The following is a 72,089-nucleotide window of genomic DNA, read 5'->3' as shown; positions in this document are numbered from 1 at the left end:
ATGCGAAAATGTAATGCAATACAAAGTATAAAATGTTTTAGAAGAAAAAGAACCTATGTTCATTACCTATGGATGTAACGTTTCCCCTGTGAGTTATTAATGACAAGTGTGTGTGTGTGTGTGTGTGTGTGTGTGTGTGTGTGTGTGTGTGTGTATGGTTTCTTCAGATGGGTAAGGGCTCCTTTAAGTATGCATGGGTGCTTGACAAGCTGAAGGCGGAGAGAGAGCGCGGTATCACCATCGACATCTCCCTGTGGAAGTTTGAGACCAGCAGGTACTATGTCACCATCATCGACGCTCCTGGACACAGAGACTTCATCAAGAACATGATCACAGGAACCTCCCAGGTCTGAACCACTATGACATGGTCCATATTTACTAAACACACACTAACACTCTCACACACAAACATGCACATTCACTCACACAAACGTACTCTCTCTCTCTCTCTCTCTCTCTCTCTCTCTCTCTCTCTCTCTCTCTCTCTCTCTCACACACATACACACACTCACACACAAACATGCACATTCACTCACACAAACGTACACTCTCTCTCTCTCTCTCTCACACACACACACACACACACACACACACACACACACACACACACTCTCACACACATTCCTGTTCTCTGGCTATCTCCAGGCGGACTGTGCGGTGTTGATCGTCGCGGCCGGCGTGGGCGAGTTCGAGGCCGGCATCTCAAAGAACGGACAGACCCGCGAGCACGCCCTCCTGGCGTACACCCTGGGGGTCAAGCAGCTCATCGTGGGCGTTAACAAGATGGACTCCACCGAGCCTACCTACAGCCAGAAGCGATACGAGGAGATCGTGAAGGAAGTCAGCACCTACATCAAGAAGATCGGCTACAACCCGGACACGGTCGCCTTCGTGCCCATCTCTGGCTGGAACGGAGACAACATGCTGGAGGCCAGCCCTAACGTGAGCTTGACCAGGAGCAGCTAGCTAGGAGGATGTGAGCTTGACCAGGAGCGCTGACCAGAAGCAGCTAGCTACAGGGCTCTCAAGTCTCACGCATTGGGCGTGAGACAAGGTGTGGCTTGTGAGCGTGTGAACGGGTTGAAATGCGTGTGTCTCACGCCCAATGCGTGAGACTTGAAAGCCCTGTAGCTATGAGTACTGACCAGAAGCAGCTAGCTATGAGTACTGACCAGAAGCAGCTAGCTTTGATGACCAGAAGCAGCTAGCTATGAATATGTGTTTGACAGGATTCAAATAGCTTGGAGTGTTCAGGTCTCAGGCATGGTAACAAGAGAGTTGTCCCCAACCACCTCTGATAGTACACCTAGTAATGGTGGTCCCCAACACCTAGTAATGGTGGTCCCGAACATCTTGTAATGGTGGTCCCCCACACCTTGTAATGGTGGTCCCCCACACCTTGTAATGGTGGTCCCCAACACCTTGTAATGGTGGTCCCCCACACCTTGTAATGGTGGTCCCCCACACCTTGTAATGGTGGTCCCCAACCACCACTGACACCTAGTAATGTATTTTTGCAACCTGCTTTTCAATCTCAGTTCAAGAAAACAGTCTTATTTGAAGAAATATGTATGCACTATGCTACCCTCATGGGAGAAAGTTGAAGCTGAAAATGAAATTATCAAAACATTAGTTTGATAATAATGCTTGATCATTTGGCTTTGTACTGATCATCCATATCTGTCTCCTGTATGCTTAGATGACCTGGTTTAAGGGATGGAAAATCACCAGAAAGGATGGGAATGCATCGGGGACCACCCTACTTGAGGCTCTGGACGCCATCCAACCCCCGTCCCGACCCACCGACAAGCCCCTCCGCCTCCCCCTGCAGGACGTCTACAAGATAGGTGGTGAGTGTTGATAATAACGTCTCTCCGGCTATTTTCCCCCTGTCTCTTTCTTTCTCTTTCTCACTCTCCCCCCCTCCACTTATCTCTCTCTCTTTCTACTGAATGTCCTCTCTTCCTCTCTCAGGTATTGGCACAGTGCCAGTGGGTCGGGTGGAGACGGGCCTGATGAAGCCTGGCATGGTGGTGACCTTTGCCCCGGTCAACGTGACCACAGAGGTGAAGTCTGTGGAGATGCATCACGAGGCCCTGACCGAGGCCGTGCCCGGGGACAACGTGGGCTTCAATGTGAAGAACGTGTCTGTCAAGGACATTCGCCGTGGAAACGTGGCTGGAGACAGCAAGAACGATCCACCCATGGAGGCTGCCATCTTCACTGCTCAGGTGGGTGTGGTGGAGGGTTGGACGGTGGAGGGTTGGACGCTTTCCAATTTCTGATGCCCGCAGGATTCAAAATCACATTGTTGTAGGGCTTTGACGGAGCCGGCAATTTCAAATGATCTTATCCTTTCTGCGAACCTGAATACATTTGTGTCGAGCACAGTCGCAGCACAATTAGGCTACTTCATAGTTTCATAAATATACGTGGAAGCTTGCTTCTACCCTGCTGCTACGCTGCTTCTATAATATCAGGATGAGACGCAGGGTGAGACTTTCAAAAGAAACCTTTTCTGTGTGCTTTAGACTTGCGTAGAATCGATTTTATATATCGACGCGTGCAGATGAGACACACAAAAAAAATAAAACTTGCACACTTATTAAAAAGATCAAATAAAATTGCCACGTGAAATGATAATCGTATCGCAAGAGGCCACGATACGATAATCGCTGTATCGATATTTTGTCCCACCACTAGTCACTAATGATTTACACTTACAGTTGCTATTATTAATAATCTAATATTCAGCTGTGCCCATTTTGAAATCCATCTATTTGTAAAGCTGCGTGATAAGCTGTAGAACTGTTTCTGTCAGCAAAGAAGCCACCTTTGAATCTCATAGCCTGGGTCGAAAAAGTTGTTATTTTCTTTCAAATACCTACGGTGAGCTTGATTTAGCTTGCCTATCGCACTGTTTCCGAGGCTTTTCACTTGTGGTAATATTCAATTGGTTCCATTACACCTGGCAAGCTGAATCAAGCACACTTCAAAGTATTTCAAAGCTAACAAATAATGTTGTACTTATTTCGACTCATGTGAATGTTATCAAATCTTCATAGTGAACAGGTTATGAAAGCCTGTTGACTGTATGTGGTGGTGTATCCCCTTCCACAGGTGATCATCCTAAACCACCCTGGTCAGATCAGTGCCGGCTATGCCCCCGTGCTGGACTGCCACACCGCCCACATCGCCTGCAAGTTCGCCGAGCTCAAGGAGAAGATTGACCGCCGCTCAGGCAAAAAGCTGGAGGATAACCCCAAGGCCCTGAAGTCGGGGGATGCTGCCATCGTGGACATGGTCCCAGGGAAGCCTATGTGCGTGGAGAGCTTCTCCGAGTACCCACCACTGGGTTAGTACTGCTCTCACCATTCTGAACTGGAACTATTTTAAAATGCACCCACCAGTCCTGTCAGATACATGGTTTACCAAGGGTGGAAGGAAGATGATATGCATATTCAATATCACCTCAAAGCATTTAGGAGGCTGAATGAAATCTGGTCAGTGTTGCTTAGGGGGTGTTCTCACTAGAACATTTGCTTCACTTGAAACGGAGTTTAGGATAAAGTTCGCTTTGCTCTGCGTCGTTTGGAGCTGTGAGAACGTGCATATCGAAGTCGCTCCCGCAGCAAACACCCCTCCTATGCTCCGCTTGAAAAGGGTGGTTTCGCTTCGGGTCGAAACGACGCACCCATCACTTTGCTTCGCTTTTGGTGAGAACGCTGCTCGAGGCAGTCCATAGGAAAACAACAGCGCAGGCGTGTTCATTTTTCTGACCAATCAACTACCGTCTGTTGCTTCGACTCATCCACTTGCTCCGGGTCTCGATTCGGACTTTCATGTGAGAACATGACCTTAATCTAATCAACTTTCACTGGTGTCACTAACCCGGCTCAGAGAAAGTGACAAAATAGGGAGACAAGTCGAGGTTAAAGGTAAATGATTATTTTATTAATAACTAAAGCAAAATAAGTAATTTAGAAATGGGATGTGATAGTCAGTTTTATCAGTTGTGTAGGGTGTGGATGAGTGATCTGTATGTGGAATGTTGCAAGGGTGAAACAAAGGAACAAAAGGTTGCCACTAACAGAAGAGTCAAAAAAGGATATCCTGTATGGAGAGAGAGAGAGGTACTGATCCCCGACGCACAACCTGAATAGGCACAGGTGTGCTACATCAGCCAATCAGGCCTCCTCTCCCCACTGCCATCCTGCAACACAATCAGAACAAGACAGCAGTGGAGGGAGGACAGGAGACCGTAACACTGGGCTGATGAGTCATGTCTGTGAATGAATCTCCATGATGCCAGGGCTCATGTGGTATGCCGTTATGATCACAAAGCTTAGTTTGTTTTTCTTTTTAATTGTGTTTCTTGAAGAGGTACGTACTACTTACCACTTGACAACTCCCTCTTTCACCCCCCAACCCCCTTCCTCTCTCTCTCTCTCTCACTCCCTTCCTGCCTCGACCGCAGGTCGTTTTGCAGTTCGTGACATGCGTCAGACCGTGGCGGTGGGGGTGATTAAGGCTGTGGAGAAGAAAGCCCCCACCACAGGCAAGGTCACCAAGTCCGCTCAGAAGGCCCAGAAGAGCAAATGAATGTCGTGCTGCACTGCCGACTCCAGAGTCACCCCCCGTGGCAGGACAGTGGTCACGCAACCCCGAAACCCTATTGGCCGCTTCAACTCCATAGTCAAAGACTGGTTAATAATCACAATGCATCGCAAGAGTATCAGGAGGAAAGAAAGAGAAAAAAAAGTAAGCGTACTAGTCCTTAAGACGGCAGTCAATTTTACCTTATCAGTTTCAAACTTAATAGATTCATATTTATTTATTTTCATTTGTTCATTGCTTGTTTTAATTCATTTAATTCATAGCACATTTCATTCGTAGCACATTGCCTGTTTTGTGTACTATTGAATAGGTTACTGACCATGGTCTCTACAGTATGTGTGAAGTACTACTTCCCGTTGAGAAGAGTGGCTCTTCCTGGAGTGCTGTTATTGGCCACTCTTCATGTTGTCTGTAAAGGCCAATGCACACGGCGTGCGATTTTGTCGCACCGCCGAATTCGATTCCATTGTTTTGAATGAGACAATGCGCACGCCGTGCGATGCGATATTGTCGCACGACAACATTCGATCCTCAATTCACACCGCCGAAGTCAACAACACGGCCCATCTCATATGGGATTACAAGACACCTATATTACATAATAATAACAATCGAGCATGTAGGTACAATATGCCCAGTTGTATCTCGTAGAAATTGTGGAAGCAAGGCCAGCAATATTGGTAGAGCCTATAGTAATCAACTTGCCTGGTCCGACTTCGGTGGTGTGAATTGAGAATCGAATGTTGTCGTGCGACAAAATCGCACGCTGTGTGCATTGGCCTTAAGACATCTTCTTTTAGTGTTTGTTTCAAAATACCAGGTGCTCTAAAGTAGCCTATGGTAATGATACTGTTGAAATAGGCATTTAAAGAAAAACTAACTTTATATACAATGTTATACTGTAGCTTTAAATGAAACATAAAAAGAGAAACATTGCAAATGTATCTAACTCAATCATTGGCCCAATTCCATTTCTTATTTTTACCCCCTACTCCTCTTTTTCGAGTGTCCCTCAGAACAGTTACAAGGGGTAGGACGGTAGTTGAAATCTTTCCCTATGAAATGGGACAACCCTTCAAGACTCGTACTGGTACGTCATCATAGAAAAGAATGGATGCTCAGGATTTGTTCACAAACATACGTTTCATGCTAACAATCGATCAAAAAGTCATCAAATAAAAAAGAACAATGCTTCATTACCAGGCCAGTTCATGACAGAATAGTGTTTCTCTGTAGGCTAGCAGCCCACGCTCCTACCCTGCCAGTCTGCACTGATATTAGAGGAGCGGTAACAAGTGCACCAACTTCGCTGCTGGACTTTAGTTACATTTTGGGTGTCGTCAATAAGGGGAAATGCGACATGGAAATATGTCAAAATCCGGGACTGTCATGCCCAAATCAGCCTTAAAACAATGTTGTGATGTTAGCTAGCTAGCTAGAGACATAAGCATACTCGCGATTTTTTTTTTATGCTTGTTAATAAATAAAAGGTCTATAATTTCTCTACACATTGAAATTACATTAAACTAAGATATTATTGGTTGATACGATGGTTATCATATTTTTTTTAAATAATAATTATATTTGTGGTTTTCTTTTGTTGCTTGTGCGTTCACCACTATCTTGCTGATGATTCACAAGGCGTTCTGGGAGATTTCGCGTAACACTCGGTTTGGAGTGTGCCTCTGAAAAAACTATGTTTGGAAGGCCATGTAGCCCTACCGCTTCGCCCCACCCCTTTATCCCAACAAGAACACGGGACACCCTACCCCTATGGGTGAACGCGCAAAATGGAGGGGTAGGGCTAAATTGTAGGGGCAAAGGGTGTAATGGGATTGGGTCATTGACTCTCCAAGAACTTTGATTGGCGTTTAGCTAACTTTGCATTTGCACTGGAAAACTTTTAATTGGCACTATCTGCTGCACTTTACAATGTTCAAGATGGCAAGAGCCTCTTCATGACATTAAACATGTTTCAATCAATCAGTCTTGTCTCTGCTTGTTACTAATTTGTTGAATGTTAAATGTGATTAGGAACCGCATCTTTGGTTGAATATGTTTTACATTCATGTTTGTCATTTATTCAGATGAATACCGGCAGACAGTAGCTGCTATCTCCTAGCCACACTTGTAAATCTGAAAGGATTCGTATAAGAAATTATCTACCAAAAGGGGCAATCGGTGGAGTAATTGCCTTATTGTTTGCATATCAAAATGTGACAGACGTTAGAATTATAAGGTTCTATCTCCATTTTTGTCAAAATTGAGTTTTTTACATAATCTGATCCATTAGGTGTTTATTAAAAGAAAACCATATTTCTCAATCACATCACTCTCATGAGGTGACATCACATCAGTGGAGGGGATTTCAAATGTGGTAAGCTGTGTGATTTTCTACCTCTTTTACCATCTGATTTTTATGTTTTTATCCAGTGAGTTTAATGTGGTTGACCATAACGTGTCCACCCTGTTATGCCTAAATATTGAGGAGATCAATCAAATTGAATAATTTCAAAAAAAGTATTTAGTGCAAATTAGATTCCTCATCAAGTATTCATGGTCATTCTAGGCATTATGCTAACACAGGCAGGCTAAAAGCTAACTTTAACTCAAAATGTCCACCCTGTTAGTGTCCACCCTGTTATGTGTCCACTCTGTTCTGGAGACACTCACCCTATTCAACTACAGAGGGTATTCTAAATAAAATAAAATGTAGGTGCCTGAGCTCGACCACTATGTTTTTCAGCAAGCTAGATATGTCCTTTATCAAATAGAACATTAAAATATAGATAAATCAACAATTTATTTTTCACAAGTTATGAAGTCCAAATGGCACCGTATAAAAAAATGACCCTGGTAGTGTTTTTGGATGAACCCCAAAGAACCGCTAAGCTATATTATAAGGTCCATTATACCGTTATTCAGTCAGTGCGTCTCTGTGAAACTCAACGAAGATATCAAGATCTGTTCAAATGTCATGTCATGTTTATTTTCAATTACACTGATGATGAGTGACATCAGAGTGAGTGCCGTTCTGATTGCACTCACGCGTACAAAGTTTTACCTTATACCTTCTAGCTTTATGGCATTCTTATGTATTTACACAAGAGAGGTCTAAAATGTTTATTTGACACGAACACTTCTTTAATGGAAGGCTTAATTAAAGCTGGTGCATAAATATTGTCCTCACATAAAACAACCATAGGCTTATTGTTGATTACCAAGTATACCATGATTAATTAACATAAAACATGTCCATTTGTTCCTTGGAATGTTAGTGTGCAAAACTGAAAATCAACAAACATCTGATGAAAACATTAAACATTAAAAAATATCAAGTAATTCCCTTTACATAATATAATGACAGTTTGTAATTACTCAAAGAAATTACTTAAAAAACGTAAAGTGATCAGTAACTAAAGGAATGGATTGATCAGTAACAAATGAATTGTATTAATCACAATGAAGAACAACAAATGGATGGAGCCTGCAGGAGCTATCTAGGTGAGAATTCAAGGTTTGATGGTCACAGTCCAGTAATTACTGTCTATAAGGCACAAGTGAGAGGCTTCAAAATGAACATCGGTGTGTCAATGTATTTGTAATGGACGACAATGTCCTCTCAGATACTTAGTTCATGGCTTAGTGTGTGTCCTCGACCAGCTAGCAGACGAGCAACACACATCCACTGTATTGTTTGATGTCAAACCTTTAAAATGTCATCAAAAAGAACGGATCCTCATGCAAGAACCCCTACCAACCTGTAAACAGAATACAAGATCCCATGAAAAAGGACCTCAATATTAAAAAGAGGATAAAATCTGATATTTGATCCAATGGGATCAAGCTACACATGGACATTTTCCATCAACAAAAGACAACATTAAAATATTAAAAGAGGTTTCCAGCTTTAGATAATGTTTCCAGTAGTTTTTGTGCGTAGAGGAGCACTGATAAGTACTGTCCCATTAATGTGTGTCCATTCGGTCGTCTACCCGTCTTCGACCTTTGACCCTTCGACCTTTCACCTCAGTCGCTGTGGGAAGGGGGTCTCTGGACGGCCCATGGTTGCACCACACCCTTGCCGAACAGAGCGTAGAACACCGCTCCAAACAGGTTGATGCCAGCAGAGATGTAGAACACCGTCTGCCACTCCACGATCGTGTTCTACAACAGGAATCAATCAATCAATCACATTTCATTTCTATAGTGCTATTAAAAGGATCAGTTCAGGAGTTTGGATGTTATACCTAATTTTCCACATTACGTGGGAGTGTTGTAGGCTTGAAACACAAGCATGTATGTGTTCTTCATCAGACCAATTCCAAACAAAGTCAGGTGTGCCCGGAAGTCTTCTCAGTTCTCGTAATATACTTTTATGCCATAGTGGAATGTAATAATGGCCACTACCCATCCGCCAAGGTTGCACCTACCAGGAGTTAAACTCTCCCGACGGAATAGCCTTCAGGGTCATTGTGGCATGCAAACCTTCCTACCACGATAAGGTATATACACACTGTGGGGAGCATGGCGGGTATAACACACTGTGGGGAGCATGGCGCGTATAACACACTGTGGGGAGCATGGCGCGTTCTGGCCTGCAGGTGGAGCCAGTCTGTGGTGGAGTGTGGATGACGGACAGGTGTCAGTAATCAGACTCGGCATCCAGCCGGTCTTTCTAACCTGTGTGTGTTTGTTCCCCAGGGGCAGTGAACGAGGCAGGGACATCCTGCCAGCCGGAAGAGAGAGCAAAGAGCGAGTTGTTGAGTGAGCTGATCCCGGAAGAGAGAGCAAAGAGAGAGTGAGCTGATCCCGGAAGAGAGAGCAAAGAGCGAGCCGTCAAGAGCGAGCGATTCCTGGAAAGGGGGAAAAGCCGCCGGGGTTGTCTAAGACGGCGACCGGTAATTATTGTTTGATGTCAATTATTATTATTTGAAAAGACTCTCTCTAGCACGCCGAGGGCGGTTGCTGAGGTGTATGTTACGAATAAAAACATATTACTCGAACCGTTCCTCTGTGTCGACCTCCCTCTGTGCCTAGAGACTCTTACACACACTAAGTACGTGGAAATGAGGTATAACATCCAAGAACTGAACTGAACATTTAACAAAACAGTTATCAAGACATGATTTTGATGTGAAAGATGTGTGTGAGAACAGTGCTTACATTTTTGGTCAGGGCTCTTGCTATGACTGGTCCCACCATACCAGGTATTGTAGCAAAAGAGTTGGTAATGCCCAGTAAAATTCCAGCATAACTAAAAAAAGAAAGGAAATAACATGTCAAGATTACATTTTTGAAACAATACCAGAACATAATCATCATAAGTTTGCTAAACCATTGTTCATGACAATCTTATATAACAACAGTAACAGATGGGATCACGTGAAGTGTTCCCAAAAAACTGTCTCCAGAGAGTACGGTATACCTATTTTAAAATAAAGGTGGAATCAAAAACGTACTCTTCTATGATGTCATCAGCAATACGTGACGTTAGAATTATACTTTTTGTAAAAATTTAGTTTTTTTTACATAATCTGATCCATTAGGTGTTTATTAATGCCTTTAAAATGTTGAATTTTTTTGGTTAGTAATTAATTTCCATCTCACAAAACATAATGGAATGTAAAAACTTTGACGCTCAATATCTGAACTGCCCTAAACGGAGATAGAACCTTATAATTCTAACGTCACGAATAGTCATGATAGTATCAATAATGTTGACGAGTGTGTCTTACGAGGGAGCGATGTCAAGGTGGTTGATGTTGAACCCAGAGGCAGATAATCCTCCCAGGGAGGAGGAGATGGAGAGGAAGGCTATAGCCAGGACGTAGTTACAGCCTGTGTACCCCGCAGCCACCAGGAACACTGCAGGCCCTATCATACCTACACACATACAGAGCAAACACACGAGTGAGGGAGTGAGGGAGTGAGTGAGTGAGTGAGGGAGGGAGGGAGGGAGGGAGTGAGTGGAGGGAGGGAGGGAGTGAGTGAGGGAGGGAGGGAGTGAGTGAGTGGAGGGAGGGAGGGAGTGAGTGGAGGGAGGGAGGGAGTGAGTGAGTGGAGGGAGGGAGGGAGGGAGTGAGTGGAGGGAGGGAGGGAGTGAGTGGAGGGAGTGAGTGGTGGAGGGAGTGAGGGAGGGAGGGAGTGAGTGAGGGAGGGAGGGAGTGAGGGAGTGAGTGAGTGGAGGGAGGGAGGGAGGGGAGTGAGTGAGGGAGGGAGGGAGGGAAGGAGTGAGGGAGGGAGGGAGGGAGGAAGTGAGTGAGTGGAGGGAGTGAGTGAGTGAGTGAGGGAGTGAGTGAGGGAGGGAGTGAGTGAGGGAGGGAGGGAGTGAGGGAGGGAGGGAGGAAGTGAGTGAGTGGAGGGAGTGAGTGAGTGAGGGAGGGAGGGAGGGAGTGAGTGGAGGGAGTGAGTGAGTGAGGGAGGAAGGGAGTGAGTGAGTGAGTGGAGGGAGGGAGGGAGTGAGTGAGGGAGGAAGGGAGTGAGTGAGTGAGTGGAGGGAGGGAGTGAGGGAGGGAGGGAGTGAGTGAGTGAGTGGAGGGAGGGAGGGAGGGAGTGAGTGAGTGAGTGGAGGGAGTGAGTGGTGGAGGGAGTGAGTGGTGGAGGGAGTGAGTGAGGGAGGGAGGGAGTGAGTGAGTGAGGGAGGGAGGGAGTGAGGGAGGGAGGGAGTGAGTGAGTGAGGGAGGGAGGGAGTGAGTGGAGGGAGGGAGTGAGGGAGGGAGGGAGGGAGGGAGTGAGGGAGGGAGGGAGTGAGTGAGTGGAGGGAGGGAGGGAGGGAGGGAGTGAGGGAGGGAGTGAGTGAGGGAGGGAGGGAGTGAGTGAGTGGAGGGAGTGAGGGAGGGAGGGAGTGAGTGGAGGGAGTGAGTGAGGAAGGGAGTGAGTGAGTGGAGGGAGGGAGGGAGTGAGTGAGGGAGGAAGGGAGTGAGTGAGTGAGTGAGTGAGTGGAGGGAGTGAGTGAGGGAGGGAGGGAGTGAGTGAGGGAGGGAGGGAGTGAGGGAGGGAGGGAGTGAGGGAGTGAGGGAGGGAGTGAGGGAGTGAGTGGAGGGAGGGAGGGAGGGAGTGAGTGAGGGAGGGAGGGAGTGAGTGAGGGAGGGAGTGAGGGAGGGAGTGAGGGAGGGAGGGAGTGAGTGAGTGAGGGAGGGAGTGAGGGAGGGAGGGAGGGAGGGAGGGAGTGAGTGAGTGGAGGGAGTGAGTGAGGGAGGGAGGGAGTGAGTGAGTGGAGGGAGTGAGTGAGTGAGGGAGGAAGGGAGTGAGTGAGTGAGTGGAGGGAGGGAGGGAGGGAGTGAGTGAGGGAGGGAGGGAGTGAGTGAGTGGAGGGAGGGAGGGAGGGAAGGAGGGAGGGAGGGAGTGTGTTGCTCCTCCTCACCGACGACAGAGAAGGCCTTCCTGACTACGACAGTGGGTAATATATTGCTCTCTCTGAGGTAGTCTGCTACCTGGCCCCCCAGCAGAGCCAGCAGCCCGCACCCGATGTAGGGCAGAGCTGACAGGGCGCCGTTCTGATAACACAGAGAACACACACACACACACACATACAGCATTAATAGCAGACAATCTGTGTGTCTAAAAGAAGTGTGTGTGTGTTCATGTAGAGTAGAGCTGACATGGGAGAGGTAGAGAGGTAGAGGAGGGAAAGAGGGAGAGAGGGAGGGGAGGGAGAGAGAGAGGGGAGGGAGAGAGGGGGGAGGGAGAGAGGGGGGAGGGAGGGAGAGAGGGAGGGGAGAGAGGGAGGGAAGGGAGAGAGAGAGGAGGGGGGGAGAGAGAGAGGAGGGAGAGAGGGAGGGGAGGGAGAGAGAGGGGAGGGAGAGAGGGAGGGGAGGGAGAGAGAGAGGGGAGGGAGAGAGAGAGGGGAGGGAGAGAGAGGGGGAAGGGGAAGAGAGAGAGGGAAGTGTGTGTGCGTGTGTGTGTGTGTGTGTGCGTGTGTGTGTGTACATACGCTCGTTCTCTTCAGGCCTCACCTCTTTGATGCTGAAGCCCAGTATGTCGTTCATGTAGGTGGGCAGCAGGGTGAGCAGCGTGTAGAAGGTCCAGTTGTAGGAGAAGTGCGCCACCACGATGGCCCACAGCGGCATGGACGTCAGGATAGACCTCCAGGGAATGTTATCCACCGACGAGGAGAGCTAGGACACAAACACAGGGTTCCCACACCTTCTGAAACATCAAATTCAAAGCACCTTTCAAGGACTTTCAAGACTCAATTCCTTCAAATTCAAGGGCCCAACACGGGAGAGAGAGACTTTGAGAGAGATCTAGATGAGAATGTATAGAATGACCATGAACGGCTTTCAAATCTAACGGCGTTATGTCGGTTTAAAATCTAACTAATTAACCTTAGTAACTAGTATGGTTGTTTTATTCCCTTCTACATGTTACCTATAAAAAAGATTTAGAGAGAGAGAGAGAGAGAGAGAGAGTGGGAATTCAAGCACTTTCAAAAACTTTTTTCTCAAAATCACAAACATTCAAGGATTTCAAGGACCCGTGGGAACCCTGCAAACAAGCCAGGCCACAATCTTAGACAGCTAGAGCACAAACAGCGCGTTAAGTCACCTTACATCTTAAAATACCTATTCACTTAGATAAGACATGAAATGCTATCAAATCTCAATGCTGTCAAATCTTATTTTGAAACGAGTGCTCAAGCTAATCTTTGGTAGTATATATACATACACTATATATATATATATATATATATATATATATATATATATATATATACACTATATGGTATTTACCTAGTATTTAATTTAGTCAATTATTTGATGAAATAGGTGTTTCTGGTACCAACTCCAAAGAATTCAACACAGGCATAAAAATGTTGTGGCTACAGCTTCATGTCATTCAGCGCTATTACCCCCACCATCATTCCTCCACACACTTCCCACAGTGCAATGCAAACATTTAGTTAGTGCCTAATTGTTTTCATTTTGATAAGATTCCAACGTGCTGGAGCACGAGATGGTAACATACTCTAGCCTAGTGAAATAGAGAGCAATGATTCAATCATGAGTGTGCAGAAATTATGGCTGCTTCTGGGTTAAAGATGTAAGACTGAGTGCCTTCTTTCAAATCAAATCAAATCAAATTTGATTTGTATAGCGCATTCCTTACAAGATGCAACTCAATGCGCTTCACATACTGACAGAGCCGCAAGCAGGCAAAAGTAAAAACCTGTACACAGTGTAGCCAGGAAAATTCCCTTGCAGCCCTCTACACATAGAGCGACTACTACGGTAACCAGTTTGCCTACCAGCACCCAGCGGTGGACCCCCACACCCCCCCTCGGGGAGCCCCCGCCGCCCCACACACCCAGCCCGCCCACCACCAGCACACCCGGCCCAGCCAAGCAGACCATAAAGGCCCCGCACAAGGACGGCCAAGCAGGTGCCCCGGCGGCGGAACAGACCAGGCACACGGGGCAGCCGGGGGCCCCCATGCTCGTCCGCTAGTGGTCACTAACTGGTACCTATAGTGACTAGTAGTGCTTAAAATGGACATACATAATTCATACCTAATTCATAGGTCCATATAATGTCTCTAAAGTTTGGCATGACAATGACAACACTGTATAGTAAAATGATTGTTTTGCAGTGTAACAAAGATCCTGTGTCATAGGGCTGTATTATAATTGCTGTAATATGCAAATGTTGTATGTACCATAAGCACTGTAGTAGAAAAGCTTTCAGAGCATTCAGACTCCATAATTCCCAACTGTACTTGCAGCATACCTCATTCTTCAGAGAGGAATTGATGTAGAGCCTCTCTTGTTCTGAGATCCGTGGGTGTGTGTCAGGAGAGTTACTGACAAGGCACGCCCACAGGACGAACCACAGCAGCCCCACAGCCCCTACACACACACACACACACACAGACACACACACACACACACACACACACACACACACAAAACCTTCTATGTTTTTTCTAGATTTGACCAAAACACTTATGCTACAGAAAACCTTGCATGTCAACTCTCATGTTCAATTGCTGAAACAACCAGTTTCACATCTTCTCTGTTCACAACCAGTTTCACACATGATCTGTTCACAACCAGTTTCACACCTGATCTGTTTCAACCACTCTGCCCTGGCCGTTGCTTCGTTTGATAGCCATTGTCTGTAGCTACGGTGGTCTTACCGAACACATAGAACACATAAGTCCAGTCCAAGTAGAAGCAGATCTGACCAGAGAGAGGAAGGGCGATCACTGTTCCCAGCTGAGCACCTGAGGCGGGAAATCAGAGAGGTGAAAATAGAATAGAAAATAGAATAGAAAATAGAATAGAAAATAGAATAGAATTTTAGAATTTTTCTAAAATAGAATTTAGAATTAGATAGAATTAGAATTTTTCCAGATGCATGACATTATTGTTGTTAGATCATCAAAATGTTCTCTCTCTGACCAGTGTAAGATATGGTGAGCAGTCGGCTCCTCTCCATGGGCGGGGCCCATAATGACCACATGGCGTACATTGCCGGGAATGTCACTCCCTGTTGGCGAAACAAAAACATCAGTTATTGAGACAGATGTATAATAGACTGCGGTTCTGCACATTTGCACCCTGCACACACGCATGTCACATACACACACGCATGTCACATACACACACGCATGTCGTGACGTTAGAATTATAAGGTTCTATCTCCAATTTTGTCAACATTTTGTTTTTTACATAATCTGATCCATTAGGTGTTTATTAATGCCTGTGTGGTGTTATTTTTAAAATGTTTAAATGTTTTAGTTAGTAATTCATAAAATACAAAGGTTCCATCTCACAAAACATAATGGAATGTAAAAACTTTGACGCTCAATATCTCTGAACTACCCTAAACGGAGATAGAACCGTATCATTCTAAGCTCACGATGTCACATACACGCACGTGCAACATACCTCTCCGATGCCCTCCATCACTCTCACAGCAATGAGGTAGCCAGCACCCAGGTCAGCAGCCAGAGGGGTCAGGAGGGTAAAGACTACAGTTCCCAGGATTCCAAACCCCAGGAGCCACTTAGCGCCGTACCTGCGTGCCAGGTAGCCTCCGGGGACCTGGGTCAGGATGTAGCCGTAGAAGAACGAGCCCAGGATCCAGCCCTGCGTCTCAGAGTCCCAGTCATACACACTGGCCTGGGGGGGCACACACACACACACACACACACACATACAAACACACAGACACACGCATGTGCACGCACACCCACACGCACATGAACACACAAGTTATAACCGTATAGGCACAGTGTGGTTGCTGTGCTGCATAAAGTGATATGTTATTTGTTACTCAGTGTTATTGTTACATGTTACTCACAGTGTTGTTGTGGTGTGGTCGAGGAGGGCTGGCGTGCGCGGGGCACACAGAGTGGCTGGCGTTGCCACTGGCACGTGTGTTGTTAAGCATGTCCACCATGGCGACACTGAGGTTGACCCTGAGGCAATACGCCACGAAGAAGCCATAACAGGAGAGGAACGCCAAGCCATACCGCGCAGAGCCACACGCAGGGGCTGAGAGAGGGAGATGGTGAAGATGGATGGTGAATTGAATACGAAATCAATTACTAATTGTCTATAATCAGTTACTATTGAATCGTTCCATGCATTCTTTTGATGACTCTGGTCATTCAAAAAGGATGATCATCAAAAGTTCTCAAAATTATCCTTTGTAATCTAACACATAATACAGTGGCATCATATATACAGGGTATATACAGGAATCTTGAGGTTAATTTCAATACCTTTCTAAGACTTTTTAAAGACCTTGTCAATATTTTTCCAGACCTTACCACCGCCACTTCGAGCTGTAACCGTTTACATCAGTGACACCTTTAACTTAACAGTTTTAGTTTGCAATAGACTAGACCACTATCATACAACACAATTTCCGGTTCATCTTTGTTTTTTAATAAAACTAATACATTCACAAACTTTTACTAAACATTTTTAGGACTCAAACTCTTTGGACAGAGTCTAATTCAGAAAAATACCTACAAAATTCAAGACCTCATAAAATCGTGATAAGACTTTTTAATACTTATTAAGGGTCTTGATTTTCCCTAAATTAATTTATCAACTTGTAATACTTTTCAAGACACCGCGGATACCCTGTATAATGTTCCTGTTATTGCCATATGTTATGCATGATACTAGTCCACATGAGCAGGATAGCTCTACCTGTCAAACAATACGTAGCTACATAGTCAAATCATATTTCTATCTCGATTTGTACCTGTTGCGTGACAATCAACATCAGCTGATCCATGCACACAGATGTGGGTGTGGGTCACGGGACACCTCGAGTCTAGACACTATCTCCAACCAATTTTAGTATTCCTAATTATGTAACACTTTTCATGCCAATGATACCACCCTATAAAACCTTGCAGGAACATTTCACCCAAGTTGGCGTTTCCTATAATAATAATAATACCTGTATTCTGGTTTCCAGCACCCTTTTATCAACAGGACAATAGTTATTGCGCAAAAATGAAACCTGATCGGATGATATTTTTTTAAATAATTAAGCATTATATGTTCGTGTGAGTCATAGCATTATGGTTATTATTATACAATTTGTGATGCATATCAGTGTGCAGGCCAATTAAATTAAGGTTGTTTAAGCAGGAATAATTATGCAGGGGGAATAAGCCAATAGTGTAGTTTGTTTACAAACCTCGTTCAACTTTATAATCCTCTCCTCCGCGGCGCAACAGTGGTTGTTCCTGATCATCGGTCTCGGTGTCAGATGCATGTTGGTCCATTTCACATCAGAGATCAATAAAAGTAATAATATCACTACCAGCCGTATAATAATGTTGCATGCATCAAATCTCAGATAATAAACCGGACCGGATACTACATGGAACTTCCGGATTTGAGGAAAGAAATGTGTAACTGAGGCTGTGTTCGAAATGGCATACTAGCATACTCAATTAGTATATACTGCATACTAGCATACTCAATTAGTATATACTACATACTGCTTACTAAATTCATAATAAGTATGCCAATACCAGCCGACCGAAAATCGAGTTACATACATTTCTTGCATACTCAAATTTCACATACTCTACAGTGTGAACGCACTGCATACTCAAAATCTACGTCATATCTAGTATGAGTAGTATGCTAGTATGCCATTCCGAACACAGCCACATACTTACATTTTGGATTGTTTTAGTCCTAATATAATTATAATAGAACATGTAAATGTGTTTTATATTATTGTGATAGGATTATCATTTAAATCGGGTTGGTTACTATAATGCTATAATGCTTTGCTAAAATGTTAGGACTGTATGCATAAATCAGTGGCTATAGGTTAGGTTAAGTTGTGTGTTTTGGTCTTGGTCTATAAGCTAGGAGCGTAGAGTGTCCATTTGGTTAAACTTGTTCATATGTAAAATATGAATCTAATCTGCAGAGACTTCACTTGCTGTCCTGGACAAGTAATTGTTCATCAATGAGAAATAAATGTCAATAGGTCTACAGTAACCTGTAGGAGATGGCGCTACTCAATTCAATTCAATTCAATTCAACAGGCTTTATTGGCATGACGTTTTACAAGGCTACTCACTCCCAGGCTAAAATGCCACTATACTTTTTTTGTGTGCAATTTATACTTCTGCCAATTGTTATGCTCACTTTCAAGCGTTTGAGTTTATAGACTGGATAATGTAACAGGTTAATATGGTCTGCATATGAATCTCACCAAAACACCCCTTGTTTCTTTGGTGTGTGTGAATCTCCTACCTGTGTGTCTGTAGTTTGGTGTGTTGAACGCGCCTACTTTGGCTACGTCACGTCGTTAGGTGCGCATGCGCGTCACAGATCTCTAGATCGTCTTCAGAGGTGAGCTGCGTCGTGATAATCTCCGCCTGATAAATGTATATAAAAGTTGTATTTCGTGTCTATAAAAGTTGTATTTCGTGTCTTGAACGTAATCCAGTTGTTGCTAGTCGTTGTTTAACGTACCCCACTCGTCTTGTGTAAACTCTGTTTGGATCCGAAATCGCTAACCCACGGTTTTGTATCAGGTGAAGAAAGTGGGCTAATTAGAAAACTGAAAGTTTAACGGTTGCTAGGCAGCATGATTTTGTTAACCGTCCGTTAATCGTCCGCTTTTGTTCTTCTATCAGGGGAGCGAGACAACTAACCAGACTGATGTTAGCCTACCTGATACATTGTGTGTATGTTCTGTATGTCACACAGGTATGGAGATGTTTGGTCTGTTTCATTTGAAAATGTTTTTTATTTTTTATTTACTGTGTAATGGGAGAACTTGATAGCCTCATGGTTTCAGGTGTGCAAACTTGTCACCTTTCTGCTAAATTAGCCATTTGTATCTCAAAATAGGTCATCCATGTGAATTGTGTAGATCTGCAAAAAAAAGTATTTTGGGGGGGGGGGGGGTCGGTCTAAGTCTCATCCAAGTCACATGATGTGTGAGCTAACACTAATCTCCCTGTCTGCTAAACTCTGCTGCTGTTGAAATACCTTTTAGCTTCAGGCAGCTAGGTACAGTTCCAGACAGCGAGGGGAACACAGTCACAGTAAACTGTTTTCTTAGTAATTCTGCAGGTGTTGAGGTCAGGGCTGCCGCTACTTACACATGCATCATTGTTAGACCACCGTTAGTGCTAGCGATATCTATTTAACACCATTAGTGCTAGCGCTATCCCCCCCCCCCTAAGGTTAGCTGCTAAAAGAAAATGTGTCACCTTTTTGGGCCATCGCCAGTTTGCACCCCTGTGGTTTAGTCCACACCAGTAGCTATATACAGCTGGTGTGGCTGTTATTGCAACATATTGTATGTCAATACTGATTAATAATATTGATGCTGTTATTTTTATATTTGTTTAGGAAACGAAATATGGGTTTTCTGATGTATGATAGAATATTGCCAAATTGTTTATTTTTTATTATCTATGCATCTATGAGCTGATGATGCTGATGTCTATTGTGTATATATATATATATGAATACATATTCATATATATAGTGACAGATCTATAGATGGTCTTAAGAGGGGAGCGAGACAACTAACCAGACTGATGTTAGCCTACCTGATACATTGTGTGTATGTTCTGTATGTCACACAGCTCCACTAAAGTGAACCAGAGACCCAGTTCTCCCTCCGGCCTCGTTATTGCCCCACACACCACCAGAACACAACGCAGGCGTAACACACACGGGTTACATATAGCCTATACAGACTGATTGATTGGTTAACTAAGTCACCAATGTTCACTTCCTCACAGCTAATTGGAAAACTCACTTTCATGTATAGCCTAATATTCAACTCCAAAGTATAAGAAATGTTCTTCTAATGATGTTACACATGATCACACAACGTGGGAATATACTCAAACTAGAAAAGGGTACAATTCCTGGCAAAATGGTGAACTCTGCCTTGTCCCACTAATAACATGTTATTCCACTTGCAGCCCAAGCCAGCCTTCCATGTGTCCCTGTCCCTGTGACACCTGTATGCATGTATGTCCTTGTTGTCTTTTGTGTTGCTGTTAGAGGTACAATATATATATCTGTGTGCAGTCTCGGCTTATAGCATTCATTTGAAAGTCTTGAATCATGATATCATAATGACAACGTTGTACAGACTTTCATAATTCCTATTTGCAATAGGGATATAGGCTAGTTATAGGCTAGTCGTGAGAATTCTAAGGTTCTATCTCCGTTTAGGGCAGTTCAGAGATATTGAGCGTCAAAGTTTTTACATTCCATTATGTTTTGTGAGATGGAACCTTTGTATTTTATGAATTACTAACTCAAAAATGTCAACATTTTAAAAATAACACCACACAGGCATTAATAAACACCTAATGGATCAGATTATGGAAAAAACTCAATTTTGACAAAAATTGAGATAGAACCTTATAATTCTAACGTCACGAGTTGTGACTGTGCCTTTAAGACGCACAAGAATCTGATAGACTATGGGTTGTTGTTGTTGAGCCATGTGTTATGTGTGAACCTACAATAAAGTGTTTAACAGCAAAGTCGGAGTCCGAAAGTTATTGATACAATACAATAAAGAGATGCAAAACATTTGACCTTTATTGGATCAATGTCACTTGTATGTATTCATGTTGTCACAAACATGAATACATACAAGCTGTTTGTTGGCCTGGCGTTCGCATGATTCTCAAGAGATCAAAAGGTATTCGTGTCAAACTAACTTGTTTTTGTTTTAATCTGTGATTATTGTGATTATTCTGATGTGTGTTATGTGTTATGTGTTACACAGTTGGGCGTCACCACCATATACTTTTAAACAAGGTCGTTTGGACCCCCCCACATTTGCCATCAAAAATATGTTGCATGACTGGTCAGCGTTATTTTCATTGCTTCACAATCAAATCCGTTCCACTTTATGAGTAGGGGATTGCCCATATCCAGAAATCCACTCCGCGTTTTACTTCTGTTTTTAACGGCATGCAGCATCAGACACGCACGCAGATTCAAAACATTCAGACTGAGGCAAGACGATATTTAGATCATCCACCAAGATGGATATAAGGATTTTTTTTTTCTAAGAAGAGAAAAGTAAGTCAAAGTCATCCAAGTTTTCCCGTGAGTGGCCAAACAGCAACATTGCGTTCTCCCAAGGTCAAACACAGCCAGCTTTTCTGATAAGAATGTTAGCACCTTATGAGACATTCTCTGTATTAGCAATAGAATTAGCATAGCCTACTAGCAACCAAATACGAGCTAGATCAGCTATATGGCACTAGCAGTTTTGTTAGGCATTAGTGCGGTTAGACATGTTTAAATGCAGAACAGACACAGGCGAAATGTCATCAAAAGCACAGAATGGCGACAAACACCTCACAGTGCTTACCTGTCCTGTCATTATTGCATCTCCTGCTCGTGTTCATTGCCCTGAGCATTTGCACTATTTAATTTGGCCATTGCACCCACCCAAAGAATAAATTTTGCATCTGATTGCTTGAGCTAGGGTTAAAAAATAAGAAGAAAACACCTGTTCCATTTATTTTTCTATTTCTAAAATGCTTGTGATTGTATTTTTTGATTGTATTTCTATGTCAAATGTTCTATTAGAGAAAAACAATATGAACAAGTGCTCAATGCATCCCCATTTCTCCTGATATAGGTGGTTGAGAGTGAGAGTGAGTCAGAGGCAGGGGCAGCAGGCAGGGGCAGTGGAGACAGCTCTAATTCACTCTTTGATTTTTTTTGTTTGTTATAGTTGTATGTTCTGCAATGCACTGAAGAGGGCTACGTTTGATTGTAATAGGCTCTGAGTAGCCTAGGTACATATTTTATGTTTCCTCATAACTTTTTATTCAATTTGTTGACTCAAAGTTACCTCATTCTTTTCTAATTCACTCTTTGATTCTTTTTGAATCTTCATATTTAATAAAGTACCTAAAAAGTGCCACGTGTCAGTGTCAGGCCTCTGTGAGTTAAACCAAAACATAATAGTAGTCAGTAATTGCAGACCATGCCAGCTCCAAGGAAAAACAAAGAAAGAGGGAGATTATTTTGGGTGTAAAACGCACCAGAATGCAGGAAATTGAATCTACTATTTAAAAAAATTCGGGGGGAGGACCCCCAGACCCCCCGAAAAATAAGTGTCCCCCCCACATTCAAAAAGCTGCTGACGCCCATACACACACACACACACACACACACACACACACACACACACACACACACACACACACACACACACACACAGTGCGAACCAACCATAGATTCAGTACACGTGATTATTATTAGTGCTTACTTACCTTCCATGTGGTAGAATCGGAGTAGGTCTAGTAAAGCTCTTATTGTTATATACTTTCAATACGACAAGCAGGAGGAAAAACTGAAGTGTTTAAGCTCTGTCACATAATCAGAGGCTTATTTCTGAGTTGAGTAAAGTTGGACTCATGAAACACCACCCAGGTTACGCCGGGTTAACACTTGGAGCACCTGGAACTGGGCGTGGTTAGGGAACTGGGCGTGGTTAGGGCAGGTGATGGTTGTTCTCTCTCACACACACACATTTTACATTTACATTTTTACCATTTCGCAAACGCGCTTTTATCTAAAGCTACTTACAGTTAGAGCTTTTCTCTAATACTGAATGAATGAATGAATGAATGGTCTTTATTGTCATTGCTATAGTACAGGTACCAAACAACGAAATTTGGGAGGGGGGGCTCCCCTGGTGTTAGGAAAAAAAAAGGAAAAAAAAAAAAAGAAGGGAAAAGAGCTGGTTTACATAAATAAAGGCTATGTACACTATCCACTATACTATACTATACAAATAAAACACTGTGCTGTACTCTATGCTATGCTATACCTATTCTAACTATTATACTAGTTAATTAATACTGTAATACTCTGGAGTATTTTACACACACACACACACACACACACACACACACACACACACACACACGATAATCGTTTTCACAACATCCTTTAAAAAACATTCGGGTTTCAAAAGGCTGGTAAATAAAGAATAAACAAAAAAGATCAGGTTGGTCTAGCGTGCGTGTACACACACACACACACGCGCACACACACACACACACACACACACACACACACACACACAGCACACAGTTTCAAAATGTATTTAGCTTACCTAAGAGTCATGAGTGTTGTCAGGTGGCTCTAGCCAGGAAAGAGAACACCACCAAGGAATGTGCACCAAAGTGCCCAGGGCTGTAGACATCCTATACTAGTATACAATCTGTAAAAACATCAGAGTTCTGATCAAAACTTTATTCATCACAGTATTTGCCTTTATACATGTAAAAGCCCCTAGTTACATACATACCCATACATACATGTTTGGTCAGAATGAAATAGTTTCTGTGTGTGTGTACAGTCCCTGACAGGGAACATACGACTTTGTCCGGCCTTGTCCTTGACTAGTTGACTAGTTGCCAAGTTCCTTATTTCCATCTTATTATGAAAACACTCCAATCCATTTTGACTTTGGGATGTCCTTAGAGGTTTGTGTCTGCATGCATACATGGGCCGGCTGTGCGTCTCATGATCGCAAGGTTGGCAGATCGGTGGTTCGAGCCCCTATGCTGGCCACATGTCGAAGTGTCCTTGGGCAAGACACTGAACCCCAAATTTCTCCCAATGAGCGGGCCGGCGCCTTGCATGGTAGCTTGCCGCCGTTGGTGTGTGAATGTGTGTGTGAATGGGTGAATGAGAGGCCGTTGTAAAGCGCTTTGGAATAAGGCCGCTATGTAAGTCAGTCTATTTAGGCATCACTATAATGACTTGAGAAACCATTCCCCAGTTTCACCAGAAGAGGGGGCTGGTGTACACATTACACATCTCAGGCACGTGGCATTGTGGGAGTTGTTGTTGACATTTGAATATCGTGTCGCGCTTTACGTTCCTCTAAATTAATCAATTTACATTTGATACATATTAACTGCACTCTGAATCCCGGAGGCTTTGGATAAAAGTTGAGGTAAGAAAGCTACGAATTCAAGATACACTTTATTTATCCAGCAGCGTCAACTCTGACAAGAATAGCGTTCGTTGTTATCGCGCTAGCACGAGTTGGCTAGCTAGCTAGTTGTTCAGTAGTTCCTGGTCCCCCAAATGTATTGTAACGATCCTGTATGAGGCCCGTTAACAGCTCCACCAAGGGAGTTAACTCTCTTGGTCTAATGGTTAGCGCGGCCGTCGGTTATGTGGGAGGTCGGGGTTCGACTCCCGCATGGGGCGAGTTACACTAGAAGATTCCCGTTCGCTACACTGGTGTCAGAAAGTTGGGATGGAAGGAAGGCCATCGGAGAGGCGTGTCCACGTGAGGGACTTGACATAGTGAAGCGTGAGGGCACGCTCTCCCGAACGGTGAGGATAGTGTAACGATCCTGTATGTGGCCCGTTAACAGCTCCACCAAGGGAGTTAACTCTCTTGGTCTAATGGTTAGCGCGGCCGTCGGTTATGTGGGAGGTCGGGGTTCGACTCCCGCATGGGGCGAGTTACACTAGAAGATTCCCGTTCGCTACAGTATATTCATGAAATGTAGCTAATCTACTTAGAGGCTAATTATCTTTTCATTAGCTCAGTATTTCGTGTGTGTGTGTGTGTCCGTCCGTCCGTCCGTCCAATAACGTCACTGTGATCAATGTAGACATCTGTCAGTTATGAGAGCTGTGATAAGGGTTTGGTATAGGAAATGTTAGAATAGGTATAGCATAGCATAGAGTACAGCACAGTGTTTTATTTGTATAGTATAGTATAGTGGATAGTGTACATAGCCTTTATTTATGTAAACCAGCTCCTTTCCCTTCTTGTTTTTTCGTTTTTTTCTTTCCTAGCACCAGGGGAGCCACCCCTCCTAAATGTCGTTGTTTGGTACCTGTACTATAGCAATGACAATAAAGACCATTCATTCATTCATTCATTCATTCATTCATATCTAGCTGTTAATGCCTTGGCCTAATAACAACAACAACAACACAGTTTTAGTCAACAACAACAGCCTGGCTGTCCTGGTAGGTAAACAACATGTAGGCTATAACGTTCTAGTCTGCTGAGGAAAGGTCAATTACAACTGTGCTTTTCCAGGCAGTCAAGATGAGCGCATTGTCAACGCCCGTCTCCCGGGTACGTCAGTGGGCCTCGCCGTCCCTGAAGCACATGGGCGCCTCTCCGACCACCAGCACCCCGCTACTGGCGTCTTTTCCCGGCATCGACGATGAGCTGGAGCGGCGGCAGAGGCGTAAATCCGCGGTCATTGACCAACAAAGTGCGCCTGAATCACCGTTTAAGGAGTCTGCCTCTCATAGGTAGGGGATATCTGTAGCCCACCCCTCAGCACAAGTAATCCCCTCTACTGCATCTTGACAGGTGTGGTATTGATTCAGACCTTTTTATAAGACATTCCTTTTGTTTGTATTCAGCACCACAGGGACCCCCGCTGCCGTGCCCAAGCTGTCAAACGCACAGATCTCAGATCATTACTCCACCTGCATGAAGCTGTCCACGGAAAATGTATGTAGTCATTCATGCGTATACCTAATAATTTACCTTGTAACTAACTGACATTCTGAAGAATGGGAAAGACTGAAGTAAATGTCAAGACAAGACAAGCCTTATATTCCTTCCCCTGTTTTCTCAGAAAATTACAACCAAGAACGCCTTTGGTCTCCACCTGATTGATTACATGGCTGACATCCTCTATACTGTTTAGGCCTGTTCACTGTAAGACTACCAATCTATACTGTAGGCCTGTTCACTGTGAACAGGTCTACAGTATAGTTTGGTAGTATTATTGTAAACATGCCTACATCCATAAACCCACAACACACATAATGTTGTACAATGGTAAATCTGACAATCTGGTTGTTTACAGTCTTCTCATGTACAGTAAGTCAAACTGTATTTGAAATATCGGTTTATCCACAATTTGAAGTAGCAGCAGCCTATAGTAAGTCTGAACTCTTCAGGAATCACACTGACTGAACCTCTCACTCAACCACACTTGACTCCTGACTGAATAAGCAGCGTCCACTTGTGACAATGGATCCTTGTGTCTTCAGTTTGGTCTCATGATGGTGACGCATTGATGTTCCGTCGCTGCTCAGCCTGTTGGTTCTGTAGCCATTATCACCAAACACCCTTTACACATTATTCTAGAGGGTTTTTGGTAGGGAAGGAATGATCGAATGAAACCGGTAAAGATGAAATAGCCCAAAGCACCTGGTTTTGACAGGAACGACAACATTAAATAGACATATTTGGTCAAAAATACCTTTATTACTAAGAAATAGTAAATATAATAAATTACACAAACTACACACAAAGACAACTAAAACATTTCAAATATATAAAAAATGTAACTACAGTCTAAGTCAAACCCATTATTTCTATTAATATTACCCATTATTTGGATTGTATTAAAATGAGCAAAATACTGGTTCTATGTGTATAAATTGGTTCTTGTGTGTGTGTGTGTGTGTGTGTGTGTGTGTGTGAGAGATGGGGGGGGGGTGGAAGTCCCAGAGACACTAAATGTGAGGCAGGGGGCCGTCAAGCGACACATGTGTTGCGACACATGCTAGCTTGGTTGGCTACATTAAAATATTCAAGGCACATTTTGGCAGAAAAATAGCAGCACGTTCTCTCTAACCAAGGGACAAACTATTAGACGTAACATACAGTCAGTTGTTTCTATAGGCTTAGTAAGAGTAACTGAATGTAACAAAAAGTAGCTAACCATTGGTCTCTTCATTTTTGGTCAACAGTACGACAGTAGGTTTGGCAACTCTTCACTTCTCTCCTCCATCCTTCTTTCCTTCCTTCACTCTTCCAGCTCCTTAAGTTTCTTAAGATCAGACTTCAACATCTCTTCTCCCTCCTCTTCCTCATCCCCGTCCTTCTCCTTCTCCTCATCCCCTTCCTCATCCTCATCATCATCCACTTCCACCTCGATCCCGTCTATCGTTTTCTGCAGCTCCTCCTTGATCTTGTTCAGTTCCAGCAGCCCGTTCTGCAGGTCTTTGCAAACCTCCCGGATCTTGGCGGCGAACTCCGTCTTGGCGCCCTTGCGCAGCTCTATGGAGTCCTTGGTGAGGAAGAAGACGTCCAGGGCCAGGAAGAGGCCTGACATCACCCCCGTGGTGACGCTCATGACCTGGGCGGCCTTGGCCGCTCCGCCCGCCGCGCTGAGGACCTGCACCGTACCGATCAGGCTCTCCGTGTTGATTAGCAATGCCTTGCCCGCCCGGCCCCCCTCCTTCATCACGTGCTTGACGTTCTGGTTCAGGTATTTCTTGGAGATGCTGTCGGCGTACTGCTCGAAGTCCCACTCCTCCAGGGTCTCCATGCCAGTCTGTAGGGAGAGAGAGTGTGTTTAGTTTAGTTTATTATATCGAGGACAATCCAAATACATGAACCACATAAAATACAGTAAAAAAGGCAGCGTTAGCCTAGTCGGCTAATATTCAGCTGAAGTCCCCGGCCAGTTGCAACATGACATCCTGAAAAGTAACGTCATTAGTTAAAATAAAAAATGTCAATATTCTAAGAACACGTGGCTGAGACAAGGTACCCCAACATCACACTTGACAAAAAACACAAGTAAGCAAGCTGAGGTGATTACTGTGTGTGTGTGTGTGGGGGGGGGGGTTACATGTGATATTATGCTCAGATATATGCTCAGTTATGATGTGAAGCCAGAGGTACTGTTAAAATAAAGCCAATTTTGCCAATCTATCTGATAAGGCAAACTATCACCACGCATTCTCGCTCTCATTTTTTTATTTGAGTGATTAGAAGGATGGATCTTTTTCAAACATGCTTTACAGTTCTGGTCACCACAAAGACACCACCGTCTCTACGGCTTGGGTCTGCTGTGGCAGCGGAACTGAGGTACACCATCATTGCGATGGCAGTATGAACCTTTTAACAGGGTTCCCGCACCTTCTGAAACATCAAATTCAAGCACCTTTCAAGGACTTTCAAGACTCAATTCCCTCAAATTCAAGGACCCAACACGGCATAGTTTGAGACAGAACTAGTTGACGAGCTAAGTAAAACATTTTTGAATATATATATTTTTAGAGAGAGAGAGAGAGAGGAATTCAAGCACTTTCAATGACCCATGTCTATTTTTTTTTTTTTTTTTTTGAAATTTTCTTTTTATTGTCAATGGTCATTGGTTACAACAATCGTCATTACATTCAACATATCACAATCAACTCAGTTCCTATGACCAAAGTCTTTTTTTCTTTTTTTCTATTAAGTAAAGTAAAGACAAGACAAAACGAAAACAAAAACAAACAAAGAAAAAAGAAAAACAATAGCGAGTGAACTTTGGGAGCTTTTCTCTTACATATGATAGATTAGAATAGAAAATGATTCAAGAAAATAAACACAATTACATCACCCTCTCATGTTCTTTTAACAATTCAACAGAAATCTGACCTTACAGGTTTAACATATCCAGTCCATTTCGTCCAGATCCGATAGAATTTTTCTACCTGAATTCTAAGGGAGTATGACATCTTTTCCATTACATATATATCATGAATTATATCTATCCATTCATCCACTGTGGGTACGTCTGGCTTTAACCATTTTCTTGTGATAGCCTTTTTACTTGCTACCAGAAGTATCAATATCAATTTTCTGTCGTTATTGTCCCAATTTTCGAATGAGATGTTTCCCAGGTATAAGGTGTCACATTTGAAGGGGATGTTAATTTCAAAAATAGCTTCCAGATTATTGTGTATCTCCCGCCAAAATGGGACTAGATTTGGGCATTCCCAGAATACATGGTAGTGATTGGCTTCATTCAGTCCACAGGATCTCCAACACGCTACACCCGTCCCCTGATGTCGTTTTTGTAGGGGGGTGATAAAAAACCTTGTAAGGTTTTTCCAACTAAATTCTCGCCACGTATTTGAGCATGTCGTTTCCCATTGTAGTTTACATAATCTGTCCCAATCCTCCCCAGAAATAGTAAAATTACCCTCTTTCTCCCATTTCTCTTTAATATATATTGTATTGACTGTTTTGAGATTGATCTGGCGGAAGCCATTGTATAGTCTAGATACCACCTTGTTGCATATCAATGATTTGCTTGCTGATGTAAATACTTCCATAATTCCTGTTACCCCCTCTTCTGATACTCCCCCTAAATTCTGATTGAAATGGTGTCGGACCTGGAGATACCTATAGAAATCATTTTGTTCCAAACCATGTTTTCTCTGTAGCGATTCAAAGCTATGGAATGCCCCCTTGTGGACAAAAGTTAAATAGTTCGAAAGGCCTTTTCCAACCCAGACTTTAAATCTAGCATCTGTTTTGTTTGGAGGGAAGTCTGTGTCATATGCACACCATCTTAGCATTTTAAGTGAGTCCTTTATACCACACAGTTTTACTGTCTCCTGCCAAATCTTCAAAGCCACGTTAATCCAGGGATTATTTTTATTTGTCATGTTGTTTATTAATTCACTATCTGCAACTATCGCTGCTATTTGAACCCCTTCTGTCATTGCACTCTCAATTTCCTTCCATCTTGCAGAGTATGATGGAGTACACCAACACACTACAGGCCTTAATTGAGCTGCGCAATAGTATTCTCGTAAACAAGGAAGGCCAAATCCCCCGTTTTCTTTTCTTAACTGTAGAGTTTTGTATCTGATTCTGGGTTTTTTCCCTTGCCATAAATATCTAGATATTAATTTGTCCCATTCTATAAATTGCTTAGCAGGTATCTCCACTGGAAGAGTCTGGAATAAATACAGTAACCTTGGTAGGATGTTCATCTTAACAGACTCCACCCTAGAGCTCAAACTCAAGAAGGGAATGAGACTCCACCGTAGTACATCTGATTTTAGTTTTACATTCAAAGGGCCATAATTAAGATCAGATAATTTTGAGACATCTTTTGGCAGGTTAACGCCTAGGTATTTGATTGAATCTGCATCCCATTTCAGGTTATATTTCCCTCTAATATCGTTGGGTGGGTCATAGTTAAGTGTTAGTACCTGGGTCTTCTGAATATTTAGTTTGTAACCTGAAAGTGTCCCATATTCCTTTAATAAACCCATCAATTTTGGGATTGTCTGTGTGGGCTGTGTTAGATATACCAGGACGTCATCCGCAAAAAGACCAAGTTTATGCTCACCAGCTGCCATGTCTATTCCCTTAATTTCAACATTTTGCCTTATCCATTGGCTCAAAGGCTCAATAAAAAGGCTGAATAGGAGTGGGGAAGCGGGACATCCCTGCCTGGTTCCACGTTCCAGAGTGAAGGATCCCGATAGGGCACCATTAATTTTGATCCTTGCGGATGGGCTATCATATAATGCTTGGAAAGTTGCAATAATAGACTCATGAAAGCCGAATCTCGATAGTACCTTGTATAAAAAGGTCCAACTAACTGAATCGAAAGCTTTCTCAGCGTCCAAACTTACAAGAGCTGCCTCTATTCCGTGTTGTGTGATATGTCTGATAATGTGCAATGACCTTCTAATGTTGTCTTGTGTTTGCCGTTGTCTAATGAATCCTGTCTGATCTAAATGAATGAGTTTAGGTAGAATCCTATCTATTCTTCTGGATAGTATTGATGTAAACAGTCGATAATCGAGCTGGAGAACACTGATAGGGCGATAGCTATTACAATCTAGTTTGTCTTTCCCTTCCTTCGGTATGACTGAAATTATTGCTTCCCTCCACGAGGGTGGAATTTCCCTTTTCTGTAGTACCCAATTAAATGCCTTCAGTAATGTTGGAGCTAATTGTTCTCTAAATGATCTGTACCATTCAGCAGTGAAACCATCTGAACCCGGGGATTTGTTTGCCTTCAATCTCGAAATTGCTGATTGTAATTCCTCTATTGTTATTTCGGCTACCAAGTCTTTATTTTGTTCATTAGTGACAGAGGGTAAATCAAGAGAGGCTAGGAATGACTCAATCTGTAGGTTGTTGTCCACTTGTGGTTGGGAATATAGTGTTTTATAGAACTTTTCGAAACTCTGTTGAATTTTGTCTAGCTTACATTCTATCGCTCCGGATTCGGGGTTCCTTATTTTATAGATTGCATTATCTGCTTGTTGTTTTCTTAGTCTATATGATAAGAGTTTCAATGATTTCCCACCTACTTCATAGTATCTTTGTTTTGTAAATAATAGTTTTTTTTTGTATGTCCTGATTGCCTATTTCATTTATCTCGTTCCTTATGTCTTTCATTTCTTGTTTTACCCTGTTATCCAAATTGTTACTGTGTTGTCTTTGTAGATGTTTTAATTTAATTTCCAGGTCATGCAGTCTTTGTCCTCTAAGTTTTTTTATAAGTGAAGTAGTGGCGATGATGTTACCCCTCATTACTGCTTTAAGTGCATCCCAGAGCATATTCGGAGCCACTTCCCCGTTATCGTTTATTTCAAGATATGTTCTAATTTCAGTCTTCATGGCCTCCCTTGTCTCTGGGTTATTCAGGATACTTGAATTCAGCCTCCATATTGTAGACCTTGGCTTTCTATTGAGACACACAGACATGTAAATAGGGCTATGATCAGAGAGGGCAATCGGTCCTATGTCACATTGACTTATTCTATGTAGGTCTCTATTGTAAATTAAAAAATAATCTATCCTTGAGTATACGGCATGGGGGGAGGAGTAGTGGGTGTAGTCCCGGCTGGATGGATACAATTCTCTCCAAACATCTATGATTCCCAATTCCTTCATTAATGCTTTTATCTTCCTACTTATAGGTTTTGACTCTGGATTACCGCTAGATGCATCCAATCTTGGGTTTAAACGAACATTAAAGTCCCCCCCACAGATTAAGATTCCCTGAGATTTTGTGGCCATTAAATCAAATATCTGTCTATAAAACGTCCAGTCACTACCAGGAGGAGCATATACATTCAGTAAACTCACTAGGGTTCCCTCTATTTTCCCTATTATCATTATAAACCTACCATCTTTATCTTTAAACTCTGATATGTGTTCATAGGTCACTGTATTTGATAACAGTATGGCTACACCCCTCCTATGACCTGGTTCGTATGAGGATGAATATACATATTTAAAACCCAGTTTATTCAATTTGGCATGCTCTGTATTGGTAAGGTGGGATTCCTGTAGGTATGCTATTTGTATTCTATCTTTCTTTAATTTTGTTAGGATCTTCCTTCTTTTTATCGGGTTAAGTAAACCATTAACGTTAAAAGAAACTATTCTTATATCTTGCATTTAGGTTATAACATGTGATATTTCCATCATGTACATGAAAAGCTTCCCAGTCGCTACAGTAAACAGTTGTAAATGAAATACACAAACATAGTACTGAAAAATGAACAATGAACAATGAAATACACAAAAATAGTACTGAACACTGAACTGGACTTCCGAAGGAAAAGGTGACATATCACCTTTGGTAATGAGGGGTGCTGGCCACTAAGTGGGGCCCCTCTGTTGCAAAAATAAAAAATAAAAAAGATGTGGCTCTTGGTCAATGACCGAATAGGCTGAAGGAAAAAAAAGAGTCTAGTGACTGTCTATGAACTGTCGGTGTCAGCCTATGTTAACATCTTGAAAAAATAATAATAAGAGTCTCTGGGCTGAAGTGAATCACTCACTCATTATCTGCTGTAGAATCCACATCGCCCCGACGAAACTGCTTCAATCTCTCCCGGACTTGCTGCTGATGTTGGTTCTGGGCTCCACCCCTCCGGGGCTCGGTTGTTTCCCACGGTAGAAGTCGAGTCAGCGTTTCCTCCGTTATGCCCTTGTCCTTGGTCCCGCGAACAGCTCCGTCCAAGATGAATCCCCGTCTCCGCAGGTCCTCTGCTGCTTGTGTCGCGCTGTTATACATGACGGTGCCTGTATCAAAAAAGACACGCATTCTAGCCAGCGGGGTCTGGAAGCGTATTCCCCTCTCCTTAAGCGCCTTCTTGATGGGTATATATTCCTTCCTTTTGTTCTGCACGTCCGTCGCATAATCATGGTCGAAAAAAACACGTTTGTTTTGGTAAGTGGGTTGCTTTTTCCAGGCGGTATAGAGGACCTTTTCTTTCACTGTAAACTGGAGGAACTTGATGACCATGGATCGCGGTGGAGCTCCTCCGGGTGGTCTGGGCGCCAAGGCACGGTGGGCACGCTCTATCCCCAGGTCACAGTCAAGATCACCTCCCAATTCTGACTTTATCAGTTTTTCAACAAACGCTGCTACGGAGGTACCCTCCGAGTCCTCTGGGATGCCGTAGATCCTGATGTTGTTGCGTCTAGACCTCCCTTCCAAGTCAGACACTTTATCTTGCAACGCCCGCTGATTACCAAGTAACTGGGTGAGGGCATCCTTGACACCAATGTCCCACCGCTCCATTTCAGCCACACCGTCCTCCATCTGCCCCACGCGCTCCTCCGCCCCCTCCACTCGGCCTATCACGTCTTGGATTTGCTGGTTCACTCCTGTCGTGAGTTCATCCATTTGTTTCTTAATGTCCTCTCGGAAATCCGTGAGGAATTCGGAAAAGTCCTTTTTCAATTCAGCTTGCCAAGTTGTCATACCCGCATTCACGACTTCGCTCACCACTTTACGAATCGAGTCCAGCGTTTCATTCTCTCTCAAGCCTCCATCTTGTTCCGTCGGGGTAACGTTAGCTCTGTTGCTAGCTGCTCCGTCTTTCTCAGTTATTCTCTCAGATGGCTTTCGAACCCCAGTACCCTTTCTCTTATATTTGTCCCCCTCCATCATTACGTTGATATATATCAATTCGAGTGCATAAAATATCTTGAATTAGGGGTAATTTAAGGCTGACACCGGAGCTCTGTTATCAGGCTGCCATCTCTGTTCGCGCGCCACCGGAAGTCGACCCATGTCTATTTTCAAAAATACCTTGATTTCTTTTTCTCAAATTCACAAACCCTGTTTTAAAAACCGTCCCACGTGTACCTAAAGCCTCACCTGCACAAAGTCCAGACAGGCCTTGATGTCCTCCATCTCCTCCTGGTAGCCCTGGATCATCTGCTCCACCTTCTTGCGGTCCGTCTTGGAGTGCACCGCGTCCGTGATGTTGGCCGACGCGGAAGCCACCCCGCCCGCCGTTGCCACGCCGATGCCCACCGCCGTGACGATGAGGGAGGTTCCCATGGTGAAGGGCGCCAGGATGAGGCCCGTGATGGTGGTGATGCTTCCCGCCACGCTGGCGACTCCGCCCCCGACGCTCGCCTTCACCGTCTTCTTGTGGAAGGCGTCGGCTGCGTCAGCCAATGAGAGCAGCTCCAGGATACGTTGCTGTAGCGACCCCCCCCGTCGGTTGAAGAAGCGGACGAAGAGGCGGGCGGCCATGAAGACGCGGTCCGCTGCCTCCTCCACCGCCCTGGAGAGAGAGAGGGGGGGGGGGGGGGGAGAGGGAGAGGGAGAGAGAGAGAGACAGAGAGAGAGAGAGAGAGAGAGGGAGAGAGAGGGGGGGGGAGAGGGAGAGATAAAGAGAGAGAGAGAGAGAGACAGAGAGAGAGAGAGAGAGAGAGAGACAGGGAGAGGGAGAGGGAGAGAGAGAGAGAGAGAGGGAGAGAGAAAGAGAGAGAGACAGAGACAGAGTTTTTGATTATACAAACAAGCCTTGCCTTAAAGATCCCGGAGAGGTCATTGAACAACATTGAACAAACGTTGTGCTGTGGTGCTACAGTGGTGGCAGTTTGTCTCCAACGTGGTCACAATGAGGGGCTGACTCAGGACACACACTGACTCAGGACACACACTGACTCAGGACACACACTGAGACCAACGGAATAAAGGACTTACAGTTCTCCTTCGCCCTCCTGAAAGTTGTTGGACTCGGTCCACTCTTCCCAACCTACAGTAAGTCAAAAACAGCGGTAAGAGTTGTACGACAACGGGAGCACAAATATAGTTCCTTATTCCAAAGCGCTTTACAACGGCCTCTCATTCACACACACACATTCACACACCGATGGCGGCAAGCTACCAGGCAAGGTGCCGGCCCCGCTCATTGGGAGCAATTTGGGGGTTCAGTGTCTTGCTACCCCACAACAATGGGAGCAGAACCACAGGTGAGTATTATGATAATATGTCAGACATACCCTCCACTGTCCTCCACCAGTCGACTAGACCATCCTCGTCCTGAGAAGGACAAATCAGACCAACAGTCAAACAATTGGAATATGAATAGACAACAATGTGCAAGTATTTCAAAGTGAGTTAAGGAGTGTTTCGTAACGCAGTTTATACAGTTCGTGAGTTTAGAATTATAAGGTTCTATCTCCGTTTAGGGCAGTTCAGAGATATTGAGCGTCAAAGTTTTTACATTCCATTATGTTTTGTGAGATGGAACCTTTGTATTTTATGAATTACTAACTCAAAAATGTCAACATTTTAAAAACTAACACCACACAGGCATTAATAAACACCTAATGGATCAGATTATGTAAAAAAACTAAATGTTGACCAAAAATGGAGATCCTAGAACCTTATAATTCTGACGTCACGAGTTGGCAGGGGTTTAATATGACACTACAAAGCGCTGATAAGAGTGAAGGATGCCGGGAAAGAGAATGTTCATCATCAGATCAACTTGATTTGATCTCTTATAGCAGTGCATGAATTGCAGACATGAAAAGTGGAATAATCAGGTTATTTTAACAAGGACGAATAAATGGGACAAACTCCTTTATCTAGCCCAGATTTTTGAGGGATCGTTTGAACAGGAAAGTATGCTGGATGAATTGTCATGCTTGTGTTTGTTAATCGGAAAAAACGATTTGAGCTTGCGGCAAACCACTGTAAGAGCAAGTTCTATGAGTGGGGAAGAAGGCGAGCTAATTTGTCAGCAAATCGAGGATGATGTCATCTTCTACAAGGACGTAGGAAGTATTCTATACTTCGGCCTACGGTTTGATCAGACCAAGCGCTGCGATTGGCTGAAAGGCATTCCAAAGGCGTGCTTTATTCCGGATAAAGCAATAGCTGATGCGTTTTACTGTTTGTCATCCTTTGCTTTACATAAAGCAGTATGGTAAAACCCTCAAATTACAAAGATTTGTTTACCACGTTACCTTGACAACAGTGGCCATTTTGAAAACTATATTTCTGAAACTACAGAAGAAGAGTGCAGGGCAGAAACTACCACAATCTATCACAAAATAAATACTTTTATAAATTCATTGTTTTCTGTTTTGTTTCTATAAAAGCTTTGCATCAGGCCTAACAACACCGCCCTTAGCAGGGAGTGACGATCGGATGACAGACAGACAGACAGACAGACAGGCACACAGACAGACAGGCAGGCAGACAGGCACACAGACAGACAGACAGGCACACAGACAGACAGGCAGGCAGACAGGCACACAGACAGACAGACAGGCACACAGACAGACAGACAGGCAGGCAGACAGGCACACAGACAGACAGACAGGCACACAGACAGACAGACAGGCAGGCAGGCAGACAGGCACACAGACAGGCACACAGACAGACAGACAGGCACACAGACAGACAGACAGGCACACAGACACAGACAGACAGGCAGGCAGACAGGCACACAGACAGACAGACAGACAGACAGGCACACAGACAGGCAGGCAGACAGACAGGCAGACAGACAGACAGGCAGGCGACTCCCAGAGCTCTCTCCTGGGGCTCTACTGGAATTCTATTATTGTCTATTATTCACACTAAAGCACGGCCTCTCATACGTACATCCTCCCACTCCAGAGGGTTTCCCTCACTGGGTACAGGCACTGCAGCCATCTCCAGTATCTCCGCTGAGCCCTCCTGGAACACAAACACAGTCAGATAACACACACACACACACACCCATACGCACACACACACACACACACACACACACACACACCCATACGCACACACACACACACACACACACACACACACCCCCATACGCACACGCACATGCACACGCACACACACACACACCCACCCACACACTCACCCACCCACCCACACACACACACACACACACACCCATACGCACACGCACATGCACACGCACACGCACACCCCCCCACCCACCCACACACTCACCCACCCACACACACACACACCCACACACACACCCACACACACCCACACACACCCACCCCCCCCCCCACACACACACACACACACACATACACACACACACACACCCACACACACACATACACACACACACACCCACCCACACACACGCACACACACACACACACACCCATACGCACACGCACATGCACACGCACACACCCCCACCCACCCACACACTCACCCACCCACCCACACACACACACACACACCCACCCACACACGCACACACACACTCACCCACACACCCCCCCCCCCCCCCCCACCCACCCACCCACACACACACACACACACACACACACACACCCACCCACCCACACACACACACACTCCCCACACACACACACACACACACACACACTTCCATGTACAAGCAGTATTAAGTACAGTCACACACACAGAGAGGGGCTCCAGACCTGAGCAGTGGGTAGACCGTCAGACCCTGCAGCAGCAGCTTCCTGACTAGAGTCCTGTGAGACACACAAAGTAGAGCAATAAGACTGTAAATTAGAGTATGTCAAACTAATATAGATCCCATTGTCAGTTGTGTGCGTGCAAGAGTGGTCCTCTGTGGCTCAGTTGGTAGAGCATGGCGCTAACAACAACGCTTAGGTTGTGGGTTCGATTCCCGTTGGGACCATATATACTGAAAATGTATGTATGCACTCACTGCAATGTAAGTCGCTTTGGATAAAAGCCTCAGCTAAATGGCATATGTTATATATGTGTGTGTGTGTGTGTGTGTGTGTGTGTGTGTGTGTGTGTGTGACGGGGGGGTGGAAGTCCCAGAGACAGAGGCGGGGGGCTTGCTTGTGAGGCCCACTGCCAAGGTGTGTGTGTGTGTGTGTGTGTGTGTGTGTGTGTGTGTGTGTGTGTGTGTGTGTGTGACAGGGGACAGTGAGTGGAAGTCCCAGAGTATGTGAGATTAGGTTACCTTAGCACCAGAGCCAAACAAAGCAGCAGGTAGAATCCTTCTGATCCGGAACGTCTAGTGGAGAGACACAAACACTCTGTGTTCTATTATGTTTGAAAGGTTCTACCTGACAAAGGGTGTGGCAGCCCCAAGGGGGATGGTTACAATAGTGCAGTTAGTAGGTTCAGTACCCCGAACATTTTCTTCTTCTCCTCCACTGGCGGGCTTTTAACGTCACAACTTGCATTCTCCGTGTACCAAACGGTCTGTAACACAGATTCATTTCAATCAAAATGAAGAGTTTGTGACGTTAGAATTACCGTATAAGGTTCTATCTCCATTTTTGTAAAAATTGAGTTTTTTACATAATCTGATCCATTAGGTGTTTATTAATGCCTGTGTGGTGTTATTTTTAAAATGTTGACATTTTTGAGTTAGTAATTAATAAAATACAAAGGTTCCATCTCACAGAACATAATGGAATGTAAAAACTTTGACGCTCAATATCTCTGAACGACCCTAAACGGAGATAGAACCTTATCATTCTAATCTCACGAGTTGTCTAGCCTTGTGAGTTGAACACTTAACGGCTTCGCAGGTAAGACATTACAGATAGGATATGAAAGTGTGATTGCAGGTAGAACTTGTTTACCTGATTCTCCGTAGGGCTTTTATACTCAGCTAGACTGTCAGTACTGGAAGACTTCTCACTGTGTACGGACTGAGTCTCCTGAAGGGGAGAAAGAGAGGGAGAGACGGAGTGAGAGAGAAAAAGAGTGATAATAGTTTGGCTTAATGGTTTAGTATCTAATTTTTTGGTATAATGTTACTCCAAACATAAGTCCAAGAGAACTCTTTGCCTTGTGCAATACAGGTTGACGGTCCATCAGCGACATACAGTAACCTCAATGTCACATTACCTTAATTAAAACCAAATATCACTAAAACCACCATCGTCAACGTGATCATTATCATCATCATCATCATCAGTACCTGTGTCTGTGTCTGTGTCTGTGTCTGTGTTTGTGTCTGTGTCGTGGATTTGAAGGGGTTCACTTTCTGCATCATTCCTTTAAACATCCCAGGATTCTGGAGAGATGCAGGCAAACCATTAGAGAACAAGAATGACAGAATGTGTGATTATGATATATATGATTTACTGGTAGTAAAGTAGCGTGTGAGTTTGTGTACCTGTTTCTCCGTAGGGTGGTTACTCTCAGCTAAGCTGTCCGCACTGGAGGAGCGATTGCTGTGCAACGACTCTGTCTCCTGAAGAGAGAAAAGAGAGGGAGAGATAATAATAATAATAATAATAATAATAATAATAATAATAATAATAATAGATCAGGATGGTTTGTAAATATCCCCAAAATCACCAAAATATCGTCATCCATCATCATCATCACCCCCCCCCCATCACACACACACACACACACACACACACACACACACACACACACACACACACACACACATATATACACCTATACAATGCAATGACAGTAATTTATATTATCTTACATTTATTCCAATTTACAGCCTACATAATTTATTGTTCTTATTTTTTGCTATTCTCTTTATTTAAGCTAATTATTCTGCTTATATATTGTTCGTTGTTTTTTTTATGTCCTATGCGGCAACCGTCAAGCCGATTTTCTGTATGTGCAAATATACTTGGCCAAATAAAATGATTCTGATCGTCATCGCTGCCACCAGTACCTGCTGCGTCTGTGCTGTAGATTTGAACGGGTTGACTTTCTGCATCATCCCTTTGAAAACCCCAGGGTTCTGAATCACAACAAGGGTTGAACGTGAAAAACAGAAAGCATGTTAGCATTTTTAGCATGTTAGCATGTTAGCACAAAAGCAATAGCAACCTTTCTCTACCCACTGCTCTTCTACTAACAAGCCTCAGGTCCTCTGCTGAAGGATAGGGGGAGGGGGCGGGGGGTGGGGGGGTGGGGGGGATGAATGGTATCAAAACATACTTTTTACATTTACATGTTTGGCATTTAGCACACGGCCTTATTCCAAAGCGACTTACAATCAATCGATACATTTGACGTAGGATGTGGGACACTTCAATGGAAGTACATGAGGATGTGGGACACTTCAATGGAAGTGCATGAGGATATGGGACACTTCAATGGAAGTACATGAGGATGTGGGACACTTCAATGGAAGTACATGAGGATATGGGACACTTCAATGGAAGTGCATGAGGATATGGGACACTTCAATGGAAGTACATGAGGATGTGGGACACTTCAATGGAAGTACATGAGGATATGGGACACTTCAATGGAAGTACATGAGGATGTGGGACACTTCAATGGAAGTGCATGAGGATATGGGACACTTCAATGGAAGTACATGAGGATGTGGGACACTTCAATGGAAGTACATGAGGATATGGGACACTTCAATGGAAGTACATGAGGATGTGGGACACTTCAATGGAAGTGCATGAGGATATGGGACACTTCAATGGAAGTACATGAGGATGTGGGACACTTCAATGGAAGTGCATGAGGATATGGGACACTTCAATGGAAGTGCATGAGGATGTGGGACACTTCAATGGAAGTGCATGAGGATATGGGACACTTCAATGGAAGTGCATGAGGATGTGGGACACTTCAATGGAAGTGCATGAGGATATGGGACACTTCAATCGAAGTGCATGAGGATGTGGGACACTTCAATGGAAGTGCATGAGGATATGGGACACTTCAATCGAAGTGCATGAGGATGTGGGACACTTCAATGGAAGTGCATGAGGATGTGGGACACTTCAATGGAAGTACATGAGGATGTGGGACACTTCAATGGAAGTGCATGAGGATATGGGACACTTCAATGGAAGTACATGAGGATGTGGGACACTTCAATGGAAGTACATGAGGATGTGGGACACTTCAATGGAAGTGCATGAGGATATGGGACACTTCAATGGAAGTACATGAGGATGTGGGACACTTCAATGGAAGTGCATGAGGATGTGGGACACTTCAATGGAAGTACATGAGGATGTACATGAGGATATGGGACACTTCAATGGAAGTGCATGAGGATGTACATGAGGATGTGGGACACTTCAATGGAAGTACATGAGGATGTGGGACACTTCAATGGAAGTGCATGAGGATATGGGACACTTCAATGGAAGTACATGAGGATATGGGACACTTCAATGGAAGTGCATGAGGATATGGGACACTTCATATTACATGAGGATATGGGACACTTCAATGGAAGTACATGAGGATGTGGGACACTTCAATGGAAGTGCATGAGGATATGGGACACTTCAATGGAAGTACATGAGGATATGGGACACTTCAATGGAAGTACATGAGGATGTGGGACACTTCAATGGAAGTGCATGAGGATGTGGGACACTTCAATGGAAGTGCATGAGGATATGGGACACTTCAATCGAAGTGCATGAGGATGTGGGACACTTCAATGGAAGTACATGAGGATGTGGGACACTTCAATGGAAGTGCATGAGGATATGGGACACTTCAATCGAAGTGCATGAGGATGTGGGACACTTCAATCGAAGTGCACGAGGATGTGGGACACTTCAATCGAAGTGCATGAGAATGTGGGACACTTCAATCGAAGTGCATGAGGATATGGGACACTTCAATCGAAGTGCATGAGGATATGGGACACTTCAATCGAAGTGCATGAGGATGTGGGACACTTCAATCGAAGTGCATGAGGATGTGGGACACTTCAATGGAAGTGCATGAGGATATGGGACACTTCAATCGAAGTGCATGAGGATGTGGGACACTTCAATCGAAGTGCATGAGGATGTGGGACACTTCAATGGAAGTGCACGAGGATGTGGGACACTTCAATGGAAGTGCATGAGGATATGGGACACTTCAATCGAAGTGCACGAGGATATGGGACACTTCAATCGAAGTGCACGAGGATGTGGGACACTTCAATCGAAGTGCATGAGAATGTGGGACACTTCAATCGAAGTGCATGAGGATGTGGGACACTTCAATGGAAGTACATGAGGATGTGGGACACTTCAATGGAAGTGCATGAGGATATGGGACACTTCAATCGAAGTGCATGAGGATGTGGGACACTTCAATCGAAGTGCACGAGGATGTGGGACACTTCAATCGAAGTGCACGAGGATGTGGGACACTTCAATCGAAGTGCACGAGGATGTGGGACACTTCAATGGAAGTGCATGAGAATGTGGGACACTTCAATCGAAGTGCATGAGGATGTGGGACACTTCAATGGAAGTGCATGAGAATGTGGGACACTTCAATCGAAGTGCATGAGGATGTGGGACACTTCAATGGAAGTGCATGAGGATATGGGACACTTCAATCGAAGTGCATGAGGATATGGGACACTTCAATCGAAGTGCATGAGGATGTGGGACACTTCAATCGAAGTGCATGAGGATGTGGGACACTTCAATCGAAGTGCACGAGGATGTGGGACACTTCAATCGAAGTGCACGAGGATGTGGGACACTTCAATCGAAGTGCACGAGGATGTGGGACACTTCAATCGAAGTGCATGAGAATGTGGGACACTTCAATCGAAGTGCATGAGGATGTGGGACACTTCAATGGAAGTGCATGAGAATGTGGGACACTTCAATCGAAGTGCATGAGGATGTGGGACACTTCAATGGAAGTGCATGAGGATATGGGACACTTCAATCGAAGTGCATGAGAATGTGGGACACTTCAATCGAAGTGCATGAGGATGTGGGACACTTCAATCGAAGTGCATGAGAATGTGGGACACTTCAATCGAAGTGCATGAGGATATGGGACACTTCAATCGAAGTGCATGAGGATGTGGGACACTTCAATGGAAGTGCATGAGGATATGGGACACTTCAATCGAAGTGCATGAGGATGTGGGACACTTCAATCGAAGTGCATGAGGATGTGGGACACTTCAATCGAAGTGCATGAGAATGTGGGACACTTCAATCGAAGTGCACGAGGATGTGGGACACTTCAATGGAAGTGCACGAGGATGTGGGACACTTCAATCTAAGTGCACGAGGATGTGGGACACTTCAATCGAAGTGCATGAGGATGTGGGACACTTCAATGGAAGTGCATGAGGATATGGGACACTTCAATCGAAGTGCATGAGGATATGGGACACTTCAATCGAAGTGCATGAGGATGTGGGACACTTCAATCGAAGTGCATGAGGATGTGGGACACTTCAATGGAAGTGCATGAGGATATGGGACACTTCAATCGAAGTGCATGAGGATGTGGGACACTTCAATCGAAGTGCACGAGGATGTGGGACACTTCAATCGAAGTGCATGAGGATGTGGGACACTTCAATGGAAGTGCATGAGGATGTGGGACACTTCAATCGAAGTGCATGAGGATGTGGGACACTTCAATGGAAGTGCATGAGGATATGGGACACTTCAATCGAAGTGCATGAGGATATGGGACACTTCAATCGAAGTGCATGAGGATGTGGGACACTTCAATCGAAGTGCATGAGGATGTGGGACACTTCAATGGAAGTGCATGAGGATATGGGACACTTCAATCGAAGTGCATGAGGATGTGGGACACTTCAATCGAAGTGCACGAGGATGTGGGACACTTCAATCGAAGTGCATGAGGATGTGGGACACTTCAATGGAAGTGCATGAGGATGTGGGACACTTCAATCGAAGTGCATGAGGATGTGGGACACTTCAATGGAAGTGCATGAGGATATGGGACACTTCAATCGAAGTGCATGAGGATGTGGGACACTTCAATCGAAGTGCACGAGGATGTGGGACACTTCAATCGAAGTGCATGAGGATGTGGGACACTTCAATCGAAGTGCATGAGGATATGGGACACTTCAATCGAAGTGCACGAGGATGTGGGACACTTCAATGGAAGTGCATGAGGATGTGGGACACTTCAATCGAAGTGCATGAGGATATGGGACACTTCAATGGAAGTACATGAGGATATGGGACACTTCAATGGAAGTACATGAGGATGTGGGACACTTCAATGGAAGTGCATGAGGATGTGGGACACTTCAATGGAAGTGCATGAGGATATGGGACACTTCAATCGAAGTGCATGAGGATGTGGGACACTTCAATGGAAGTGCATGAGGATATGGGACACTTCAATCGAAGTGCATGAGGATGTGGGACACTTCAATGGAAGTGCATGAGGATATGGGACACTTCAATCGAAGTGCATGAGGATATGGGACACTTCAATCGAAGTGCATGAGGATGTGGGACACTTCAATGGAAGTGCATGAGGATATGGGACACTTCAATCGAAGTGCATGAGGATGTGGGACACTTCAATGGAAGTACATGAGGATGTGGGACACTTCAATGGAAGTACATGAGGATGTGGGACACTTCAATGGAAGTGCATGAGGATGTGGGACACTTCAATGGAAGTGCATGAGGATATGGGACACTTCAATCGAAGTGCATGAGGATGTGGGACACTTCAATGGAAGTACATGAGGATGTGGGACACTTCAATGGAAGTACATGAGGATGTGGGACACTTCAATGGAAGTACATGAGGATGTGGGACACTTCAATGGAAGTACATGAGGATGTGGGACACTTCAATGGAAGTGCATGAGGATGTGGGACACTTCAATGGAAGTACATGAGGATGTGGGACACTTCAATGGAAGTACATGAGGATGTGGGACACTTCAATGGAAGTGCATGAGGATGTGGGACACTTCAATGGAAGTACATGAGGATGTGGGACACTTCAATGGAAGTGCATGAGGATATGGGACACTTCAATGGAAGTACATGAGGATGAGGGACACTTCAATGGAAGTGCATGAGGATATGGGACACTTCAATGGAAGTACATGAGGATGTGGGACACTTCAATGGAAGTGCATGAGGATATGGGACACTTCAATGGAAGTGCATGAGGATATGGGACACTTCAATGGAAGTACATGAGGATATGGGACACTTCAATGGAAGTACATGAGGATGTGGGACACTTCAATGGAAGTACATGAGGATGTGGGACACTTCAATGGAAGTGCATGAGGATATGGGACACTTCAATGGAAGTACATGAGGATGTGGGACACTTCAATGGAAGTGCATGAGGATATGGGACACTTCAATGGAAGTACATGAGGATGTGGGACACTTCAATGGAAGTGCATGAGGATATGGGACACTTCAATGGAAGTGCATGAGGATATGGGACACTTCAATGGAAGTACATGAGGATGTGGGACACTTCAATGGAAGTACATGAGGATATGGGACACTTCAATGGAAGTGCATGAGGATGTGGGACACTTCAATGGAAGTGCATGAGGATGTGGGACACTTCAATGGAAGTACATGAGTGTGTGTGAGCGGGTCAGAGCCTGGCTGGGCTGCTGCTGCTGCTAGCGAGTGCTGTTGGGGCCGCGGCGTTAAGAGTTAAGAGGTGTTGATAAGACGCATGTTTGACTAGCCGGGGTTTAAACACACACAGACACACACTCCACAGGAGGACACGTCTTACAAATATTAAAAATAAAACTGTTCAATAAATCCTAAATGTTGTCTACCTATTCGATGTATAAATCGCGCCAGAATCTCGCCGACTTCCGAGGTCATTTTAAGCAAAAGTATTTGGCCAAATGAGCTATTATTTTCAGGGATAATAGCCATGGGTGTTCTAGACGTGTCCTGCAAAAGTTGACCCTAGCCACTATGGCGAGTGTTTCTTTGACTGAAGAATTCTCAAAATGGCTTCATGTGATTTGACGAACAAAATGTCAATCTTTCAGTTTCAGCAAATCATGTCATAGTGTAGACAGTGTAGTGGTGGTCTAGTGGATAGTGAGTTGGACTTGTGATCGGAAGGTTGTGAGTTCAAATCCCGCCTGAAACCACACCACTACTAGTGTGCCCTTGAGTAAGGCACTTAGCCCTCAGTTACTCCAGGGGGAATGTCCCTGTAATTCGTAATTGTAAGTCGCTTTGGATAAAAGCGTCTGCTAAATGGCAAAATTAAATTAAAATTAATTATTATAATTAAATTAAAATTAAATTAAAATTAGACAGTGCATGGTATGACTGTACACACTGTACAGTGAGGATGAAGTAGTAAATGAATATAAAAAGTCAATATATGAGCGATGAATATCAATATGATATGTACAGTTAAGATATATGTACAGTATGATATATAGAGAACAATGGTGATGGATATCCACGATATGTTAAGATATATGTACGGTTGTATTATACAGTACCAGTCAAGAGTTTGGACACACTTTCCCATTCAATTGAATGTGTCCAAACTTTCGACCGGTACTGTATGTACACCTGTCACCCCCGTCAGGAATGTGCTTAACAGGTGCCCCGCGGTGGTGTAGCGGTCTAAGCACTGGCCACTAGTGCAAGCTGCCCACCGGGGACTGGGATCGAATCCCAGCTCGCCAGATCCGGATATGGCCGGGGCACACACGGGGAGCGGCATATTGGGCGGCCGCTCCCGAGGGCGGTATAGGAGTATTTCCGGACAAGGATCCGTCGCGCAACACCGCCCCCTGGGTGCCGGAATAACGGTGCTGGGCTCGAGGAGCCAGTCAGCTAGTCTGCCTGGCGGCCTCCTCTGGGGCTGCCGGCCACGGGGTCGTGCGGCGGATCCTACGCAATAGGCAGGGGATAATTGGATGCTAGGTTGGGTTCAATTGGCTACCAAATTGGGTGAAAAAGGGATAAAATCTGAAAAAACTAATAAAAAAAATAAAAAAATAAAAAAGGAATGTGTTTAACAGGTTCACCTGCTTTCCCTCAGGAAACCCTTCTGTTGCCAGGTGATCCACCGTGTCTGTGGGACGATCCTCCTTTTTCACCTGGAATAAACAAACAGTGAGAACAATGGGGAGAACAATAGGTAAACCGGTGGTAGAGCATGGTGCTGACAATGCTTAGGTTGAGCAATTGTATGCCTGCTATGTAAGTCGCTTAGTTTGTATAAAAGTGTCAGCTAAATCGTGAGCTTAGAATGATAAGGTTCTATCTCCGTTTAGGGTAGTTCAGAGATATTGAGCGTCAACGTTTTTACATTCCATTATGTTTTGTGAGATGGAACCTTTGTATTTTATGAATTACTAACTCAAAGATTTAAACATTTTAAAAATAACACCACACAGGCGTTAATAAACACCTAATGGATCAGATTATGTAAAAAACTACATTTTGACAAAAATGGAGATAGAACCTTATAATTCTAACGTCACGAAATGGCATATATCTGCAGCAAACTCTCCAGTTGGAGGTCCTCCCCTCTGCCTCTACCTTTAAACTCCTGGTGCAAAAACTGTATTCTAATAATTGCAATTGTTTTTAGTTTTTTCTTTTTTTCCCTTTAATCCTGTCTTGCTCACTGTTTGTTTGCCCATCTATATTAATGATCACTATTCTATTGTACACTCGACGTCACTGTGAATGAGGGTGACCTCAGTGCCTATCGAGTTTTAAATAAAGGTTTGAAATGAAATGAAATGAAATATATTAGTCTTAGTGTCAAATCTAGATGTGGTGGATAGTCTCAAACAGTAAAGGACTGACAGAATGATGCTCTGGGCCCTGGAATTTACTTTTACAGAACTTTTGCTTTCCAGGATCAGATACATCTGGCAGATCTTGAGTAGTATAGCCAAGCTGGATCTGATCATTCTGGCCCACATGAAACGTTTTTGAAATACCGGTCCGAGTATCGTGCTCATGTAGGCCTACCTGTGTAGCGGACTTGAAGGGGTTGACCTTCTGAATCACTCCTTTCAACATACCAGGGTTCTGGAAAACACAGAAAGGCATCATGTGCATCATCATGTGTCTGTAAATAATAATACATAAATAAATAATACAAGTCCTAATTCTTCCTTCCTCTAGTACTATGACTGTCAATGGCCCCCGTCCCTAGCATAGATGACTTGTCGTTACGATGAATGACGGATAGATTATTCACCCACTTAGACAAATGTATTTTTTGTAAGTCACTTTGGATAAAGTGTAGCAAAATGTAGCGCGTCACTCAACTCTCTCACAATATTCCTATCTTTGGACAGACAATCACATTTACATCTCTATGGAAAGCAATTCGAGCACTGTGAAAAGAATTACAATGATGTGATCAATGACCATTTCCACAACCATCATTCTCATCATTGCCAGACACCCACCTGCGTAGTGTCAGAGACTTTCCCCTCCTCGACTTCAGACCCCGGAGGTCTGCTGGCTGTAGAGACCTGGATGGAGGAGAGGGATCAGTGGTGGTCTGAGACATCTACTACCCCCCTGTACTGTTTCTCCTGAGACATCTACTACCCCCTGTACTGTTTCTCCTGAGACATCTACTACCCCCTGTACTGTTTCTCCTGAGACATCTACTACCCCCTGTACTGTTTCTCCTGAGACATCTACTACCCCCTGTACTGTTTCTCCTGAGACATCTACTACCCCCTGTACTGTTTCTCCTGAGACATCTACTACCCCCTGTACTGTTTCTGCTGAGACATCTACTACCCCCTGTACTGTTTCTCCTGAGACATCTACTACCCCCTCTACTGTTTCTCCTGAGACATCTACTACCCCCTGTACTGTTTCTGCTGAGACATCTACTACCCCCCTGTACTGTCTCTCCTGAGAGACATCTACTACTACACGTGGTTACCTGTGAGGAGGACTTAAACGGGTTGACCTTTGACATGACTCCCATCATCCCCGTCCTCTGTGGGAGACACAAACACACCTCGTCCTTACAAAAGTCCAGCCAGAATGTGAGAATAAAGAATGTTTTTAACTGCAAAAAAGACTCCACTTACTTTTTGGATGGTTTTTGGAAGCTCACTACTCTTCTCGTCGTTGTTATTCTCCTTTGAAAGCAAATGTATTTATTTCTTAATCAATTACTTCAAAGGCTGTAGAGAAGGGTGATCTAGGGCTAGTAGCAACTTTCACGCATTATGAATGAATGAATGGTCTTTATTGTCATTGATATAGTACAGGTACCAAACAACGACATTTGGGAGGGGGGGCTCCCCTGGTGCTAGGAAAAAAAAAAAAAAAAAAAAGGGAAAGGAGCTGGTTTACACAAATAAAGGCCATGTACACTATCCACCATACTACACTATACAAATAAAACACTGTGCTGTACTCCATGCTATGCTATACCCATTCCAACATCCCCTACTCTCCGAACCCTATGTACCCCAGGGCCGTCACACTGCACATAGTGTTATTGCACATTCATCCAAAGTGTCGCAGTTTGCAGGTCTGAAATGTACACATTTGTGTCTCAGTATTACACCTGATTTCAATCTAGTAGCTGCCATCAATTTGTCTAGATTGTCCAGGGCCTAGAACCTAGGTCTTTGCTGTGTTCAGGGCCTGAATGGCCCTGGGGTAGAAGCTGAGCTTCAGTCTGTTTGTCCCTGCGAACATGGTACTGAACCGCCTGTTCGAGGGCAGCCGAACAAAGTGTTCGTACCCAGGGTGGGATGGGTCTCTGGAGATCTTGGAGGCCTTCCTGAGGCAGCGTGTGTTGTACAGCTCTTCCAGAGAGGGGAGGGGGGCGCCGGTAATCTTCTGGGCCGATCTCACGACTCTCTGTAGTGCAGCTGGAGAACCAGATGCAGATGCAGTAGGTGAGGATGCTCTCCACTGCGCAGCGGTAGAAGGCCACCAGCATCTCCTGTCCGATGTGGTCTTTCCTGAGGACTCTCAGGAAGAAGAGCCGCTGTTGTGCCTTCTTGATGATGGCTGCTGTGTTGTTCTTCCAGGACAGGTCATCCTGTATGTGCACCCCCAGGAATCGGAGGGTTGAGACTCTCCCCACGCTCCCTCCGTCGACGAGCAGGGGCTGGACCTCAGATTTTTTCCTCCTGAAGTCCACGATGATTTCCTGGGTCTTTGACTGGTTCAGCAGCAGGTTGTTAACCTTGCACAGCTTGCTCAGCTGCTCTACCTCATCCCTGTACGCCGCCTCGTCCCCCCCCGAGATGCAGCCCACCACGGTGGTGTCGTCTGCAAACTTTACAATGGAGTTGCTGGGGTGGACGGGGGTGAAGTCGTAGGTGTAGAGGTTGTAGAGGATGGGGCTTAGCACGCAGCCCTGGGGGGACCCAGTGCTGAGTCTGAGGGCTGTGGAGGTGTGGGAGCCCACCCGCACCCTCTGGGGGCGGTCAGACAGGAAGTCCTTGACCCATGCACATATAGAGTGTGATAGTCCCAGGTCGAGTAGTTTGGTCACTAGCCTGTCTGGAAGGATGGTGTTGAAGGCAGAGCTGAAGTCCACAAAGAGCAGTCTCGCGTAGCTGTTTCCCCTCTCCAGGTGGGATAGAGTGGAGTGGAGAGTCGTCGCGATGGCGTCCTCTGTGGACCTGTGGGCTCTGTAGGCGAACTGGTATGGATCCCGGTTGGGCGGGAGGCGTGTGACTATGTGGGCCCGGACTAGTTTCTCGAAGCACTTCATGATGATTGGTGTGAGTGCCACCGGGCGGTAGTCGTTTAGGCAGCTTACCGTGCTTTTCGTCGGGACTGGGATGATAGTTGAGGTTTTCAGGCAGGGTGGGATGGTGGCCTGGGACAGGGACTGGTTGAAGATGTTGGTGAAAACCCCGGCCAGCTGGTCGGCGCAGTCCCTCAGCACCCGTCCCAGGACGCCATCCGGCCCTGAGGCTTTCCTGGGGTCCACCGCCTTCAGCACGCGTCTCACGTCATGCTCTGTGAGGGTGAGGCTGCTGAGAGCTGGAGAGAGTGGTGTTTGTGTTGTGGTTACCTCCGTTCGCCCCTCGTCGAACCGGGCGTAGAAGGAGTTCAGCTTTTCCGCCAGCAGGGGGTCGTCCTCCGCGGCTGTGAGCCTGTTGGCTCTGAAGTTTGTCATGTGCTGAACCCCCTGCCACACCCGCCTGGAGTCGTTGCTCAGGAAGCATTCCTCAATCTTCTCTCTGTGGTCTGCCTTGGCCTCCCGGATGCCGCGCTTTAGGTTAGCCCTGGTGGTGCTGTACAGCAGTGTGCCCTTCCCTGCGAAGGCGTTTTCCCTCTCCTTGATCAGTTTTTGGACCTTCCCAGTCATCCATGGCTTCGTGTTGGGGTAGACCCGGACCCGTTTGTCCACGGTGGCTGAGTTGGTGCAGTTCACTATGTGGTTCAGAACCGACGACGTGAACTGTTCCAGGTCCTCATGCTCATATTCCTGCCATGAGGTGTCATTCAGGCAGATCTGCAGTGGAGCGGATGTCCCGTATTTTGGGCTGGATGAATATATGGGACCTCCCTTGACCTGTATATTCATCCAATAACAGGCCCCCTCATGCGTACATAATATAGCTTAGTTGGCCAATTCCTGCAAACCCCCCGCCGTGTGCAGTGGCACCCTTTTTTGTCCCGTATTTGGTACTGAGAAAGTTGGCGTCCCTAGTGAGCTGTGTTCCAGATAATAGCAATGAGTGAATTCGTGACTTTAGAATTATAAGGTTCCATCTCCATTTTTGTCAAAATTTTGTTTTTTACATAATCCGATCCATTAGGTGTTTATTAATGCCTGTGTGGTGTTCTTTTTTAAATGTTGACATTTTTGAGTTAGTAATTCATAAAATACAAAGGTTCCATCTCACATAACATAATGGAATGGAAAAACGTTGACGCTCAATATCTCTGAACTCACGAATGAGTGAGTGAGTGAGTGAGTGAGTGAGTGAGTGAGTGAGTGTGTGAGTGTGTGTGTGTGTGTGTGTGTGTGCCACTAATCTGTACCTGCAAGTTAGTGCCCATCTCATTCTCTTTGCTCAGGCTGTGTGTGATGGGGTTGTTCCGCTCCTGTTGATTAATATGATCAAATATTTATTATATCTAATATATATATATATGTTACGGTACATGTGGGAATACGGTACATGTGGGAAAACTAGGGTTAGGGTTAGGTGCTACGTCGACTTGGTACATGCTGGCATGTCTAACCCTAATCCTAATCCTAACCCTAACCCTAACCCTAATCCTACCCCTACCCCTAACCGTAGCACCCTAGCACCTAACCCTAGTTTTCCCACATGTACCGTATTCCCACATGTACCGTAACATATATATAATTATCAATATCATAACCATACAACTTCAGCTCGCTCACTCACTCACTCACACACTCACACACTCACACACACACACACACACACACACACACACAAACACACTATTCTCTCACAGTAAAACAGAGATCATGTGACATCAGTGTCTTACCTCGCTAGTGGGCCTCTGTGGGACAACTGGAGTAGCTTTGTCTCCTCTGAGCAGATTCATGCTGACCTAGGGACAGTCACAGAGACACACAGAGGTGAAGAGTGTTATGTATGCGTCACGTCAGTGGTGACTGTGCCTTTAAGACGCACATGAAGTTAGTGGTGTTACTCTGATAGACTACTATACGGGTTGTTGTTGTTGTTGTTGTTGTTGTTGTTGTTGTTGAGGAGCCTACAATAAAGTGTTTAACAGCAACGTCGAGGTCCGAAAGTTATTGAATACAATAAAGAGATCATGCAAAACATTTGACCTTTGTTGATCAATGTCACTTGCAAACATGAATACAAGCTGCTTGGCCTGATCACATGATTCTCTGCTGCCACATCAATAAGGTATTCGTGTCAAACTAACTTTGTTATTCTGATGTGTGTGTGTGTGTGTGTGTGTGTGTGTGTGTGTGTGTGTGTGTGTGTGTGTGGTGTGTTGTGTGTGTGTGTGTGTGTGTGTGTGTGTGTGTGTGTGTGTTACGTACCACGACGTGCCTACACACAGAATGACACACACACACACACACACACGGAACGCAGAAGAGTATAGTGAATCCCCAGTGCGATCCAACCATAGATTCAGTACATGTGATTATTAGTGCTTCTTACCTTCAATGTGGTCAGATCGGAGTAGGTCTAGAAAGCTCTTATGTTCGATACGACAAGCAGAGGGGAAAAACAGAAGTTTTAAAGCTCCGTCACTTCCCTTTTACGGGTTGTCAAACTGGTTTTGCGGCTAGAATCTGACTGTCGCGTTCGTGAACTCGCTGTGGAAATCTCACCAGCACTCATGTACCGCCTCTCGTCCAATCAAACGACTCGGTCCCTTTATGACGTCGGACCCGGTGTGCGCTCCGGTGCTCTCAGAGCAAGTTTACGAACGCAGCCAGAAGGAGAACTTCGGAAACACTTGACCGCGGGCAACTTTTTCTGCTCTGATTTCCCGTGAAGCTCCACAAAGGTGAACAATGCCCTACTCTCTTTCGACCCACATCAACATAATCAGAGGCTTATTTCTGAGTTGAGTAAAGTTGGACTCATGAAACACCACCCCGGTTACGCCGGGTTTACTCCAGGAGCACCTGGAACTGGGCGTGGTTAGGGCAGGTGATGGGTGGGCGTGGTTAGGGCAGGTGATGGGTGGGCGTGGTTAGGGCAGGTGATGGGTGGGCGTGGTTAGGGCAGGTGATGGGTGGGCGTGGTTAGGGCAGGTGATGGTTTCTCTCTCTCACACACACACACACACACATTTGACATTTACATTTTTACCATTTCGCAAACGCGCTTTTATCCAAAAGCTACTTACAATTAGAGCTTTTCTCTAATACTGTAATACTCTGGAGTATTTCTCTCACACACACACACACACACACACACACACACACACACACACACACACACACACACACGATAATCGTTTTCATAACAATCCTTTCAAAAATTATATAAATATTTAATCACAACACATATTATTGTTGTAGGCCTACATGTAACAATATTGCACAAATCATTTGTAACAAGGGCATATATTTATAAACATTAAAACATTCGGTTTTAAAAGCCTTCAAAAGGCTGGTAAATAAAGAATAAACAAAAAAGATCAGGTTGGTCTAGCGTGCGTACACACACACACACACACACACACACACACACACACACACACACACACACACACACACACACACAGAGCACACAGTTTCAACATGTATTTAGCTTACCTAAGAGTCATGAGTGTTGTCAGGTGGCTCTAGCCAGGAAAGAGAACACCACCAAGGAATGTGCACCAAAGTGCCCAGGGCTGTAGACATCCTATACTAGTATACAATCTGTAAAAACATCAGAGTTCTGATCAAAACTTTATTCATCACAGTATTTGCCTTTATACATGTAAAAGCCCCTAGTTACATACATACCCATACATACATGTTTGGTCAGAATGAAATAGTGTCTGTGTGTGTTTACAGTCCCTGACAGGCAGCATACGACTTTGTCCGGCCTTGTCCTTGACTAGTTGACTAGTTGCCAAGTTCCTTATTTCCATCTTATTATGGGTTAGTCAATCCATTTTGACTTTGGAATGCCCTTAGAGGTTTGTGTCTGTAAACATACATGGGCCGGCTGTGGCGCAGGAGGTAAAGCTGCCGTCTAATGATCGCAAGGTTGGCAGATCGGCGGTTCGAGCGCCGGCTGGCCACATGTCAAAGTGTCCTTGGGCAAGACACTGAACCCCAAATTTCTCCCAATGAGCGGGGCCGGTGCCTTGCATGGTAGCTTGCCGCCGTTGGTGTGTGACTGTGTGTGTGAATGGGTGAATGAGAGGCCGTTGTAAAGCACTTTGGAATAAGGCCGCTATGTAAGTCAGTCCATTTACCATACATAGGCATCACTATAATGACTTGAGAAACCATTCCCCAGTTTGACCAGAAGAGGGGGACGGTGTACACATTACACATCTCAGGCACGTGGCATTGTGGGAGTTGTTGACATTTGAATATCGTGTCGCGCTTTACGTTCCTCTAAATTAATACATTTACATTTGATACATATTAACTGCACTCTGAATCCCGGAGGCTTTGGATAAAAGTTGAGGTAAGAAAGCTAGCTACGAATTCAAGATACACTTTATTTATCCAGCAGCGTCAACTCTGACAAGAATAGCGTTCGTTGTTATCGCGCTAGCACGAGTTGGCTAGCTAGCTAGTTAGTTGTTCAGTAGTTCCTGGTCCCCCAAATGTATACCGGTATTCATGAAATGTAGCTAATCTACTTAGAGGCTAATTCGTTTTTCATTAGCTCAGTATTTCGTGTACGTGTATGTGTCCGTCCATCCGTCCAATAACGTCACTGTGATCAATGTAGACATCTGTCAGTTATGAGAGCTGTGATAAGGGTTGTTTCAAGTTTGGTATCTAGACTTGGACAGTGGTGAAATGAGATAGGTTGTCTTACAATCCGTGCGTTTAATTGCAAACTTCCACACACAAAACCGCCAGTTCACCGGAGCTCTCTTCTCCTCTACCGTTACCGTGACAACAACACAGACCCCGCCCCCCCCGTGACCTCCACCAATCACAGCAATGCATTGGCACACAACACAGTGCACAGTAACAGTGCTAACATTGAATTTCTGAACTCAAGCATTAATTAATTGCAACATTAATGAACATATTATTACACGGTTGCTACAATACTTTACCTGATATAAAATGGGCGCCACATGCATTTTTTAAAATCTTGTCCTCAGTCCAGTTGACGCCGCCGGTTGCTCTGAAATGGTCTGATCCTGATGGAATTCGGTAGAACTTGAGTCCGATAGTCGTGGAATATCGATTCTGACAACCGAACACGCAACAAGCAGACATTTCTTTATGCTAGTAGCCGTTGTAAGCTATTTTAAGCGTACCTAACTCTGGATCAAGAATGTTGTTTTTGTCCACGCTTCCGTTGCCTAAACGCGCGCGCATTGACTTCAACTGACCTCAGTCACATATTATTTAAATGAACACACGATACTTGATTTATCACTTCTAGTTATTTTAATACAAATCCCTAACACTTGCTATTCATTATTTTTATGATAAATCGTAGCTAGCTGGCTATAACATCTTCATACAGTATATGTCTTTCCTCATTGCCTCAAGAAGCCATAAAGTCCGCCATGATGGATTCATGATTTCTTCAGTGTGAGTGTGCGACACTTTAAATAAATGTGCAATAACACTATTGTGCAATATGACAACCCTAGTCGTCTATCTGTACAGTATAGTATAGTGGATAGTGTACATAGCCTTTATTTATGTAAACCAGCTCCTTCCCTTCTTGTGTTTTTTTTTTTAAGTGTTTTTTTTTCTTTCCTAACACCAGGGGAGCCACCCCTCCTAAATGTCGTTGCTTGGTACCTGTACTGTAGCAATGACAATAAAGACCATTAATTCATTCAGTATACTGTGTGGAGGCTGGTGACTTCCAGAATTGAGGAGGCCAAATTTTTTTCCGCTTGCTCGCTTCACTCGCGATGGAATGTTCCCTGTTCTTCTTATCTGTCTTTGTTAAAAATTATTAATTTGTGTTTGGCGGTACTGAAGGGATTGGGACACTCTCAGGATGGTGGATGAAGCAGCTTGTATTGCCTGCACAATTAAATGGGTCATCAAATAAACAAAACAATTGGCATGAATCTCTGGTCCGCCTGCAGCAGCTATTGTCCCTTCTGCTCAGGCTCACAACATTCACCACAACATACTACATACAATTATTAATTATTAATATTGTTGGGATGTGTGTTCTCATGTGTTAGGATGAGTGTACATCATGGTACATATTTAGTGCCTTGTACACATTTATTGTGAAGGTTATTTTGTTATCTGTACATGTGACATGTGTAACACGTGACGTTTATGCATATATATATATATATATATATCACGTGACGTGACGTTTAGGTATAAATATCCGTTTTGGCGCGGATGTTGTGTAGCAGTATAGAAATATATATTTATATGTGCTGGTAGCCAATCACTGAGGCGAGCTAGGGTATAAGAGGCACTCCTCTCCCTTGGCTCGGTCTCTGTGCTTTCACCTGATCCTTCCGCTTCCGGGAAGGTGGTGACGTCTTTGGCAGGTATGGCTTTTGATTGATTGATTGAAAACATTATTAGAAGATTTGCAGAAGTAGGTACATGAAAGTACATATTACATACAAGGTCAACTAACAGGATAAAAACCCAAGAAAGCCACTGGCTTATTTCAATTGGGGTCCTTGATTCTCAATTCATCGTTACATGTAAGACAGACAGGCTGCTTGCTGTTTTTATTCATTCACAAGTAGAGTTGCTGTGGTGATCATGCTAAACAAAGTATGTTGTACTGCAGAGTGACTGCGGGTTCCTGGCGCCTCTCGTTCGGTGCGAGTGCTCCGAGTCGTATGTTGCTCCGCAGGAGGCAGCATGAGGGGGAAACTCTTCAGGAGTTCTCCCTGGCTTTGATGGGTCTCGTAGCTGTAGCGGTGCCTCTTCCATCCTCCCTAGATGTGTCCGTTCGCTGCTAAATGGTAGGTCGAGTGTATTTGAATGTAGCTTAGCATTTCAACCACATTCCTTTAGTGGCGCGGGAATGCTAATTTGTATGTTTACTATTAGGTTGTGTTGTTAGCCGGTCAAGCCTCCCCCGCTACAAGCAAGCAACTTCCTGCTCCACGACGCGGAGCCCTGCCGCTTTGTCTCACCGCATCTCGCATTTTAGCTCTGTAATTTACTTATTTAGAAACACACTGGTCACAGCACACACATCGTATATTAAAACATGGTCTGAAGTTTGAGTTTTATGTCTGGAATCTGCATTCCATGCACTTCGGTTGCTGTGACGTTGTTTGTTTGTTTTCATCGCCATGTCTTGTTGTAAATGCTGTGCTGTTTCTAATGAAGCATCTAAATAAAGTGTCTATATTTTTAAACCACGTCTCTGACCTACTGAGTGAAACGAACCTGTGTGCCCTTGTTGAATTCCCTGGGTGAAACTCCTAGGGTGGCGTTGTCTGGCAACTTTATTATTTAGTTGAGTAGTCCCACCATAGCCCATCTTGCCACAGTTGCATCAGACAAGTTGATGGATACCACAGTATTGAGGTGTTTGCTGGTGCTGTGAAGTTTTTGGTAAATAAACCAATAATATGAACATGTGAGTGTGATGGTTCTTCTTTGTATATGGACGAGGATAATATATTGCACATTGAGATGGCGGATCAAGAAACTGAACGTCTTACAAATATTAAAAATAAAACTGTTCAATAAATCCTAAATGTTGTCTACCTATTCGATGTATAAATCGCGCCAGAATCTCGCCGACTTCCGAGGTCATTTTAAGCAAAAGTATTTGGCCAAATGAGCTATTATTTTCAGGGATAATAGCCATGGGTGTTCTAGACGTGTCCTGCAAAAGTTGACCCTAGCCACTATGGCGAGTGTTTCTTTGACTGAAGTGACTGAAGAATTCTCAAAATGGCTTCATGTGATTTGACGAACAAAATGTCAATCTTTCAGTTTCAGCCCTGGACTCAATGCATGGTGAGGCCAGGCCTCCTCTGCCCACCCATTTTCAGTGATTTGGCCAATCACATATTGCCATGAAAAAAATTGCATTACATTGACTTCTATGAGAAACCACTTTCCTGGGGAGGCCTGGCCTTCCTCAATACAAACGGATAGGGATTCTGGCCTGTAGGTGCTTTACAATTGCAATATTGGGTTTTAGCCATGGAAAAATTCAGATTTATGAACAAAACGGAAATAATATTAATATATTAAAAAAATATATGTTTTTTGTTAAATAAATAAATAAAATAAATATAATTATAGCTTTTTAAAATCTCTCTCTCTTCTCTCAAATTATTGGGGAGGCCAGGCCTCCTCCACCTCTATGGAGGAGCCTCCACTGCTGTGTGAGTATCCACCTCTGTGTAGAGGTGGATACTCACAGTCAGTCACTGTGACAGTACGGGTACACACACCACCTGCTGCAGGTACACACACACACACACACACACACACACACACCACTCCCCCTAAAGGTGCAGTACATAGTTCCCGCCCACAAGCAACAAACACTTCTAGAGAAACGAAAGGTATCTGATACTCTGCTGCTCCGTCTGGTAGTGTGTGAAGCAAACATGGCAGAGAGCATGGACTCCTTCAGTTGTCCGATCTGTTTGGATATACTGAAGGATCCGGTGGCTATTCCCTGTGGGCACAGCTACTGTATGGGCTGTATTAAGGGCTGCTGGGATCAGGATGATTACAAAGGGGTATACAGCTGCCCTATGTGTATGGAAAGCTTTATCCCAAGGCCTGTTCTGAGGAGAAACACTCTACTGGCTGAATTAGTGGAGAAACTGAAGAAGACAGGACTCCAAGCTGCTCCTCCTGCTCACTGTGATGCTGGACCTGGAGATGTGGCGTGTGATGTCTGCACTGGGAGAAAGCAGAAAGCCCTCATGTCCTGTCTGATGTGCATGGCCTCTTACTGTGAGACTCACCTCCAGCCTCACTACGAATCTCCTGCCTTTAAGAAGCACAAGCTGGTCAAAGCCTCCACACAACTGCAGGAGAAGATCTGCTCTCGTCATGATGAAGTGATGAAGATGTTCTGTCGCACTGATCAGCAGTGTATCTGTTATCTGTGTTCCGTGGATGAACATAAAGGCCATGATACAGTCTCAGCTGCTGCAGAAAGGACTGAGAAGCAGGTAAGAACCAGAACTACTCGTTGGTGACTCTGATAAAAGGTACAACTGTCTGGGTCTCTGGCAGCTGTCTGAGAATCAATGATAGGGAGGACGGAGAAACAAGGAGATGTTAGAAATAAAGAGAGGAGAGTGTTTTTGGAAGGACTGAATGACAGGAGAAATTTTATTTATGGTTCATCATTAGATTAGATTTATTATTAGATGAACGTTCATGTGTTGGTGAAATGAACTGGGCAGGTATAGAGCTCAGAGTCCATGTCCATGTCTCTTACACTGAAGTGAGTTAATGATTGAAAGAAACATTTGACCATGATTTTATGACAGGAGATATTTTGCTGTAAGAGTTATAGGGTCGAGGTGTAACCTAGTTTGGCAGATTAAAACAGTCATCATGGATTCATAAAACCCTGCCCCCCAGATTTTTCTTTTCCTGAAATATATATTTATTCCATATGTTGCAAATTCCATGTTAGTATCAAATGAATATTCATATCCTTTTTTTTCATGATTTTCTTAGAACTCAAACTACATTTGAAATGTTGGTATCCATATTACTGTTAATGTGCACCAATATGGAGAGTCTGTTGTGAGTGTAGACTTCTCTTTTTCAACACATGATTAATTCAGATTTGTGTTTCATTAACAATTATCAATCTGGCATTTTCATAACAAAAGCATTGTTTGTCCACAGAGGCAGCTGGGGATGAGTCAGCAGGAAGTCCAGCAGAGAGTCCAGGAGAGAGAGAAGGAGCTGAAGGAGATCCAACAGGCTGTGGAGTCTCTCACAGTGAGTATTGACAAGAGGAAACACACCATTTCACTGCGGTCCTCCAATCCCTGTGTGTGTGTGTGTGTGTGTGTGTGTGTGTGTGTGTATAACCGTGTGGAGGTACTAAACTCACTCCTGTAGTTCAAATACTCCCACCTACGCTGTCAAATTGTTCGCTTTTCGCTAGCGTAGCTTGTTATCAACGGGTAGCGACGGTCACGTGTGTTGGCAGGTCAGAAGAATTCCAATTGCGGGGTAACAGTTTGCAACAACTTGACGTCTGTGTTCAGTGCCTTCACGTGTGTGTGTGTGTGTGTGTGTGTGTGTGTGTGTGTGTGTCTGTCTGTCTGTGTGTGTGTGTGTGTGTGTGTGTGTGTGTGTGTGTGTGTGTGTGTGTGTGTGTGTGTGTCCTAACAGCGCTCTGCACAGGCAGCAGTGAAGGACAGTGAGAGGATCTTTACTGAGCTGATCCGCTCCATTGAGAGAAGGCTCTCTGAGGTTAAGCAGCTGATCAGAGCCCAGCAGGAGGCAGCAGTGAGTCAGGCTGAAGGACTCCTGGAGCGTCTGAAGCAGGAGATCGCTGAGCTGAGGAGGAGAGACGCTGAGCTGGGGCAGCTTTCACACACAGAGGATCACATCCATTTCCTCCAGGTAACTATGGTAACCAGGTAACTACGCTGACCCTCCACCTGGAACACTGAAAGGAGTTTCCTGTTCAGTTATTCATTCACCAGGCACATCTCTCTCTCTCTCTCTCTCTCTCTCTCTCTCTCTCTCTCTCTCTCTCTGTCTCTCTCTCTCTCTCTCTCTCTCTCTCTCTCTCTCTCTCTCTCTCTCTCTCTCTCTCCCCCTCTCCCTCTCCAGAGTTACCTGTCTCTCTCCAGTCCCAGTGTATCTTCAGACGTACCCAGCATCATTGTGGGTCCTCTTCAGTACCTTGGAGATGTGACTCAGGCTCTGTCTGAGCTGAAAGATAAACTAGAGGACATCTTTAAGGGGGAGTGGTCCAAGATCTCAACTACAGGTGAGCTAAAACTCTAACTCTAGCCCCTTTATATAGTCAACTTCAGACCAAGGTCCTATAATCATCACTTTGTGTACAGTACATGTGATATGATGTGGATGTTTTCTCTCTCTGTGAATGTGTTTGTGTGTCTGTAGTGAATGCAGTGGATATCTTACTACCACCAGAGCCCCAGACCAGAGCCCAGTTTTTACAAGGTGAGTCTCTTTATCCTGAAGTAGCTAACAGTCTCTCTCCACTGATACTCTCTACAAACCATGAGATATAATTAGATAGATCTAGGAGAGGGAGAGACTCACCTCTTATTTCTCTGATTTGGTCTCTGCTCTTCTCCCAGATTCCTGTCAGCTCACACTGGACCCAGACACAGTATACGACACCCTCTCTCTGTCTGAGGGGAACAGGAAGGTGACATACACGAACCAACCCCAGTCATATCTTCATCATCCAGAGAGATTCACTAACCGGCCTCAGGTGCTGTGTAGAGAGGGTCTGTCTGGACGCTGGGATCTTAGGGAAAAAGACTTTACCATCGAGTGTCACAAAACTCATTTTGATAATTTGTTCACTTTGAGAGAGATCAGCACAGACGAATTCGGGCCAGCCCAATAACGGCCAGATCAAGTCATATCACAACTAGTTAGTATCTGGCCCAGAATATCACCCTATTTACACTAACATACATTTTACAGAAAAATACTTTGCCACTGAAATAATTAAATGGTTGTAATCAAGGTTAAAATAAAAACATTTCCGACCAGCACTTATTGTGTAACATCGGAAACATAATTTGTTACAAGCTTTTGAAAATGTGTTAACAAAAGTCATTTTTTCAGCTTGAAAAAGGGCAGCATGAATGGACCCCAAAAGCGGCCAGATCAAGTCATATCATGACTAGTCAGATCTGGCCCAGAATGTCACCCTATTTCAACAAGAAAAATTCTTAGTTGACTTTCTTTTAGTTGACGACGGGAGTCGTAGGCGGCGTATCAAATGACAAAGCTAAACGTTTAATGTAGGATATGAACGATTGTCAACAACACACTCAACCAGTAAATAGAACTGAATAAACAACTCGGGTACCACGCACCGTGCGGAACAATACTCCCAACCCATAGTTCCGTGGGTGAATTATGTCAACCCACCAGTGGCGGCTGGCCGATAGAGGGCGCTGGGGCGCCGCCCCCACCTTCACTTCCTAGTTGCGATTTGTAAAAGTTTTTTTTAAAAATAAACATTGTTAATTCACAAAATGCGGCTGATATTCTGTCGGCGCCTATCAGCATTCATTAAAAATCCTCCAATACAATAAACATTTTATCTGTGTGTGTGTAAAATTCACTGTTAAAATACATAGGGGGAGGAGTCGGGGCGCCGGCCGAATGCAAGTCTATGGCAGGCCAAATACTATTGGCTTACACGTGAGCTGTAGCAGCGCTCCAATTGGCTGTCTTCTCGGCCGGGGCGCATCCGGTTGTTAAGTCTGACGTCAAACGTGACGTTTTGCAATTTCCGGCTCCAAACCAGAAATACAACATTGTGCGTGCGACGCGAGAGAGTTTTTTCCGGGTGAGATGTCTTCAGATAGAAAGTAAGTTGAAACGTTAGCAAATATAATTGCTGAGTGTTCTGACAGAGAAAGTTGGTTAAAATTGGTTGTTATTATTGTGACTAGAAAGTGTCTGACTGACACTTGACAATGACTATAATTCCATTGTAAATAGTGTCAAAGAACTATCAAGCTAGCTAGCTCAGAGGTGATGAGATGAGCTAGTCTGCTGCACACATGCCAGCTAAAGAGCTAACTGGAGGCACTTTATTATTTTACTTAAGTTAAATTAGATATACAATCTTTCTTATTCTGCTAGAATTGGGCTTCATTGGTAATACCATAATGGCATATTTACAGTACATGGACAGTGGATTGAAGCATTTGAAATGTCTGTTTTGTATAGTATAGTTGGACATGTTTTTTTTCCAGGTGAGAGAGTAATGTCAAAATGACATTATCTGACTGCATTGCCCACAGCAATCCAAAATTCAATTATAATTATGTTATACATTGATATGGATCAATTTATACCTCTTATTAGATTATAAATACTCTGGTTGTTATGTTTGCCTTTTGGTTGACAGCAAAAGGGAGAGAGGAGGATAGAGAGGGAGAGAAGGAGAGAGAGCAGGATGGTGCACCAGAGAGAGAGAGAGCAAGAACCAGGTGAGAAAGTGGACAGGTAGTCAAGACCACATAAGTAAGTAGCCTTGAGAACCGATGGTTCTCGAGCCTAGTGACCCATAGGGAAGGAGCCTATCTCCTGTTTCCGTAGCGTGAGGCGGCTTAATGTACAAGTTAGTACACCCCCTGGACATGACGCTGGTATGTCGCAGGGTCTTACCCCCTGGGAGGGGGGGGGGTCCATGCCACGGTCCATGCCACCCCCCCAAGGCAGCAAACCTAGGGGAAACACTGTTATTCTCATGCTAAAATCGACTGTAAATCCAGATTTTAAAGTTGATATTCTTCCCCGTGGAGCATGCCCCCATAACCTGTGCCCCACCCAAAAATGTTTAGCACCAGCCGCCACTGCCTGACAGTTGTGCAGAAAACCATCATCGACACCCTCCACAAGGGGGGAAAGGCTCAAAAGGTAATTGCGAAAGAAGTTGGATGTTCACAAAGTGCTGTATCAAAGCACATTCATAGAAAGTGAAGTGGAAGGAAAAAGTGTGGAAGAAAAAAGGTGCACAAACAACAGGGATGACCGCAGCCTAGAGAGGATTGTCAGGAAAAGGCCATTCAAATGTGTGGGGGAGCTTCACAAGGAGTGGACTGAGGCTGGAGTTAGTGCATCAAGAGCCACCACACACAGACGGATCCTGGACATGGGCTTCAAATGTAGCATTCCTCTCGTAAAGCCGCTCCTGAACAACAAACAACGTCAGAAGCGTCTGACCTGGGGCCTCATTCATAAAAAAGTTTGAATGAACGCAGGTGAATGAGGTTTGTATTAACGCCCTGTGATAGCGGCTCAATTATAGCGGCGGAATGAAGCCAAGTGCTATAATATAATATAATACAGACAGTACATAATATACATAATATATATAATATTATTATATATTATGTACTGTCTGTATTATATTATATTATAGCACTTGGCTTCATTCAGCCGCTATTTGAGCCGCTATCACAGGGCGTTAATACTATATTATAGGGTAGGCGTGCGTCTGGAAGCGGGAGAGGGCAGTAATACCACGTTCATTGATAAAATGACATAAGGGATGGAAAGGGGGGATGGCAGTTTTAGACGGGGGATGATTTGGACTGTTTTTATTTCAGGGGGGGGTGCCATTCCCCCTCATCCCGACTCAACTCGAAATCCAGTATCATTTAGTGCGTGGCCGGGCAAGGTCCGTTCTGGAGCGCGTATATAGGCATGTTGAAGAGAGATAGACAGCTCCGGAGGGATATAAAGAAAGACTGAAATACAATCATAAACATTAGTTCCCTTTCAATCTTGAATTAAACTCATTTTCTCGGCTGATAACAACATCGTTAATTTTATTACGAGCCACTTGCATGAATGACAGTAGGCAGAGCGTCTCACATGGCTGTAATAACTGCATAACCAGTAGGTGATTTGCGTACGCAAGTCGAAAACACGACGTAGAGATTTGATCGTTTCCACGTTCAAATCGACTCACGTTGAAATTGTATAAATCACTACGTTGACGTGGATTTCTGCGTATGACACAGGTAAGATCAACATTTGATCTAAGCACGTTCTATAAATGAGGCCCCTGGGCTAAAGAAAAAAATAACTGGTCTGTTGCTCAGTGGTCCAAAGTTCTCTTCTCTGATGAGAGCAAATGTTGCCTCTCATTTGGAAACCAAGGTCCCAGAGTCTGGAGGAAGAATGGAGAGGCACACAACCCAAGACACTTGAAGTCCAGTGTGAAGTTTCCACAGTCTGTGTTGATTTGGGGAGCCATGTCATCTGCTGGTGTTGGTCCACTGTGCTTTATTAAGTCCACAGTCAACGCAGCCGTCTACCAGGACATTTTAGAGCACTTCATGCTTCCTTCAGCAGACAAGCTTTATGGAGATGCTGACTTCATTTTCCAGCAGGACTTGGCACCTGCCCACACTGCCAAAAGTACCAAAACCTGGTTAAATGACCATGGGATTCCTGTGCTTGATTGGCCAGCAAACTCGCCTGACCTGAACCCCATAGAGAACCTTTGGGGCATTGCCAAGAGAAAGATGAGAGACATGAGGCCGAACAATGCAGAAGAGCTGAAGGCCGCTATTGAAGCATCCTGGTCTTCCATAACACCTCAGCAGTGCCACAGGCTGATAGCATCCATGCCACTCCGCATTGAGGCAGTAATTCATGCAAAGGGGGCCCAAACCAAGTACTGAGTACATATGCATGATTATACTTTTCAGAGGGCTGACATTTCTGTATTTAAAATCCTTTTCTTATTGATTTCATGTAATATTCTAATTTTCTGAGATATTGAATTTGGGGTTTTCATAAGCTGTAAGCCATAATCATCAAATGTTTAACAAATAAAGGCTTTAAATATCTCGCTTTGCATGTAATGAGTCTATATAATATCTAAGTTTAACCCTGTAAGTTGAATTACTGAAATAAATGAACTTTTGCACGATATTCAATTTTTTTGAGTTGCACCTGTACTTTCTTCCCTGGCTTCAGATGCTCATATATATATATATATATATATATATATATATATATGTTAAGGTACATGTGGGAAAACGGTTTATGTCGGCATTTCCCGGGAATGACCCTCAATCACTCAATGGCCACTCGAAAATGCTCTCTTGTGATTGGTCAATCAATCATTGCATGCCCGCCCTTCCCTGCGCTCTCAACTCTAGCTTTACAAGTTACACATTTGTTTTGTCCCAAGCCGACTGCAAGAAATGGGACTAAAATTTAAAGATACAAGTGCACAAAACGAATCTACAACCTCAAGAATAAAGTCCCATATCTATCTTCATAATCATGCTTATATTATGATGTACAGTATAGGTTAACAGAACAACAAGTTAACATTAATTCCAGTCTTTTGTTTATTAATTACAACAATATGTTTATTCATTTTAACAAACCATAAATAACAACCAAAATGTACAGATAAAGTTATCAACTTCAAATACAAAACTCTTCTCTTGAAAATAACTTCAACAAAACAGATTCCCAGTTTAAAACGTCCTCTAACCAACAACCACATTCAGTTCCATCTCACTCTGTGTTTGCATCAACAAACTCTCAGAAACCAGTTTTAAACTCTGTTGTACAGTACCAATCAAAAGTTTCCCATTGGGAAAGTGTGTCCAAACTTTTAACTGGTACTGTATATGTGTTTTACACATAAATTGCCAAGAGAATGCCTAGAATGTTTTCAATTTCACTGGATATGCCACAGTATTATGCCACTCCCTTGCTCATAAACCAGCCCTCAGACAAATCTTATCTTTTGAGAATCTCAACCACCAACATTGGCACAGCAGGAAAATACATGGAAGCTTCCGCCGTCACATTGGCCAGCAATAATGGCTATTAACAAATCTATCCGTACTCACATATTAATCTGTTTGGATTTCACATTATGAACATAAGGCATAAGGCCTTGGAGAGACCTTGAAGAGTCAAAGATCTACTGGACAGATTTTTCTTCACTTAAGTTGCACAGGATGTTTTTAGCACCGCTTTGCCATGCGAGCAGACTCTCCAGTGGGGTCTTTCCATCCTGTAGGATGAACAAAACAAACAACTCAATACATTTAAAAATATCGTGACGTTAGAATTATAAGGTTCTATCTCCATTTTTGTCAAAATTGAGTTTTTTACATAATCTGATCCATTAGGTGTTTATTAATGCTTGTGTGGTGTTATTTTTAAAATGTTGACATTTTTGAGTTAGTAATTCATAAAACACAAAGGTTCCATCTCACAAAACATATAGGAATGTAAAAACTTTGACGCTCAATATCTCTGAACTTCCCTAAACGGAGATAGAACCTTATCATTCTAAGCTCGCGATATGGCTCTATTCCTATGAGAGAAAAATGCAATAATTTCTCATAATTAACAGACTAGATGGCACTATGCTCACACTTTGATGCATACAAATGTGCATTTCAGCTGTTTTACTACTATTTTCCCAAAATACAACATTTTCTATGAGGCAAGGTGAGGATTGTCCTATGAATTATCCCTTGTCTGTCCTATTAATTATCCCTTGTCTGTCATATAAGACTTAACTAGACGTAGCCTACTTAATTAACGGTGTCTGCACATAACAGGTGATCGAGGAGTACTTACACAGTTCTTAGTTTTAAGACTGGCTCCGTACATCATCAGCAGTTTGATCATTTTGAATCTGTTTATCCTCACAGCATCATGCATGGGTGTGTCTCCATCCTGAGGAAACAGCCAGTTGTTAAACACAATACAATACAATACAATACAATACCATACCATGCCTACATAAGTACACAGACACCACAAGGGCATAATCTAATGGGTTAAGAACTTTGAAGCTTTGAAACTTTTGAAACTCTTTGTGGTGAGTTCCAGGGGGGGTGAAAATCCCTTACCCTGTCTTTAGCGTTGACGTCGGCTCCACAGTGGATGAGGAGCTCGGCACACTCGTAGTGTCCTGTCCTCACGGCGACGTGGAGAGGAGTGCTGCGCAGCTGAGGGAACACAGACAGAGGGGGGGGGGGCAAGGATCAGTCTAGGAACACAGACAACGAGGAGTTTAAGGGCTTAAACGATCAAGGACGTACAATGAATACACTCGGAGAACTGAAATTGAGTTGAATCACTTTGAATTGGATGTGCAATATCTCCATAAGAGTGCTGTTAGAGTTTTAGAGTTGACCCCCCCAACCCTGATATAAAAAAGGTTGGGTGAAATTCTAGCCCTTGAAATGTAACTTGTTTAGTCTATTATTAGCAGCGTAAATCTTGTAGCCGTATGTATCTTTGTTTATGATAAGGAGCGGTTAGGATGTATTTCTGATTGATGTGATTCTCGTGCTGTTTATGAGTTAGTCACCGTATCAGGCTAATCCCAGTGAGCACCAGTCCCCGGCTTTATCTATCACAAAGTAAAAGGTGAGGTCCACACTCCACATGTTTCCCAATGGAGGACAGCCGCCATTGATTAGCCTGTTCAGTTATTACATGTCTCTCTGTCATGTCACAAAGTAAAAGGTGAGGTCCACACTCCACATGTTTCCAATGGAGGACAGCCGCCATTGATTAGCCTGTTCAGTTATTCCATGTCTCTCTGTCATGTACCTTGTCTCTGGAGTTGAACTTCCCCTCGTGGTTGAGCAGGAGCTCCAGCGCTGGCAGGCTGCCACCTCTGCAGGCCCAGTGTACCGCCGTGGCCTCCAGCTGAGAGGCGGTGACAAAACGAACATTACGGCGGTGACATGGTTCCCATGAATCATGGACAACATCTATGACAGCTGTGTGTCTGTGTGTGTGTGTGTGTGTATGAACTTACTTTATCTTTGTTCTCGATGGATGCTCCAGCCTCCAGCAGTTTCTTCACAATCTCCACATGCCCCCTGGAAGAAGCTTTGTGTAGCGCTGTTCTTTGGAACTGAAAGCAAAAGGAGGGCAGACAACAGTTTATGGACACTGGTTTAGCTAGTACTTAGTCCTATATACCATACACGACTGCCTTGCTGTGTCATAGCCTTTCAGTTATATTCTAACATTAGGGGCTATCCAATGATTTAAGTTTATACAGTATACATACAAGTAGACATACAGGTAGACATACAGGTAGACAGGCATGGGTGCAGTTAAGGTTGGCACAGGGCAGATGGATTGTGTATTAAATTAAATCCTGAATGAATGATTGCGCGCCTTTGCACCTTTTAGCCATGTTTTATTCCGCGGGAGGCACAAGAGTGCTACAACACATCTGCTAACTCGATCAAAGTTGCCTAGGTGAGCGTCGGAGGACCCAAGGAGGTGAATAGACCCATTGACCTAATAGCCTGTTGATGTTTGACGTGCAAGCTGTAGGATTAACGTGACTAGGGAGGGTGTTGTTGCTGCACAAGTGCTCTGAGGTCTGTCCATTTACCAGTGTTTTTCAAGTGTTTCGTGGTTTGTTGACAATGTTTTTTTTTAAATGTCCTCCAAGACAAAAAGTCAAACTATGCCTGTGTAGACAGGTAGTACTGCTGTTACCCCATGTTACCCCATGTTACTTCTGGCATGACAGAAGACAGGGGTAGTGGTGGTCTAGTGGATAGTGGTGGTGGTCTAGTGGATAGTGAGTTGGACTTGGGATCGGAAGGTTGTGAGTACAAATCCCGCCTGAAACCACACCACTACTAGTGTGCCCTTGAGTAAGGCACTTAGCCCTCAGTTACTCCAGGGGGAATGTCCCTGTAATCGTAATTGTAAGTCGCTTTGGATTAAAAGCGTCTGCTAAATGGCAACATTAAAATTAAGACTGACTTACAAAAATACCAGATGAAACAGAGACAGTACTCACATGATCGCTGGTGTTGGGGTCCCCTCCGTGTGACAGGTACCTCTCAATCACAGGTATGTTATTCTCTTCGGCAGCAGTCAGGAATGTGTGTTCGTCAACTACTTCGGGCTGTGCAACAACAACATGAGACAGGTCGTGATGTTATAATTATAAGGTTCTATCTCCATTTTGGTCAAAATTGAGTTTTTTTACATAATCTGATCCATTAGGTGTTTATTAATGCCTGTGTGGTGTTGTTTTTAAAATGTTGACATTTTTGAGTTAGTAATTAATAAAATACAAAGGTTCCATCTCACAAAACATAATGGAATGTAAAAACTTTGACGGTCAATATCTCTGAACTGCCCTAAACAGAGATAGAACCTTATCATTCTAAACGGAGATAGAACCTTATCATTCTAAACGGAGATAGAACCTTATCATTCTAAACGGAGATAGAACCTTATCATTCTAAACGGAGATAGAACCTTATCATTCTAAGCTCACGTAATGTGTCCATCATGTATCCTTAAGGAGTCTTATGATGTCTTTATGTCTTAGGATGAGTTTGACTGAGAGAGAGAGAGAGAGAGAGAGAGAGAGAGAGAGAGAGAGAGAGAGAGAGAGAGAGAGAGAGAGAGAGAGAGAGAGAGAGACAGGGGCCAAGACAGACAGAGTGAGAGAAAGAGAGAAAGAAAGAGAGAAAGGTGAGACTTACAATTATCACTGGCTCCGGCTCTTTCTTGCTCACTGCTATCTTCCTCTCCCTCCTCCTCTTCCTCAGTTTCAGGATGTTGAAGAGGTCGTCCACAGTCTCCAGCTTCAGCCTGCCTGCTTTGTCCGTCTGACAGAGTAAAAGAGAGACTTTCATTTTTATAGATGAGGGAAACTGAACATACAGATGATTATTGTAGATAATGGGTACGTACTACTACGTATGATGTTATTCAGAATGTGTATTTGTTTACATATGCCCGTAGCATATGAGGTGTTCAAATCGTACATTCAAAGTGATAACTGCGATCGACTCCTGAGCGTTGTCCTTCTCCTCTAACGGGACCAGGTCTTTGTGAGATGTCCTGCTGTCCTGTTTCTCTTGATTAATAGACGCCTCGTACACTCCGTCTGAAAACGCCCCATGGTGGCCCGCCTCCTTGCCCTCGCCCCGCTTGCCAGTGACCTGAGAGAGAAAACAGGTTGGAAATGATGATGAGCGTCTACTCAGAACCAGCACTGTTTATCCAAACAGAGAGAAAGAACCAGGATGGAGGGCTGGTGACCATCCAAACTGAAGTTTCTGTCTTTATATTGTAAATATATAAATAAATAATAACTTGTAAATTGTAAATATGTTCTGTTCTGTCTTGTCTTGTGGTTATGTGTGTTTCATGTCCATTTAATAGTCATGTAAAATGTGTGTATGTTTTTTGACACTGCTTTTTGAGCTGTACCGACAACAAATTCCACCGACCTAGGTCGTGTGGTCATTAAACTATTCATTCATTCATATGGTGGACCACAAAATAAAGTCAGTCATGAGGTTGCAATTAAAGGAGCATGCACTGTCTAATGTTCCAGTTTACAGTCTATTAAGAGATAGTCCTTATGATGGGGTCAAGTGACCAATTGTTTTTTTTTTACCAAAATCATTAATCATTAATTAATCAACCATAATTTCTTTAGTCGACTGATTATGATTAAGAGAGAGACAGTGAAAGACAGAGATAGCATTTAGAGTATACAGAAGGTCTAGTTCCAATTGTGGTTTATTCAATGACTCCGTTGATGTGTTAATGATCTCATTAACAAAATGCACTATAACGATAAACACCTAAATGATTATATCAGACAAGCCTATATGATCAACACCAACATCTTGATTCCCCAAACCCACAAGAATTCAAGGTGTGCAGCAGAATATTCAGTAGACCAAGTAGACCAAACCTGAGCCAAGCAAACAACCTACCAGTTCTTCAACGCTGAGCAGTCCCATGTCTTTCTGTGATGAGAAGTATACTCCAGTGGTTCAACTGCCAAAGTGATCCGTGTCAATTATGTTCCGTGTGTGTGTGCGGCTGAGATGATCCATCATCTCTTATAT

General features: G+C 44.1%; 5 protein-coding genes across 5 annotated transcripts in view; 2 read left to right on the top strand and 3 right to left on the bottom strand.

Annotated features, from left to right (window-relative positions):
• Nucleotides 1-4,602, top strand: part of LOC308173735 (elongation factor 1-alpha, somatic form-like) — a gene marked incomplete at both ends in the record, with an annotated part of 4,851 nt that extends 249 nt beyond the window's left edge. Inside the window, 6 exons of the mRNA XM_080548778.1 lie at nt 168-347; nt 646-942; nt 1,700-1,850; nt 1,975-2,231; nt 3,121-3,355; nt 4,478-4,602. Coding sequence (XP_080404904.1) covers nt 168-347; nt 646-942; nt 1,700-1,850; nt 1,975-2,231; nt 3,121-3,355; nt 4,478-4,602 — 1,245 coding nt within the window. The remainder of the gene's footprint in view (nt 1-167; nt 348-645; nt 943-1,699; nt 1,851-1,974; nt 2,232-3,120; nt 3,356-4,477) is intronic.
• A 3,052-nt stretch (nt 4,603-7,654) lies between these two features.
• On the bottom strand, nt 7,655-17,438 carry slc17a5 (solute carrier family 17 member 5). The gene is made up of 11 exons (XM_080549358.1): nt 17,283-17,438; nt 15,924-16,117; nt 15,509-15,742; nt 15,020-15,107; nt 14,755-14,841; nt 14,346-14,464; nt 12,576-12,737; nt 11,984-12,116; nt 10,356-10,503; nt 9,784-9,874; nt 7,655-8,784 (listed from the first exon to the last, which is right to left on the bottom strand). Exons 1-11 carry the CDS (start codon nt 17,368-17,370, stop codon nt 8,647-8,649), a joined length of 1,482 nt encoding a protein of 493 aa, XP_080405484.1. The 5' UTR covers nt 17,371-17,438; the 3' UTR covers nt 7,655-8,646.
• Nucleotides 17,439-26,171: 8,733 nt separating this feature from the next.
• On the bottom strand, nt 26,172-53,127 carry LOC308173984 (uncharacterized protein; the record flags this gene model as incomplete). The annotated part of the gene is made up of 20 exons (XM_080549037.1): nt 53,027-53,127; nt 52,371-52,436; nt 51,891-51,953; nt 48,959-49,009; nt 48,808-48,864; nt 48,317-48,382; nt 47,871-47,930; nt 46,913-46,984; nt 39,812-39,880; nt 39,284-39,361; nt 38,745-38,822; nt 38,284-38,358; nt 38,114-38,167; nt 37,596-37,649; nt 36,799-36,873; nt 35,184-35,223; nt 34,885-34,936; nt 34,045-34,459; nt 27,046-27,456; nt 26,172-26,219 (listed from the first exon to the last, which is right to left on the bottom strand). Exons 2-20 carry the CDS (start codon nt 52,428-52,430, stop codon nt 26,172-26,174), a joined length of 1,878 nt encoding a protein of 625 aa, XP_080405163.1. The 5' UTR covers nt 52,431-52,436; nt 53,027-53,127.
• Nucleotides 53,128-59,081: 5,954 nt separating this feature from the next.
• On the top strand, nt 59,082-62,180 carry LOC308173983 (tripartite motif-containing protein 16-like; the record flags this gene model as incomplete). Its single annotated transcript, XM_080549036.1, has 6 exons — nt 59,082-59,657; nt 60,349-60,444; nt 60,844-61,077; nt 61,291-61,450; nt 61,588-61,647; nt 61,788-62,180. 6 exons carry the CDS (start codon nt 59,082-59,084, stop codon nt 62,060-62,062), a joined length of 1,401 nt encoding a protein of 466 aa, XP_080405162.1. The 3' UTR covers nt 62,063-62,180.
• A 4,958-nt stretch (nt 62,181-67,138) lies between these two features.
• On the bottom strand, nt 67,139-71,981 carry ankrd1a (ankyrin repeat domain 1a (cardiac muscle); the record flags this gene model as incomplete). Its single annotated transcript, XM_080548834.1, has 9 exons — nt 67,139-67,231; nt 67,807-67,905; nt 68,082-68,180; nt 68,791-68,889; nt 69,002-69,100; nt 70,010-70,117; nt 70,707-70,832; nt 70,992-71,168; nt 71,955-71,981. 9 exons carry the CDS (start codon nt 71,979-71,981, stop codon nt 67,139-67,141), a joined length of 927 nt encoding a protein of 308 aa, XP_080404960.1.
• Between the last annotated feature and the right edge of the window lie 108 nt (nt 71,982-72,089).

This window comes from Nansenia antarctica, assembly GCF_963989245.1.
Source record: "Nansenia antarctica genome assembly, chromosome: 19".
NCBI lineage: Eukaryota > Metazoa > Chordata > Actinopteri > Argentiniformes > Microstomatidae > Nansenia > Nansenia antarctica.
Note: the sequence above shows the minus strand (reverse complement) of the source record. Positions and strands in the feature narration are given on the sequence as shown.

Bases quoted from the DNA above. Each gene is read 5' to 3' on its own strand.
- slc17a5 (XM_080549358.1), bottom strand. From the start codon at position 17,370: ATGGACCAACATGCATCTGACACCGAGACCGATGATCAGGAACAACCA. The intron at 10,504-11,983 runs GTGAGGAGGAGC...GTATGTGTGTAG, and splicing joins GAAGGCCTTCTCTGTCGTCG to GTATGATAGGGCCTGCAGTG. The intron at 8,785-9,783 runs GTAAGCACTGTT...TTCCTGTTGTAG, and splicing joins CAAGAGCCCTGACCAAAAAT to AACACGATCGTGGAGTGGCA.